The following is a 72089-nucleotide window of genomic DNA, read 5'->3' on the forward strand; positions in this document are numbered from 1 at the left end:
TGTGGGTCCGTGACACATGGACAACCTTAGTCGTCCTCATCTCGGGTGCAGTGTATCAGTCTTGAGTGTGAAACCTCAATCATGCTGGAAACTTGTAAAAGCTTATTCCTGTACATGGCAAGGAGTTTCTGACTCAGATCTGTTGTGGGGCTCCTATATCTCTATTTTAAATATGTACCCAGATAATTCTTCTGATGCAGGTGATCCATGAACCATATTGCTCTTCTATCGTAATAAATTCAGTTACCAACCCTAACTGCTTTTTTCTTGGGATTGGTAGGCATTGTAAGATTTTTCCTTTTAAATGTCCAATCTCATGTTCCAATCTGTGGTATAATCATGATTCCCACCATACTGGACCCTATCTGAAGGCTGTGCACATACTGACCCCTGTCCTTTTTCAGTACAGCTTCGTTTTTCTGTCTCCACTGTCTTTCTTGGAATTACTTCAGTCTTTCACTGTTGTGCCCCATGCACCTGGTTTTCCCAGATTTTAACAGCCTTTCCAGCAATTCCCAGCTGCCCTGCCACACAGCATTACCACCTCTGCCATTTCACCTGGGTTAAAGCTTCAGAAACCCTATTAACCTTCTGAATCTGTCATTTATCTCTCCAGATACCACTGTATTCAGTTGCTCTTCACTTCAAACCCACATATTCTAAATCTCAAGGAATCTACAGGGACAGTACTGCTCCTCAGCCATAGCTATGGTAATTTTTACAAATATATTATGGTGCATTTTGAATCCTGTCATTTATCTGCAGATGGTACCATGTCCAATTAGTCTTCACTTTCAAATCTATATAATCTACGTTTCAGACAACCCACTGTTAACAAAACTTTTTCCCAGTTTATTTTTATAAGTCCATTAATTAGTTAAATTAAATTTTTTTTCCCAAATAGCACGCCTCCTCTTGTCACTCTAGTAGTTGTATGTTTATAAAATTGAGATATAACATGGTAATTTGGTTGCTGAGTGTATTTATAAAAATTGCAGGTCATCTGTACATCCCCCATAAACATAGTCCCAACTCTTAGTTTCTGAACTCATTGCAATGAAAAGTTCATATAGAATTGCCCGATCCTATGTACCATTCCATGTGGCCACATGGTGAAATCTGCATACGCTATTCTACTCAGTTCCCTCGCGCTTTGCATGGTGGTGCTCAATCTGTACCAGGCTGTAGCTTTCTCGGACCACTTTTCCTCTTTCTGTCGATTCCTAACTTCCCCCCAGCCCATCTCCTTTTCCCACTCTCTCTTTACACTGAGTGCATAGCTAACATTAAATTGTAACGGTGAACATCAGGGTATTGAGTAACGAGGACGTTTGAGCAGGAAGGAAGTTATTGTCATCATCATGTATTATCTCACTTTTTAATCTTCAAATCAGTTGTTTATGAACAAGGAGGTTAAGCTCTCACTGTCACAACTTCAGAATGGAGGACTGCCACTTTTCACAACCATCTATGCATCACTTGGAAACTGTGGTTTTTCTAAAGGAGCCCTGGGAAATCTTAGCCACTTCCGTGGTTTATAACAATCAAACTTACACACAGAGGAAGTGGTACGTTGACCAATTATAACTGGAGAAGAGCCCATTAGTACTCCAGCTCCTTCCCTGTGACTGTGACTATGACTGCTGGGGTTTTCAGTTGTCAGCCTAAATGTCTTTATCTTCTCCAGAGAGCTAGCAACCTGTAAAGTTTCCCTCTACACTGTTATTTGCAAATCGGCATTAAATATGCTGCAGGTAAGAAATGGTCTGGGACTTGGCATATTCTTTCTAGTTTTCTAATCCATGTCCTGTATCAAATCAAAGGCAATATTAAGAAGGAGCACAGGTTCTTAAAGCAAGGTATCTCAACTTTAGCATTATTGATACTTTGGCCTGGAGAGTTCCTTATTGTGGTGGACTAACTATCCTGAGCATTGTAGGGTGTCGAGCAGCACCCCTGACCTCTACCCGCTACATTCCAGTAGCACCCTCCTCCCCAGCATGACAACCAGAAATGTCACCAGACATTGCCAAGTGTCCCCTGGGGTGTAAAATTGCCCCTGGTGGAGACCACTGCCTTAGAGAAAGTGAAATAAGTGATGTAATTCCCATTATTACTTCTTTTAAAAAATGATTTATGTATTTTAATCTTTGATATTTTTTCAAGATAATTTACATGACTTTAGGGAATTAGCAGAGTTCACTCTAAAAGTGAACAGAACGGTGCTGAACTTCTCAAAGGAATAGAAATGCTAATACTAAAGAAGGTGCTCCATGCAAATGAGCTACCATTTAAATTTATTACAGCTGAGGGCCTAGCCTAGGCCACAGGCATTCAATGTTAATCTTCCATTCAGTAACATAGTATAAACAGGATGTTCAGACTATAAATTAGCCCACGTGGAAAGACAATGTGAGACATATCTCTAAAACAAAGCTGTTATCTTTTCAGATACCTAATTCTTGAAGCTTCTGTTTGGTACTCCTCTGATAACATGCCTCACACAGTGTCTGGTGAAGGAATGCTGGTTCATAGAAAAAAAAAGGGAGTGTGCGAGCAGGTGGCTGTAAGGCACATTTCCAGCTTTTTTCTCTCCCTAAAATATGTTCTTTATAGTATTAGCGCTCAAAATGTGGTGAGCAGACATGCAAGAAATGTAAGAAATGCTGCTTGTAAGAAATGCAGAATCTCTGGCCTCACCCTTGACTTACTAGATCAGATTATGAATTTTAATACTATCCCTGTAATTCTTTTACAAATTAAAGTTTGCCCCCAAACAGTCGTTCCTTAGATTACTAAGAGATAAATTCTGAGAAAGGATTCTATAAAAAATAAGTTTGGGGAAGAGTGGGTTTAGTACAGAGGTACAAGTTCTTACACAGCAGCACCTCTCCAGAAATATCCATGTTTAAATTATGACTTTCTGGGCGCCTGGGTGGCTCAGTCAGTTAAGAGTCTGCCTTTGGCTCAGGTCATGATCCTGGGGTCCTGGGATTGAGCCTCACGTCGGGCTCCCTGTTCAGTGGGGAATGTGCTTCTTCCTCTGCCCCTCCCCCTGCCCGTGCTTGCTCTTTTTCTCAAAAATAAATAAAGAAAATCTTTAAAAAAATAAAAAAATTAAATTATGACTTTTCAATTGGGAAGTGTTGGGAGATGTTAAGCAGTGTTTTCTAAACTTGTTTGATAATGGGACTTTTTTCTCATAGACATCACTTTGGAAAATGTTGCTGTAGTAACATGGTACAGGCATTTACCTCATAATTAAATGGCAACTGCATCTTAAGTAAATAAATTAATCAGCTACATAATCATGGTTAATGATTACTGATAATACGCTGAGGAGAAGGAAAAAACAAACTTTGCAGAGAGAAAAAAACTAATCACATCATCATCGTCATAAAACAAAAAACAATCAAACAATCCTTAGATTCTAACTACTTACACTTAAAAACTATTAACAAAATAAAACAAGTAAAAGAAATAGTAGTTGGGGCACCTGGGTGGCTCAGTCAGTTAAGCATCTGCCTTCAGCTCAGGTCATGATGGATCGAGTCCCATATCAGGCTGCCTGCTCAGCAGGGAGTCTGCTTCTCCTTCTGCCCCTCCCCCTGCTCGCGCTCTTTCTCTCGCCTGCTCTCTCTCTCTCAAATAAATAAAATCTATTAAAAAAAAAAAGGAACAGTAGTTGTGGCGCTTGGATGGCGCAGTTGATCAAGCATCTGAGTCTTGGTTTGGGCTCGGGTCGTGATCTCAGGGTTGTGAGATGGAGCTGGCCTCCAGGTCTGTGCTCAGCATGGAGTCGGCCTGAGATTCTCTCTCTCTCTTTCCTCTGCCCCTTCCACTTGGCGTTCTCTCTCTCAAATAAATAAATAAATCTTAGAAAAAGAGAAAATAGTCGTTCGTTCACAGCATTTAGCATATAATTTTTTTAGAATGAAATTTTCTGAATTCAGTTTCAAGATATTTTTGCATATAGTTCTTACTGTTTATGAAATTTTGTGTATTAGAGAGAGTTAGACAAACAACTTAAAATAACATATTTTTAAATAAAAATCACCTTATCAAGGTATGAGTGACATACAAAAACTGTACATATTTGATATATATGAATTGATGAGTTTGCAGATAAGTATATACACCCTTGAAACCATCACCACAACCTGTGTTATAAACAATATCCAAAATCTCCAGAAGTTTCCTCCTCTCCTAAAAAATACATATCTTGGGGTGCCTGGCTCAGTCGAAAGAGCATGTGACTCTTGATCTTGGGGTCGTGAGTTTGAGCCTCATGTTGAGTGTAGAGATTACTTAAACAAACAAATATTTTAAAAAACCATATATTTATGTTTGAATAAAAGTATTCCATGTTTGTGGTGCCTGGCTGGCTCAGACGGTGGGGTGTGCAACTCTTGATCTTGGGATCATAGGTTTGAGCCACATGTTAGGTATAGAGATTCCTTAAATAAATAAATCTTTTTTAAAAAAAATATTACATATTTATCACAGGAAATGGTAAAATACACAGTAGGACAAAAGGAAATTATATAATCTTACTATTCATAGACAAGCACAGATGCTATTTTAATTTATTCCTTTCTAGTCCTCTTTTCTGCATTTATGCCTGCAAAATGTTGAAGAGTATATATACTATCTTGTAGTTTACTTTTTTATTTAACATTATACCATGAACACTTCTCTAAGATATTAAAAGTTGTTTAAAGATACGATATTTCAAAAATGAATAATATCCCATTAGATGCATTTGCCATAATTTATAAATCATCTTTTAGTGAGAAACATTTAGGTTACTGATATAATTTAATTTTTAAAAATAATGCTCAGAAAAAGTCCTAATTTAAATAGAATTTTAATTATTTCCTTAGAATAAATTAGTAGAAATGTAATTGTTTCATAGAGAATAAACGTTTTAAGGGACAATTTAAAAAAATGAGAGATTTTAAAGATTTACTATAGTCTTCATTTTTATTTATTCTTTCTCAGAAATATATCTTCAATTTTATTACTTAAGGCAAAAATAATATTTGACTTACAAGTAGTTACTTTCACAGGAAGTATACTTTTATAATGAGATTTTTTTTTGTATTAAATTTTTTTTTTTTTAAGATTTTATTTATTTATTTGACAGAGAGAGAGAGACAGCCAGTGAGAGAGGGAACACAAGCAGGGGGAGTGGGGGAGGAAGAAGCAGGCTCCTAGCGGAGGAGCCTGATGTGGGGCCCGATCCCAGAACTCTGGGATCACACCCTGAGCCGAAGGCAGACGCTTAACCGCTGTGCCACCCAGGCGCCCCTTGTATTAAATTCTTATTCTTACTGTTCTCAAAGAACCCTATTGGTTTTATAGCAGGATCACCTGGCCTTGTGGTTGGCTCCATCACAGTGATTGACTGATCAGAGGACATTCTGTAACTCACTTTCAGTTGATAGATCCATAATTATCCAAAAAGAAGAGAAAATTAACAGTTCAGAATCTACCTAAAGCTCTTCTTCAGTGACATCTTGGAAAGTTCCCTAGGAATCTCCTAATTTGTTATTATGCATATGGATCTTCTCACAATGTGACTGACACAGGTTTTCTTACCATCGTTCAACCACATCAACTACTTTTGTTTAACAAGAGATTTAGATGGAGAAAAAATTCTATAATATTCTGAACGAATAATGTTAATGGTGCAAGCATATGTGTATACATGAGAGTAGGTGCATTTAAAAACATGAGTATCAGATATAAATAGTGAGATCTTTGATAATCGTTCATACTTCGTGAACTTGATTCTCTATATAAATGTTTCTAAGGAAGTTACATGCTTGGCTGTAGGGCTTTTGACTGCAAGGAAGAAATTGAATTTGCCCCTAACAGGCTATTTACTCGCAATTGCAAGATATGAGAGTAGATGATTAGGGTCATGGTGTTTCTGGTTTATTCTCTTTCCTTGGATATTATTTCTGAGAGCAGCTCAAGCTAGAACAGCAGGTGAGCAAGTTTGTCAAAAATCATCTTTCGAGGCTATTTTGTTATAAGTCTTCAAGACGTGAAAAGTCCATGGAGTGTCTCCCACAGGATTTGGCACGTAGTAGGTACTTGAACATTTGATTTTGATTTGTCCTGCTCTGGCTTAAGTATATAAATAAAGGCCTCAGGTGTGAGAGTGAATTTCTTATGATTGGGACGGTAAACCAGTAGTAATTTAAAAGTGTAGCTAGGTGTAAATCTCTGAATTTTAGAAAGTATGGATTTGCGATTCTTGCCCTTGGCTTTGTTGTAGTTTAATTAAATTCTTAACCTACCTAGTGGGGGTTTTCTTTCTCTTCCTTTTTTTTTTGGTAGTTACAGTTCTTAAAGGGGGTCAACTGTTCTTCAGAGATGACTCAGAATGTACTTTTAATCACAATAAATCTCAGACATATTGAACTTTAATCCAACCAAACTGACCCAAAAAATCTGAGGATGTTATAAATTATCTATGGTTTAGGGGCGCCTGGGTGGTACAGCGGTTAAGCGTCTGCCTTCGGCTCAGGGCGTGATCCCGGCGTTATGGGATCGAGCCCCACATCAGGCTCCTCTGCTATGAGCCTGCTTCTTCCTCTCCCACTCCCCCTGCTTGTGTTCCCTCTCTCGCTGGCTGTCTCTATCTCTGTCGAATAAATAAAAATAAAAAATCTTTAAAAAAAAAAATTATCTATGGTTTGATTTTTAAAGCTGATGAAATAATTTTCATGGAAGATCTGGAATCAGTTTTTTCCACTCCTCCTTTTTACTTCCCCCGCGCAAAAGCTTGCCTGAGAGATAGCTTCAGCATGGTCAGTCCCCATGTATATCACGCTTTTTGACATGCCCGAACCTGTGTTTGTGCATGAGTACCAAAGATATTCCCCTTGGTAAGGTAATAGATTATGTGGTTAATTTTAATTTTTATTTGTTTATTTTAAGATTCTATTTATTTACGAGAGAGAGAGAGAAAGAGAGAGAGAAAGAGGGCATGAGCTGGGGGAGGGGCAGAAGGTGAGGGAGAAGTAGGCTCCCCGCCCAGCAGGGAGCCCAACACTTTTCGGGGCTCCATCCCAGGACCCTGAGATCATGACCTGAGCTGAAGGCAGATGTTTAAGCAACTGAGCCACCCAGGCGCCCCTGGTAATAGATTATGACAACCTTCAGAAACTTTCCATTTTCTCAGAAGGTGATAGGTTACTTAGTTAACACAGCAATAGAAGACTTTCTAATAAAATTATTTAGAATGCCCAGAGTGGTTTATTTTTAGCATAAAGCCGTGTGATTTGGGTTGTTAAATACAAAACTTGGGAAGAGATTGTTTCAAGTGTTTCTATTTGCTTTAACAGTCCTACTAACTGCACATTGAAGATATCGGTTCATTGACTATGTATATATACAGTAACATATATAAACACTTGGTGTGATTTTTAGCCAGTGGATCACTAGTGTTTATATGACACCATTTTAACCAACTCTGCCTCTATTAATTAATGAATTAATTTCTAATTGGAGGTAATAGTACCTTTTTACTCATTATATCTTTTCTAAAAATGTATATGTTCTCCTCCTCCCATACCCATACCTCTTCTCCACTCCTCTCACTGATGACATGTGTATCTGGGAATACTTTTGCATTCCCTTAGTACTGGCCGATTGTGCCAATTCTGATTTCTTGTACCCCTTAATAATATTCGTTCCATATATTAACTTTATCAGAGATTTTCCAAGGCAATTATTGCAACTACCTGGAGTTGATGAAGATGGGTGTTTGTATCTGTTTCTGTTTTAATCTTCGAGGGACGATATTTCCCCTTGAGGGCTAGGACTTGTTTTTGCTTATTTTGGGCCTTCGGTTCTTGGCATAGAGTCAGAGCTCAATGAATTTTGTGCTCAATAAGTTTGTCATTTATGATATTCCTTAAACAGGCAAGCACATTTCCATCTCAGGGCATTTCTCTCTGCTTAAAATGGTTCTTCCTCATGTATTACCATGACTCAGTTCCTCATTTTACTCAGACTTCTGCTGAAATATCACTACCATAGAGGAGCCTATCCTAAACCACCAAATCTTAAAGTCTTAAACAGCATGCACTTACACATGAACTCAAAATACTCTCATCACTCCTTTGCTTTTTATTTTTCTCATAGGATTTGCGAATACCTTAAATATTGTTTATTTATTGTTTCTCTCATTAGAATGTGAGCCATCCCGAAGTAAGGAGATGTGTTCATTGCCATATGTTTTCACTGGCATATTGTAGTCATTTGATAAATATTAGTTCAATGAGTGAGTAAATTATTTGATTAATTCCCACTTATGTCCCCAGCCAAGACACACATACTACACATGAATATTAGAGAAGAGTATCTTTCTTATTTATCACAGTATCTAGGCAGTCAGTGTTAAAAAAATGTTTGTTGAAAAGGGGCGCCTGGGTGGCTCAGTCATTAAGCGTCTGCCTTCGGCTCAGGACGTGATCCCAGAGTCCTGGGATTGAGCCCTGCATCAGGCTCCCTGCTCTGCTGGGAGCCTGCTTCTTCCTCTCCCACTTCCCCTGCTTGTGTTCCCTCTCTCACTGGCTCTCTCTCTCTCTGTCAAATAAATAAATAAAATCTTAAAAAAAAAAGTTTGTTGAATGACTAAATGAATGACAGTTATACTGACTCGTCAGTTGCTTTGCAGACATATTTTGTGCATTGTTGGGACCAGACTATCAGGTAGTTTCTTTTAATCATTACTATGCTAAAAGGAAAGAGTTACTTTGCTTTGCATCCATTCTTGTTTATATGCTGACATGAAATTTTTTTTTTTTTTTTTTGACATGAAATTTTTGAAAGTGGAAACTTCACAAAACATTCACACTTGATTCTCTGGGCAAATTTAGTGAATTAGCTCACATTTTCTTTCTTTCCTTTGTTAGTCTCTGAAAATGATAATGGGACTTAACTTTGCAATTACAGCTTGCATAGGAGCTGTAACCCCCAACCCCCAACTTCCAAAGCTCCCACTCCACCCTTATTACTTCTCCCAGTCCTGATTCAAATTTGGGTTATTACAAAACCTGTTTGCTAGGGGCAAATGGCCCAGTTCTCTGCTCCTCAGATCCTTTTCCAGTGCATCTATTTCCAGGGTCAGCTGCTGGAGGTGAACATTTCTCTGTCATAATTCAAAGAACAGGAAGCCCAGAGGCACATGAAAAGAGACAATATAGCAGAATAAAGAAGAGAAAGGACCATGAAATTTTTACTTAGTGAGCTGCCTTCCTAACCCCCAATTCTCATTCTGCAACTGTATTTGAAATCATTTCAGGGCTTTAGGTGACTACAGACTGAAACTGGGAACTGTTCCAACTGTATTTTTAAAAAAACTATTCTTGAGTATTGTTGCTTGAATTTAACAATTTTGGTTGGAAATACCATGTACATTGACATCTTAGGAGCTGATGTTTTTTATGATGGATAATACAGAAATTTGATATTGGGACTAGCTAGCACAAAACTGTGTGTGTTTTAATGGTGATTATTGTTTTTTTAAATATAATTCTGGTAGATCGCACTAGGAGGGAGGGTGGGGCAGAAGAGAAGGAGGCCTTCAGGCTGTGAAGTCTCAGCTTCAGTAGGCCAGAGCCAGCCCACGTCTGTCACGTGATGGAGCGGGCCTGAACGCGTGAGATTGTAGGGGTGGGGTGTATTCGGGTCCCGGTCATTGCTCAGGCACAGCGAAGACTCAGAGCGCATGTGCAGGTGTCGCTGGCACAGGCCGGCCCAGGCGAGGCGCAGGCGCAGGCCTGCGCACCCCATTGTAGTACACGTCCCGGCCGGTCTTGTACTCCAGGCTCCACGTTTCTGAGAGTCTAGGTTTTTGGCACGTGTCAGCAGCTATTTCAGGCTCTCTCCATGTGCAAAACGTGGCGGCGCTGCCCTGGGTGAGTGCGTGGCCTTGGGCAGTTGGGTGCCCACGTGTCCCTGGTACACGTGAACTAGGGGTCTGTCCGGCTTCTTTGGAGACTTCAAGTGACTTTTGACGGAGGACCCTTGATGAGGTCGCGGGTGATGTACATCTGTTGGCGGAGTTTATACATATATAAATTTCCTCTCAGCATATCTCTGCTGCAAGGCTCTGCGGAGACCATTTACTAGATGGGAATGTGTGTATAACCAGTGCATTCAACTGGCTTGAAATTGTAATTTCAGTGAATCGAATATAATTCTAGAAAAATAAACAATATATGCCTGTAATTATCAGTCAAATCAGGCACATTCAGTTAGAGACCTAACCGTATTTGCCAGTTTAAAATTGATGTTCTAATCTATGAAATTTATGCAAGTTTAAGGACTAAGAATAATATGAGCCTCATAAAAAGTTATGTTTAATCCAGAATAGAGCTAATTTATTTAAAATTAATGTGAACATTCTTATTATGTTGGTAATAAAAAAGCTAGTTTGCTAATGACAATTTTAAGGCTAGACGTTTGTAATGAAGATGTAGCTTTTATAGTAATAGATTAATACTTAAACACACCTTTTCCCACTTAGAGTATGGATATAAATACCCTCAGACATAGATCCAGAATGTATTCATATTGATATCTTTGCTTATGAAAGAAAACTTCCCTATGAGCTAATGAAAATTATATTAAATTCTCTTAAGAACTGATACATATTTTTAAGTTAATAAATTTGTCTTTGATTTTTCTTAGGGAAAGCCATTTTTTGAATGCGTATAATAGAATGGCTTGGCTTCTGATAACCAGGTGTGCATGATATGCTCTTCAGGAAACAATTCAGGTATGTAAGATGTGTGTGTGTGTGTATGCACATTTATAATTTTTTTGTTTCTTATTTTAATTCTTAATTCTGTCTATAATTTTTATAATTATAACTATAATTCTTATTTATTTTATATCTTGATTTGATATCTGTCTTTGCTGTTTGGCAGGGTGGAAGAAATGTAATCCCAGTCATTTTAAGAGTCCTCTCTATTTCTTTTCAGCAGGATGGACTCTTTGTGTCATTTGTCCTCACAAAGATGTATCTCAGTGTCCATCTTCCTATCTGATCTTTAATCTTCACAGTTCTTCTCTTAACACATATCTGTTTCCTAGCTTGGTGACCCCTTCAGTCTTCTGTCTGGTACTATGGAATCCCATGCTGTGTTGGGACACTGAAGTTGCCGTAGTGCTGAGACCCATCTGACTAGATTCTTTGTGCATCCTTTTCTCTCTGGGATCATGGGATCCAGAGATTTGTCTAGAAATAGGACATAGCCCAGAAATCCGGGCTTCGTGGCACCCTTCCTCACCCCAACAGCCTTACTCTCTGATTCTTACCCTCATCACGTCCACTTCAGCTTTTTTCTCTTTCCTTAATGGAGGAATCTTTTTTGTAATGGCTAGAAGCAGAATTCTTTGTTATTATTTCTCTGATTTCACCAGTTTCCCTGAGTACCTAAGGCTTTTGGAAAGGAAAGCTGGGGAGAGACTTTTTAAAATTTTGCTTAGCCCTGCCTTATCCTCACACAACATAGTAGTTCTCCTTAGTCATTGTGGAGGAGGATGGGACCAGGGTTGGGGGTGGGAGCAAAGCAAAACAGAAGAAAAACATGACTTAATATTTCAAATATATTACTCTATTCAAAAGTACTAGTGATATAAAGGTCCTGGATTTGAGACTGACTTGACTTAGTGTCCCACAGTCTGTAGAATCTAGCCTTACGGAAGTCATCTGCACCCATTAGTGAGTATATCACAAAGATCAGTAAGACTAGCAGTAATCAGGGAAGAAACTGGGGACATGACAGCATAAGTCAACAAAAATTTCAGAGAAATAACTGTTAAGTTCCCTGCTAACCTGTCCTACTAACCTTGGCCTTCGTTATTCTGGGCCTCTCACTTGGCACTATATATATATTTAAGTAGGTGCCACTCCCAACCTCACAACCCTGAGATCAAGATCTGAGCTTAGATCAAGAGTCAGATGCTTAACTGACTGAGCCACCCAGGTGTCCCATTGCTATATTTTTGTAAAAATTTTTGTTAACCACAGTCATGTATGACATTTTCCTTTATGACAGGAAAGAGTGGCAGCAGGCATTGTTGGGGTCCAGCTAAGGGCAAGGTGAGTTGGGGATACAGTTGACATTTGTGGAGTAGAGGAGCAAGGCCAGGGGATGTATAACATATTTGAGTGTATCCCACAGTGCCTGGCACAGGAATTATGAAGGTAGTGGGGAGAAACAGCAGTTGAAGTATGAAGCACCAGAAGCTGATCTATGGAAAGCTATTTTAATCACCAGATGTATAAAATTGTAATTGGAGAATTTGATTCCCATTGATTCCTCATTGAAGCAGAAATGCTGTCCTATCAGGAATATACCTGATTATATATCATATAATAATTATATAATGAAAATTTTGTCTTTTAAAAAAAAAAAGATTTTATTTTTTTGAGAGATGGAGAGAGAGTGCATGAACAGGGCGGGGGGTGGTGGTGGTGGCCAGCGGTGTGGAGGGGCAGGCTGAGTGGGGCTGGGTCCAATGCAGGGCTGGATCGCAGGATCCTGAGATCATGACCTGAGCTAAAGTCCCTGGCCCAACTGATTGAGCCACCCAGGCACCCTGAAAATTTTGTCTTTTTTTGATGAGAGTTATGTAAAATAGAATTATATTTCCTGTGCTTTAACACAAAAACTTAAAATGTACTACAAAAATTTATATGACATTATCAATAATGAAATTGTTGTGAAATGATGAAACTGAAAGAAATGTTTCTAAATCACCAATAATAAGGAAAAAACCCCCCCACAAAGTTTGATCAACTATTCCAGAGGAAAATCTGAATTAGCACCTTTTTATATAGAAAGTATTACCAAATAATACAAAATAATTTTTAAAGTCATTAAAGTTGTAGTCAAAAATTGTAGTAAAAGAATGAATTATAGAATGTGTCAGGAAGATAATTACTAAAAAGATTATGGCATTTTCCTGAATTTTGTGATGGTTTTCATTGTTAGTTTTGTAGGATTTGTAATTTATTTTCCTATTCTAAGTATTAGCATGTATATCTAATTTTGTATTTATTGCCTTTGTGTGTTTTACTTTTTTCTTTTAATGAAGGCCATGAAAAATTTCAGGCTCAAAGTTATTGAATCTGCCCAGATTTATATTTTTCTATATTAAACTGTTCATGTTTATTTTCTGTCACCTCCCACATAACACATGCTCTGTGTGTGCATAAATTTTGTTTTGTCCTTGACTGCATCTCCAGCCCATGGAACTGTGATAGCACACAGAAGGTACTTGATAAATATTTATTGAATGATTTAATGAATTATCCTGTTAACCTCAAAGGATGGGTTATTGCTCTTTCTTCAGTTATTTTGATAATTCTTATTGATGGCTTATACTGTGAATTTGAAATAGCCTGGTTCCATTAAACATAATAAATTAAACATAATAAGAGCATTTTTGGGCTATTTTCAGAAATAACAATTTAGCATGTTTTTCTTAAAAAAAAAAGTGAGAAGAAAACAGTGCTGCCGTTAACTCAGCTTTTGCTTCCCATCAGATCATTTTATTCAGACAAAACAGTATACTTATCACATCTGTTTAGTGTTCAGATCAATAATAATTAGATTGGGTAGAAATTAACCAAGGTCACCAGTTATTTCTTCAAGTATTTATTGTGTGCCTGTTTTGTATCTAGCAGAGAGTGGTGCATTTGTGGAGATAGGAAATATTTTGTTACATAAGGCTTAATCTTTACTTTGAAGAGTCGCGGTAATGTCATCTGTGTCTTGTGTACCACATGCTGTGTGTGATGGCTTTTTGATGTAAACTTGGCTTGACATCTGTAGTCCCCAGAATTCTCTATTGAGTATGTATCTGGTTAGGGCAGGTTACAAAGGATATTCTCTCCTGAGAGTTGAAAGGCAGTGGTCATTTTGGAGCATACACGTAACTTTTCCAGTCAATAAAACACTGATCTAAGTGCTGCTATGAAGGGATTTTGCAGATGTGATTAAGGTCTCTAATCAGTAGATTATAATAAAAAGGAAGAATACAGGGGCGCCTGGGTGGCACAGCGGTTAAGCGTCTGCCTTCGGCTCAGGGTGTGATCCTGGCGTTATGGGATCGAGCCCCACATCAGGCTCCTCCTCTATGAGCCTGCTTCTTCCTCTCCCACTCCCCCTGCCTGTGTTCCCTCTCTCGCTGGCTGTCTCTATCTCTGTCAAATAAATAAATAAAATCTTTAAAAAAAAAAAAAGAAAAGGAAAAAAAAAAAAGGAAGAATACGCCGGGTGGGCCTAATTTAATCAGTGGCAGAGCCTTTAAAAGAGGACATTGGATTTCCCTGGATTTAGGACTTCATACAGCTTCTGGCTCTGTAATTGCTCTTCTTTCTTTCTGGATCTTCCTTCCTGACCACCACCTGTGAATGGAAGGCTTCTGTTTGTGCCTATGAATTCCAGCCTGCTTGTCATCTTCCCTTCCTGGCTGCCTTTCCTATGGACTTTGTGCTTGCTTAGCCAGCCCCCACAGTTGTACTAGCCAATCCCTCATAATAAATATATGTACTACTGGTCCTACTTCTCTGGTTGAATCCTGACAAATACACTCAGTAAATATTTCTTGACAAAACACAGCCTCATTCTCAGAGGCTCACAGTCTTGTAGGAGAACTGGTCTGTGAAGATGGAAATATAGACATCAGGTCAGGATCATCTTTAGTTTTAAGGTAAAATGTGTGATGTAGGAAATAAGCACTATAAGATGGCAAGATAATGAGAGGTCAGTGTGGCCACGGATTAGAAAACTTCCACCAATAAAATGCAATTCAGATGTGTTCATGAGGGGCGCCTGGGTGGCATAGCGGTTAAGCGTCTGCCTTTGGCTCAGGGCGTGATCCCGGCGTTATGGGATCGAGCCCCACATCAGGCTCCTCCGCTGTGAGCCTGCTTCTTCCTCTCCCACTCCCCCTGCTTGTGTTCCCTCTCTCGCTGGCTGTCCCTATCTCTGTCGAATAAATAAATAAAATCTTAAAAAAAAAAAAAAACAAAAAAAACCCAAATGTGTTCATGAAGGATGGATAACATTTAAAAGGTCAGAAAAAAAGAGAGAGCCATTCTATTTAGTGAAAAGCATTAGCAGAATTATTGAGATTAAATCCCTATGTTGAGTCCAGAGTATAGTAAACTGATTTCACTTTGGACCAACAGCCCACTTAAACTTTCATGTTAGTTGTCATTCTACAAGCACCTAAAAAGACTAATAATGTCTTTAAATTATTGTAAACTATTACCAAGAAAATGTCAAGTATTCAACCTTAACAAACTTTAGTTAAATAGCAACGTTAATTTTTATTGCAGTTTTTCAGAGTAAGGTCAAAAATCCTGGGTAATGTGGCATTTTTTGAAAAAGAAAAAAAAAAAGTCTCAGGAGGAAAGCAACAAAAACAAAGATTTCCCTTCCTCCTCCTGCAAACTAGTCTTTAGCTTGTGGGCAGCCCTTCAAAACTCACTGGGGCATGAATTTGTTGAAGAATGAGCCAGCACACATTTATTGCAAGGGTCAGAAGAGTCAAAGATGGCAGGTGTGTATGTGTATGTGGGAGGGGTGGTGGCAGTGAAGGAGCAGCTAATAATATTTGGGGGAAGGTAACTGCAGAAGACAAAAGTCTTCTTGAAAAGGCTGGAGGTTTTAGGGTTGTTTTGTTTACTGAGAATACATTTGGGGAATCACTTAGGGCTTATATTCTTTTTCTAAATATATTTTTCATTCTTTTTTGTGAGCAGTAAACAACTTTGATACATGTATTCTTTGGGGGGAAGTGGAAAAAAGGGCCCCCAAATTTCCAAGAATTTCATAGTTCTAGATGCAAGCACCATGCTGGCAGTTGTAGCAGAAATAATAACTAGTACGTGTATAGCATTTTGTAGCTTACAAAGCGCTGGCATATGTGCCACAGAATTTTCTTCTAGGGTCAGTAGAACCTCTTGGCAGGTCACAGTAACCCTGTGATACCAGGTTGAGACTGTATTTTACACATACAGAGTTTAAAGCTTTTATCGTCTCTCTCAGAATACCTTATTCCTGGAATGGTTTACCAGCTGTTAAAACCATGAAATACTTCGGTGTCAATTCATAGTTTCATCCCCCAAACTGCTAAATGTCCCCAAAATCACATAGCCCCAAATTATCTACCTGGAGCCCTCGACTTTACATCATCCATCAATGGAACTGTTAATATCTAGCCTAGCAGGGAGTTTCCAGATTCCAGCTCTAAATTCTCCTGGTTTCTCCTCTGATTGGCTGGTACCCAGGTCATGCTGATTGTGAAATATCTTAAATCACATTTCCTAGTTACTAATTTTACATCTATTATCCATCCTTCAGAACTGTTGAAATTTGTCATCTCTGATGTCTTTTCTTTCTAGTTCTTTTGTTTTGGGGTTTATATCTTAAAAATCCCAATACTGGGGGCACCTGGGTGGCTCAGTCGTTAAGCGTCTGCCTTTGGCTCAGGGTGTGATCCCGGCGTTCTGGGATCAAGCCCCACATCAGGGCCTCCGCTGGGAGCCTGCTTCTTCCGCTCCCACTTTGCTTGTGTTCCCTCTCTCGCTGGCTGTCTCTCTCTGTCAAATAAATAAATTAAAAAAAATTAAAAAAAAATCCCAATACTGTGATTTCAGGAGCATGTCAGGAAGGAGAAGAAATAAATGCATTGGTCAGTATGCTTTATTTAACCATAAGTTTGAACAATAATATTAAAGGATGCTGAGAACATCTGCTGGAATAGGGTTTACATAAAAGCACACACATAAAAGAACTGTGTTAATAAATGCTACATGAATCGAAGGATTCTTTGATTCAATAAATGTAGAAATGTTGGATTAAGAAAAGTCAGATGTGCTCCCCCCAACTTTTTAGTACTTTTTCTATGCTATTGTTCATTGTTAATTCCCAAGTTAAGTTTAAAATATGTTGTGTTTCTCATGCTTTTTTTCCCTTCAGAATCCTCCTCCCTTTTAAATGGAACACAGATGTCTTTTTAAGGTAATAACACCTTATCATGAGCATTACCTTAGTAAGGGATGCATAATTTGAGGGAAATCACACTGTATCATCTGTAGCTCATTGGGTATCTGGTGACACTTTAGACACTTAGGTCTAAAGTTTCATCTGTGGAGCACCTGGGTGGCTCAGTCGGTTAAGCATCTGAATGCTTAGGTGATGATCCCAGGGTCCAGGGATCGAGCCCCACATCAGGCTCCCTGTTCAGCGGGGAGCCTGCTTCTCCCTCTTCCCATGTCTGTTGCTCCCCCTACTTGTGCGTGCACTCTCTCTCTGTGTCAAATAAATAAATAAAATGTTAAGAAAAAAAAGCCTCATCTGGATTTCAGCAGAGAGGTTGGGAACTGTATTTCCCAGGGTGCCCTTCCCTGTGTAGTCCCAAATTTGAGCTTGCCCATGAAAAGAACAAGGAAGAGAAGAGGAAATCTGTATTCCCAGGGCATCGTGCAACCAGATGTGCAGTCAGAGGTGAGCCCTTGAGAACCACCCCCTAAGTGGATTCAGCCTGAGTCAGTTCATAGAACCTGCTCAGAGATACTGGGGAATTACAGCATCTTCCAGGCAAGGCTTTTAATGAACAAATTTAGTACCTTAGGGGACTTCTCTAACCATCAAAGGCAACTCCCTTAACTTGTGGTAGAAGCTTCCCTGACCTCTCTTCTAAGAAAAGTGTAAGTCCCTAATTCTTTTTTTTTTTAATTTAAGTATAGTTGACACACAATGTTACATTAGTTTCAGGTGTACAACATAGTGATTTGACAATTTTATATGTAATGCTATGCTCACAAGTGTAGCTACCATTTGTCACCATACAATGCTATTACAATACCATTGCCTATATTCCCTGTACTGTGCCTTTCATTCCTGTGACTTATTCATTCCATAGCTGGAAGCCTGTAACTGCCACTGCCCTTCACCCATTTCACCCATCCCCCTGACCGCCTTCCCCTCTGGCTGCCACCAGTTTGTTCTTTGTATTTATGGGTCTGTTTCTGTGGGTTTTTTTGTTTATTTGTTCATTTGTTGTTTTAGATTCCGCACTGTAACTGAAATTATATGCTATTGTCTTTCTCTGACTTACTTCACTTAGTGTAATACCCTCAAGGTCCATCTATGTTGTTAGAAATGGCAAGATCTCTTTTTTTATGGCTCAGTAATATTCCTTTGTATGTACATGCACCACATCTTCTTTATCCATTCATCTATCATTGGGCACTTTGGTTGCTTCTATATCTTGGCTTTTGTAAACAATGCTGCAGTGAACATAAAGGTGCATGTATCTTTTTGAATTAGGGTTTTCGTTTTCTTTGGGTAAATATCCAGTAGTGGAATTACTGGATTGTATGGTATTTTTGTTTTTAATTTTTTGAGGAATCTCCATACTGTTTTCCATGGTAGTTGTACCAATTTACATTCCCACCAATATTGCACGAGAGTTCCCCTTTCCCCACAATCTTGCCAACACTTGTTATTTCTTGTCTTTTTGGTTCTAGCCATTCTGACCTGTGTAAGGTGATATCTCGTTGTGCTTTTGATTTGTATTTCCCTGATGATGGGTGATGTGGAGCATCTTTTCATGTGTCTGTATGTTTTATTTGGGAGAATGTCTGTTCAGGTCCAGTAAGTCCCTGATCTTGAAACCCTTCAGATGCATGATTCATAGGTTGGCTTCTGTTTTCCTGATGCATCACAACTGATTCAATACTGGTGAAGAGTTAAGTGTCAGTGAGTCAATCAGAATATCTATGTAGCTGCCTATTCAAATGTTAGAATAATCACATAGGAGTTCATGAAATTTACTCAGTTTCAGTAAGCCAGTGTTTAGAGGATTTTTCTATATCCCTTTCCAATTTGGGGCTGAGCAGTGTAACCAGAGATAATGTTGTTCTTATAGGCAAGTCTTTACCCAAAGGCTATGAGTACTACTTACATCACCAAGACCTTGGCTAGTATATGTTAATCGGACTATGAAAGAATTAACTATGAAAGAATAGTTAATTGGACTATTCTATGAAAACAATAATTATCTAGTAGAAGATGCTACAGATGACATCAAGTTTAGATAAATTAATAATATTGAATTGATGAGCTATCTTATTGGACAAAGATCCCTTCTTAAAAATTAGTAGCATATGAGGACAAAACTGAGATTAAAGAGCATAAACAAAATAAACATAACTAAAAACATACAAAACAACATTAAGAAAGCTCCAACAACTTCTTCCCTACATCAGGGTATATAAAGAAGCCTCCTGATGTTGCTCTCCCTATCCACTTTACCCATTCATTCACCTTCAACCCAGTGAACATACGCCTTTGAACATTGTGTGCTTCAATCACTTTATTCCTCAATAGTTTTGATTCCAGAAACTAGTGTATCGTGATTCAGTACATTGTGATCTTCTACAGGGCTAGCGCCAGGCCCCTTTTGTTTTCTTTGTGTAGAAACTTGAACGACACTCATTTTAGTGCTTTTAGAAAGCTTTCTTTCTGTTGATTTTGAGGGTTAGTTGTTGACTTGTCTTTTCTGTTGTAAACATTTCTTGCTTCTACTCCATTTGTGTTTGGAAGGTCATACACAATTGAGGATCAGTTAAATCTAAGTTACATATCCTTTCAACCACTCCAGAGAAGAATGGAAAGAATAATAGAGCTGGACATTTAAGCACTGATGACCCTATTCATCCATTTGAGAGAAAGTGAGACAGAGCACTAGCAGGAGGAGAGGCAGAGGGACAGGAAGAGGGAGAAGCAGGGTCCCCAGTAAGCAGAGAGCCAGAAAACATGGGGCTTGATCCCAGGACTCTGGGATCATGACCAGAACTGAAGGAGCCACCCAGGCGCCCCCAGGCACTGATCTTTTAAAAAATTTTTATAATTTTATTTACTTTTAAAAAAAGATTTTATTTGTCAGAGAGAGTGAGTGAGCACACAAGCAAAGAGAGCAGCAGGCCGAAGGAGAAGCAGGCTCCCTGCTAAGCAAGCAGTCCAGTGCAGAACTTGATTCCAGGATGCTGGGATCATGACCTGAGCTGAACGCAGATGCTTAACCAACTGAGCCGCCCAGGCATCCCGAGGCACTGATCTTTTAGTTCGTTCTTGAATAGTAATGTATTTCCTGAACTTCCCAGTCTGTAAACTATCGTAAGGGATCACACAGATCATTTATATGTTAGTCAATCAGTGAGAATGTATTGGGCACTTCTGATGTTCTAGCATTGTCATGATTGCATATTATTTTCATTGTCAATAAATAATAATGTTTTGGCCCTTACACAAAATAAAATATATGAAAGATTCAATTCTTTCTCTAAAAGAGAGTCAGCACTGTGTTGTTCTGAATGAAATTTTAATGCACATCAGGTCATCATGAAATCTTGGACAGATGTGTTTTAATCTAGCATAGGGCAGAACAGGCTCAATATAGCACATCGCATCATCTTCACAACAATATATCTGTTCTTGTTTTCAAGGATGGTCTGAAAGATTCTACAGTCTCAAGAAGTGGGTGACATATAGTGGCTGAAATGCCACCAGGCTGAATACAAAAGAGATCTTTGCAAGGCCAGAATTTAGTTGTTTGTTTAATTTTCCAAGCACAGAAACCGTTTAGTTCTGAAAAGCAGCCAGGGAGAAATTTGTTTAAAATGCAGTCTAGAAAGAGAATGCAATTTTCCCAAGTTTCGGTCAGTAAAGGGAGGTTGTTAACAGGACTTGCAGACTCCTCAAGCTCTAATAATCAAGATTTTTCAGTAAACCCCAGGACTGGCAAGCCTCATAAGTGGTGTCTGACTCGGAGTTGGGGGCCTGACAATGAATGATTTCTTGGTCTTTTTGTTCTTCTAGTCATTACCAAACACCCTAATGAAAAGAACAAAACACAACAAAACTTGTGTGTTTCTTTTGTTGACCTATGGAATAGTTTTGAGCAGATTGAAGAAAAGGGAGACACTTATAAAACAGTTTTATAAATGGGATTTTTAGAAGTGTAGTATTTCAGTGGTTTCAGATAATTAATTAATGTAATTTTGGGGTTGGTTTGGATGGGGGAATGAGCAAAAATAAATTCCAAAAATGGAGTTTAAATAGACTTCCTTTTATAAAAATTGAATTTTTTTCCCACTTTAAAATAACTCATTTGTTGTATAAGGTGACACAAACCTATGCCATTACTAGCTGGTGTGATTGCTTAGTACATAAACATTGTGTATGTTGTTTCTGGTTTGTTTGCAAATATGTGTTGCTAATTACATAGCAGAAGAGTCTTAGAACATAGACAGGTCTGGGAAAATTACTGAAACTGTATCAACAATTCAAAATTCATGTACTATTAAGAATATATCATCTCAAAAATACAAAGGTCAGTGCATATTCAGGATGACTGCGTTTAAGTAGAGTGTCAGCATGGTGGCATATTCAGATATGTGGCCCCGGCAGTTCACTGTTGTACTCCATGGCATGTCAGGTCAGTCATTGTGCTCATGGTCAGATGACTCAGAGCAGATTTAAAACAGAGGTTTATTAATTGATTTTTAATATACACATAATAAAGTGGATAAAGCACCGTTATCTTAAATATCAGCTCAAGGAACTTTTTACACACTTTTTTAAGTAATTACCTCTAAGGTCATGATATACTGTATATACATCAGTCCAAAGCTTTCCTCATACCATTTCTCAGTCAAAACTCAGCCTCCTTATCACAACCACTACTCTTTCTGTTATTGTCAATTAGGTTTGCTTATTCATTCCTTTGTTTTTTTTTTTTTAACTGTTATGTCATCTTCCCTTGTATTAACTATCACAGTTTATGTATCCATTCTCCTACTGATGGATATTTTGGTTGTTTCCAAACAACTAAAGAAGATATTATGAAAAAAGCTGCTGTGGACATTCTTTTTTTTTTTTTTTTTTTTAAGATTTTATTTTATTTATTTGACAGAGATAGAGACAGCCAGCGAGAGAGGGAACACAAGCAGGGGGAGTGGGAGAGGAAGAAGCAGGCTCATAGCAGAGGAGCCTGATGTGGGGCTCGATCCCATAATGCCAGGATCACGCCCTGAGCCGAAGGCAGACGCTTAACCGCTGTGCCACCCAGGCGCCCCTGCTGTGGACATTCTTAAACACATATTTGGTGGAATCAGAGCAGATTTTATATCTCAGTAATGCTTACTTAGGTAAGATGTTTATAATTATCCCTCTTTAATAAGGAAACCCAAGGTGCCCATGCGGGTGAGCCATGAGGCTCACCATGGGGCTTCCTGCATGTGGCTTCATGAGCCCAAGCTTGAGCCATGCGGCTTCCTCCAGAGCAAGGTGCTTCTGGCCCTGCAGCTGTGCTTTAGTTGATCAAGGACGTCAATGGTACAGTTCCAGAGAGAACAATTCACATTGTAGTCTCTGGAGTAGTGCAGTGAGACCAGCCTGACAGCATTACTGTTGGCCACATGGATAGAGGAATTGACAACTAACACTCTAGGTCTAGATTCATTGTTACCCTAAGCTACTTGGTTAATCTATGCTATACACCGTTGTTACTTATGGATATAGGATAATAATAATCTACGAGGATTTAAAATGTGCCTTGTATATTTTGCTACACAGTGGTTATATTTTGGCATTATGCTATTTTTTTATCCTTGGTTTTTTGAAAATTGGCATTTCAAATAGAAACTGTAAGTAACATTCATGACTGTTCTTAAGAATCTTCCCACCAGGTGTTTTCTTTATTCATATGGTTGCTCTATGTATTTAGATAATCAAGTGTCAAAAAAAACAACCCTTAAGCCTATAAAGCATGTTGAAAATAGACTCACCTGCTCATCAGTTGCAAAGACATGTTAAGTCTTCTATATAATTTGTTGCTCTTGCTCACCCATTGGGCTTTACATACAGATGAGAGGCCATCTATTCATTATATCCATAATGTTTTTTAAAACAATATTTTAAGAGCTAGGAAATGTTCCCTGGGAAATGGTTAAAAACCAAGTGCCTTATAGAGAGACAAGGTAAATTGTGTGCATGGTAAATGGTGATAATGACTCATATTTTCTCAAAAGTGGATCAGGAAGAGAAGAGACTAATAAGTCCAACATCAGCATGTCTTCTTTGGCCATGGTGGAGTGAAATTCTGTTTCTTTTATAGACATTCATACATAGTTCATCTTCATTTTAAAAATAAGTTCGGTGGTCTTTGCATTTAGTCAATCAAGATTATCTCATTATAACTGATAGAAATATGTTTAAAATAGCTTACACATAATAGTAGTTATCAGTAATAATAAGTTGTATTTAAAAATTTTTTTTAGGGGCGCCTGGGTGGCACAGTGGTTAAGCGTCTGCCTTCGGCTCAGGGCGTGATCCCAGCGTTATGGGATCGAGCCCCACATCAGGCTCCTCCACTATGAGCCTGCTTCTTCCTCTCCCACTCCCCCTGCTTGTGTTCCCTCTCTCGCTGGCTGTCTCTATCTCTGTCAAATAAATAAATAAAAGTATCAGTAATAATAAGTTGTATTTAAAAATTTTTTTTAGACCTTGCTCCATAGGTCATCTATCCCACCATCTTTGGGGCTTGAAAGGGGGTCTGAGGCACTCACCCTTTTTTACCTTTCAGTATTATAGCTTCAACATGCATGTTTGTCTTGAGTCCAATAGGAGTAATCTCATTTGCTCTCTGTCCTTGTTTATTTTGCTTCTCCTGAGAAGCCCCAGCCTCCCAGATCAGCCCCTGTCTTCCACTCTCTAATGCCTATAGGTTCTGCATACCTACTATTTTTTTTTAATCCAGTTTAAAACGACAGCATACCTACTATTTTTTTTAATCCAGTTTAAAACAACAGCTCACTCCATTTCTCCCACACCTCACCTCTGGTAACCACTAACCTGTTCTCTGCGCCTATGAGCTTAAATTATTGACCTACAAGATCGCCATCCAGTAGTGGATTCAGGCATGAGATGGAGTTCCAATGATGTCAGCAGTATCGTTTTCACTCCATCACTTGGAAATGGTGGATGGATGATGTCCAGGAGTCCAGTAATCTCACCCATTAGCGAGAAAAGATTGTGTAGAGGAAGAAGTCAAACTGAAATTCAGTTTTGATGAATCTCAACCAACCTGGTGAGGAAATTTGGAATGAGTATTGCCTTTCAGAGTTGTCTCACATCAGGCCCAAATGGCCAGGCCTTTATACCCACATCTCATCCGTCACTGGATACATGCTGCCCTAGGAAGTGTGTGACCTCTGGCAAGGTGGAGCTCTGCAGCTGGAGTGCTGCATCAGACCCTGAGGGAGGTCACCGCTGGAGGCTGTCTACTGACTGGAGGCTGTCTACTGAGTGCACTTTGTGCAGTTAGTTGGGCAGAATGTTTTGCCCTCGTAGGGGATCTTCTTGTCTCCCACAGTTTGCCTGTTGTGCTGATTAGATCTCCTTCTTAAAACTGCATTTGGGGGGGCGCCTGGGTGGCTCAGTCGTTACGTGTCTGCCTTTGGCCCAGGGCGTGATCCCAAGGTCCTGGGATCGAGCCCCACATTGGGCTCCCTGCTCTGCTGGGAGCCCGCTTCTTCCTCTCCCACTCCCCCTGCTTGTGTTCCCTCTCTCGCTGGCTGTCTCTCTCTCTGTCAAATAAGTAAAATCTTTAAAAAAAATAAAAAATAAAACTGCATTTGGGAGAGCATTTAGTGGGAAGAACTACATGCCCTGCCACTGAAGTTGGTCTTGGGGTCATAATGATACTTCCCCTCTCCCTCCTCTAGTATCCACCTCAGATTCTTCCTAATCTTAGTTACCATCTGTGCTTGCCTTAGTGGCCTTCTTACAGTCATGACTTGGACCCTCAATCCAAGGGGTCTGGGTCCTGGGTTGCCATGCTGTTCTTAGTCAAACTGTGATCATGCCTGACGAAGCCTCAACCAGACCTATTGGGAACTAGCAAACATAGTTTGTCAGTTTTCTGCTTCTAGCCAAAATGAATGAGTCTTTATATCCCACTTTGCTCAATCTCTTGAGATGCAGGCTGCCTGGGAAGTGCAAACCTCAGGTGAAGGTGAGTTTAAAAGCATAGGTAAAACCTGAAAAAACATTACTGAAGGCCATTTGCTGACCATAATCTTAGCCCTGGTGTCTCCTTATAGCAGGATCTGAGTAGTACGTCTTCAGGGCTGCCATAGCAAATCCAATAGAAAGAGGCAGTCTTTTCCTAAAGCTGTTGCAATCAGAACACTCTAACCTGGGGGAGGGAGTATTGGCTCTGACTGGCCCACTTGTTAAACTTGCCAGTCTCTTACCAGTCACTGTGGTCAGGAGTACAGGCTTCCCCCATTGACCAGGCCCAGGTAGTATAACCACCACTGTAGTCAGAAGAGGAGTGGTTATCCCATCCAGCATGTGATGATTACTCAAGCTGGATGGGATGGGAAACTTATCTTTAGTTATCAGACGGAAGGGGAGGGAATGGTGGGCAGCCAGCACAACGGATGTCCACTACTTACGGGAATCAGAATTTTAGAGGCGGATGTGAAATGTCTACTAAAGTGAGCTGGTATTAAAGTCAAAGGCTCTAAGAGGTCCTGAGACCAACATTTTTCGTTCTCACAGTATAGACCTGCAGATCAGGACAAAAGGAAGAAAAGGATATTAAAAAACAAATAAACAGGTGTAGAGGCAGTAGCCACAGTAGTGAAAACTGCATAAAAACCCCATCAACCTCATCTGGAGATGTACTCTCACTGTGTGCTGATGAAAAATAGAACAGAAGGGCACAGCAATAAAGTCTTTTGCTTAGTGGGAAACCTCCCAGAATTTCATTTTGATGTGCATTTTTTTATGTAGAGTCATTATCAGAGTCCCATGTAGGAAAATAGAAACCTTTACACTGCTCAAGGGTGAGTGGGAAGGAGAGGGAGAAATATCCCAGCTTGTTCTTCTGCTAGCTTCCCAGCTATTCCAATGCTTTTGAATCGTATTGCTGAGCCAAAGGCCAGCTGATTGTAATCAGTCCTCTATCCATATGTAGCAGAGGCTGGAAAAAATAATGCAGGGATAGGAGGGCAAGTTCCAGGAACAGCACTTGCAGCCAGGATGAAAATGCTATCAGCCTTAGATAACTGCCATAAATTAGAGGTGAAGCAAATGGAAGGTAGTTCAGAGACTGACATAGATATTTCTCCTTTCTTAAGTAATCCTCATCTTTCAGAGTCCCCCAGACCAGTAGAGTGGTCCTAATAGTTATTTCTCCAATAGTTATATCTCTTGTCTGTGACATAGGAAGGCTCTTTTCACTTCTCACATGATTTATAATCTCGGAAACCAGCGATGGGTTAGTGAGCTTGACTTCTTTATCTCGTAGGGGTTAGGGAAAGCAAGCACTGATGTATTTGGAAGTACAGTAAAGTACAAGAAAAATTTACAGCTCGAGGTGTTGTTACCTTCTCTAATACTGTGGTTTATTGAAGAATAGCTGCTGTTTGTCTGGAAATGAATGCTGCAGCTTAAAATTAATTGTTTCTTAGAAACTGTATGTATTTTAGTGTGCAAAATTGTAGCACATCAAAGACCAGATAAAGATAAACCTTATTATAGCTGACTTCTGTAGGAGGAACAGTGGACCATTCTTTCGCAATCTGAACATCAGAACCCATGGGCCATTTAGGATCAAATGGGTTTCTGTATGTAACAATAACCAGAGAGGTTCTTTGGCTCAGGACGTAATGAAGAAATTAAAGGGATTTGCTGAGATACCTTAAAGTCATGCTCTATAATGGAAATTATATGTTGTTCTCTCTCTGTATTTACATGTAATTGCTGTTGATCCCCGTTTCCAGTTTCTGCTTTCTAACTAACTGTACTGCCTCCAGATCATGTTAGCTAGGTCTATTTGGGCCTTCTTTAGAGTATTTAGCATTATTCTGCTTGATTATGGAGTTTCCATTTCTTACAACAAGAAACCTATTACTTAGGTTGTTTTAATTACTGTTATTTCACTGGGAATTCTTTACCTATAATGTTGATTTTTGAATGTTAAACCAACCTTGCATTCCTAGGATAAACCCCATTTGTTCATAAATATCATTTTTAAAATGTATTTCTGGGTTTGATTTGCTAATATTTTGTTGAGGATTTTTACATTTATGTTAAGGAAGGATATTGGTGTATAATTGTTTTGTCTTGTGAAGTCTTTGTCATGTTTCTATAAAAAGACTGCCATACTCAGCTTAGCTCCTCCTTTCTCTGCCTTTTTCGGAAGGTGTTCCTGGGCAGAGAGCTCTGCACAAGTGTGTTTCAGCTTGTGATTTTGCCTTCTTTTGGTAATTGCAGCATTATACTGTCTTTTGTCCAGTGTTGAAAACATTTACCTCATTTATTTGTTCTACTTTTATGGTTGTTTATGATGGGAGGGCTAGTCTGGAATATGTTACTCAGTCCTGAAAGGCAATGGATGTTGGAGTATTCTGATGAATGATAGGTGATCATTCCTTTTCAAAAATATGTAGGGTCTTGTTACATATTTACTATGTCACATTTATTACTTGGATTGTATCCATTTATTTATTCAATTAATATGTAATTAATCAAGGGTCGATTATGTGCTACCAACAATACCAAATAAATACAGGCTGAAGAGTGAAAGAGGCATGATATGTGACTTCATATGGTCTAGTTATATTTTAGGACTGGCTTATGGTCCAACAAGTCTCTTTAATTTCTTTAAAGTTTATGAAAAATAAACCTTTTATTTTACCAGATTTAATTGTATTTATAGATTAATTTGGGGAGTGTATCTTTGCAATATTTTTTTTCCGTTCCACAGAAGTAATTTCAAATTACCTTTCTCTTCTTGAAGAAAAGCTTTATAAATTCTGTCTCTTCTTAATGTAGTGCCTGCATACCTCTTATGTATTTGTGGGTTTTGTTGCTGTTGTCAATGTGCTATTTTTCCCCCAATTACACTCTGGTGGTTATTGCTGATATAAAGGAAAGCTATAGTTTTTTTTTTTTATGAATCACTTACTATCTCTCTGTGAACTCCTGAGAGTTGTTTCTTGGGGTTTGCCAGGTAGAGATTGTTGGATCTTTATTTTTATGAAATATGCTCTGCAAAATACAGGGAATTGTGAATTGGTATAGTGTCTGTGTTTATATAATGTGAGCAGATTGTATATGCATATTCTCTACAGGGATTGGTGTAGGGTGGCCATGGGGGATTTAAAACTCTCTTGGAAAGATCAGCCATTTCCTGCTTAAAGTCAGGGTTGAAAATAGATTTCCCCTCTGTGTAGCATCGTATCTTATTCTGTGAAATACCATTAAACATCCTCCTAGCATTAGTACCTTAGGACAGGTCTGTTTAACTGTGTAAAGATTCATGGTGGTCAGGTTAGATAATTTTCATTTGCTGTGAGACTATGAGAAGCCACACATCACCCATAAAATGTATGTATTTTGTATGTCCACTACAAACTGAAGCTAGCCTTTAATAGCATGTATTTTAAATTCTAAAATATTTAATGTAAATACTATGCCCAATTATCATATTTTTTTCAAATAAACAATAATACAGTTGAATTCATCAGTAATTGGATGAAAATCATTACTATATAGTATTCCATGATCTCAAGACCCTATTTCCTTTTATTTTTATTTTGTTATTAATTTTTTTTTTTTTTTAGAGAGAGAGACAACATGTGTGCAAGGGGGGGGGGCAGAGGAGAAGGAGAGAGGGAACCCTAAGCAGGCTCTATGTTCAACATGGAGGCTGACTTGGGACTTGACCCCACCACCCTGAGATCATGATCTAATCTGAAATCAAGAGTTGGATCCTTGGGGTGTCTGGGTGGCTCAGTTGGTTAAGCATCCAACTCTCGATTTTGAGCTCAGGTCACGATCTCAGGGTTGTGAGATTGGGCCCCGTGTAGTGCTCTGTGCTTAGTGCAGAGTCTGCTTAAGATTCTTTCTCTCCCCCCTGCTCCTCTCCCTGCTCCCACTCTCCTTTTCTCTCTCTCTAAAATACATAAAATCTTAAAAAAAAAAAAAGAGTCAGATGCTCAACTGACTGAACCACCCAGGTTGCCCCTCCTTTTATTTTTAAAATGTATTTTCATATATTACATTCTTTTTTTTTTTACTTTTTAAATTATAGTTTACATATAATGTGTTGGTTTTAGGTATATGACATAATAATTTGATATATATTATTGTGAAATGATCAGCATAGTAAGTTTAGTTATAATCTGTCAACATGTAGAGTTACAATTTTTTTTTCTTATGAACACTTTCAAGGTCTACTCTCTTAGCAACTTCAAATACAAAATACAGTGTTACTGACTATAGTGACCATACTATACATTATACCTCCATGACTTACTTATTTTAACTGGGAATTTGTACTTCTTGATTCCTTTCACCCATTTCACGTATGCCCTTGACTCTCTCCCATCTGGCAACCACAGTTCTGTTCTCTGTGTCTATGAGTTTTGTTTCATTTTGTTTTGTTTGTTCACTTGTTTTGTTGTTTTTTATGGTTCCACATATAAGTGAAATCATACAGTATTTGTCTTTGTCTGACTTATTTTTCTTAGCATAATACCTTCCAGGTCTATCCATGTTGTCGCAAATGGCAGGATTTCATTTTTCTTATGGCTGAGTCATATTCCATTGTATATAAATACCATTCATCCATTGCTGGACACTTAAATTGTTTCCATACCCTGACTGTTGTAAATAAATCATGCTCCAGTAACATAGGGTTGTATATATCTTTTGGAATTAGTGTTTTTCTTTTCTTTAGTAAAGTATGCAGAAGTGGAATTGCTGGATCATATGATAGTTCTATTTTTAATTTTCTGAGGAATTTCCATATTATTTTCCACAGTGGCTGCACAATTTGCATTCCCAACAGCAGTTTTTGGGTCCACATCCTCACCGACACGTATTTCTTGTGTTTTTGATAATAGCCATTCTGACGGGTGAGGTTATATCTCATTGTGGTTTTGATGTGCATTTCCCTGATGATTAGTGAGGTTGAGCATTTTTCCATGTGTCTGTTGGCCATCTCTATGTTTTCCTTGGAAAAATGTCTATTCAAATTGTCTCTCCATTTTTAGTCAAGTGGTTTTTGTTATAATTGAGTTTTATGAGTTTTTGTATATTTTGTATATTAACTCCTAATCAGACTTATGATTTGCAGATATTTTCTACCATTCAGTAGGTAGCCTTTTCATTTTGTTGATGGCTTTCTTCACCTTACAGTAGCTTTTTAGTTTAATGTACTTTCATTTGTTTATTTTTGCTTTTTTTGCCTTTACCTTTGGAATCAGGTACAAAAAAATAATTACAAAGATCTATGTCAGGAGCTTATTGCCTACATTTTCTTCTAGGAGTCTTACATTCAAATCATTAATCCATTTTGAATTAATTTTTGTATTTGGTATAAGATAGTACTGCAGTTTCATTCTTTTGCATGTAGCTGTCTAGTTCTCCCAACACCATTTATTGAAGGGACTATTCTTTTGACATTGTATATTTTTGCCTGCTTTTTCTGTAAATTAATTCACCATATGCATGGGTTTCTTTCTGGGCTGTCTGTTGTGTTCCATTTATCTATGTGTCTGTTATTATCCTGTTGATTAGTATAGCTTTGTAATTTAGCTTGAAGTCTGGCTTTATGATACCTCCAGCTTTGTTCTGTCTTAAGATTGCTTTGGTTATTCTGGGGTGCCTGGGTGGCTCAGTCGATTAGGTGTCTGCCTTTGGCTCAGGTCATGATTTTGGGGTCCTGGGATTGAGCCCTGAGTCTGCTTCCCTGCTCAGTGGGAGTCTGCTTCTCCCTCTCCTTCTGCCCTCCCCACCCCCCGCTGACTTAATGTTCTCTCTCACTTGCTTTGCTCTCTCTCTCAAATAAATAAATTAAAAAAAAAAGATTGCTTTGGCTATTCAGAGTCTTTTGTGGTTCCACGCAAATTTTGGGCTTCTTTTATTTCCTTGAAAAATATTGGAATTTTGATAGGGATTGAACTAAATCTGTAGATTGCTTTGAATAATATGGACATTTTAACAATATTAATTCTTCCAATACTACAGCAAAAAATATCTTTCCATTTATTTGTATCTGTTTCAATTCTTTTCACCAGTGTGTTATAGTTTCCAGTGTACAGGTATTTTTCTTCCTTGGTTAAATTCATATCTAGGTATTTTATTCTTGTTGGTACAGCTGTAATTGTTTTATTTATTTTTCTGATAGTTTGTTGATAGTGTATAAAAATAGAACAGATTTTTGTATATTGATTTTTATACTCTGCAATATTACTGAATTTGTTTATATTTGGTGGCGACTTTAGGGTTTTCTATATAAATCATGTCATTTTCAGTGACAGTTAACTTCCAACTTTTATGTCTTTTATTTATTTTTCCTTCGTAACTACTCTGGCTGGGAATTCTAGTACTGTGTTGAATAAAAGAGAGTGGGCATCCTTGCCTTGTTCCTTATCTTAGAGGAAAAACTTTCAGCTTTCACATTGAGTATGATGTTAGCTGTGGGCTTGTCATATATGGCCTTTATTACATTGGGGTATATTTTGTCTATAACCACTTTGTGGAGAGTTTTATCATAAGTGGATGTTGAATTTTGTTAAATGCATTTTCTGTGTCTATTGATATGATCATATGATTTTTATCTTTCATTTTGTTGGTGTGGTGTGTCACATTGGTTGATTTGTAGATGTTGCACCATCCTTGCATCTCAGGAATAAATCCCACGTGATCATGGTGTGTGATACTTTTAATGTATTATTGAATTTTGTTTGCTAATACTTTATTGAGGAATTTTGCATCTATGCTTATCAGGGATATTGGCTTGTAATTTTTTAAAAAAAATTTTCGTGATATCCTTGACTGCTTTTGGTGTCGGGCTGATTCTTGCCTCATAGAATGAGTGTGGAAGTATTTCCTTCTCTTCAACTTTTTGGAGAAGTTTGGAAAGGGTAGGAATTAAATCTTTGAATGTCTGGTAGAATTCACTAGTGAAGCTATATGGTACCAGACCTTTGTTTTTGGAAAGGTTTTGATTACTGATTCATTCTCCTTACTACTAATTGCTCTATTCAGGTTTTCAATTTCTTTGTGATTCAGTCTTGGAAGATTGTATATTTTTAGGAATTTATCCATTTCTTCTAGGTTGTCTAATTTTTTGGCATGTATTTGTTCATGTAGTCTGTGATCCTTTGTATTTCTGTGGTAGATGGTATAAGTTCTATTTCTGATTTTATGTATTTGAGCCCTCTTGTTTCTTCTTAGTGAATGTAGCTAAAGGTTTGTCAATTTTGTTTATCGTTCCAAAAAACTACTTTTTTCATTGATTGTTTCTGTTGTCTTTTTAATCTCGATTTCATTTATTTCAGCTCTGGTCTTTATTATTTCCTTGCACCTACTAACTTTGTGCTTCATTTGTTCATTTTCTAGTTCATTTAGGTGGAAGGTTAGATTTTTCATTTGAGATTTGTTTTATTTGTTGAGATAGGCCTGTATCACTATAAACTTCCTTATCAGAACTGTTTTCACTGCATCCTATAGATTTTGGTATGTTGTATTTCCATTTTCATTTGTCTAAGGCTGTTTTTTGATTTCCCCTTAGATTTTTTTGTTGACGCGTTGGTGGTTTAGTATCATATTGTTTAATCTTCACATTTGTGATTTTTCCAGTTTTATTCCTGTAATTGATTTCTAGTTTTATACAATTGTGTTCAGAAAAGATGCTTGATATAATTTCAGTGTTTCTAAATTTATTGAGACTTGTTTTGTGGCCAAACATATGATTTATCTTAGAGAATGTTCTGTGTACACTTGAGAAGAATGTGTATTCTGCTACTTTTGGATGGAATGTTTTGTAAATATTTATGAAGTCCCTATGGTTTAATATGTCATTTAAGGCCTGTGTTTTCTTATTAATCTTCTCTTTGGATCATCCTGTCCATTTAGTAAGTGGAATGTTAACGTTCCCTACAGTTTCACCTTTTAGGTCTATTAATATTTGCTTTGTGTATTTAGGTGATTCTATGTTGGGTGCGTAAAGTTTTCCAAATATTATATCTTCTTGTTGGATTATCTATTTATCACTATGTAATGCTCACCTTTCTCTCTTGTTACAGTCTTTGTTTTAAATTTTGTTTTCTCTGACATAAGTATAGCTGTCCCAGCTTTTGGTTTTCATTTGAATGAAGAAAAATTTCTGTCCGTTCACTTTCAGTCTATGTGTTTCCTTGCATCTGAAGTGAGTCTCTTGTAGGCAGCATATAGATGTACCTTTTTTCTAAAAATTCATTCAGTCACTCATAGTCTTCTGATTATAACATTCTGTCCATTTACATTTAAGGTAATTATTGACAGTTTTGTTTTAATTACCAATTTGTTAATTGTTTGTTGACTGTTTTGTAGATCTCCCTGTTCCTTTCTTCTCTTGCTTTTTTCCCCCCTTATGTTTTGATAACTTTCTGTAGTGTTATGCTTAGGTTTTTTTCTCATTATCTTCTTTGTGTTTACTATAAGTTTTGCTTTATAGGGGTCCATGAAGCTCACATACAACAGCCTATATCTATATAACTTTCTGTTTTAAGTTGATATCAATTTAAGTTTCAGCACATTTTAAAACACTACTTTTTTAAAAATATTTTTATTTATTTATTTGACAGAGAGAGACAGCGAGAGAGGGAACACAAGCAGGGGGAGTGGGAGAGGAAGAAGCAGGCTCCCCCGCTGGGGCTTGATCCCAGAACGCCAGGATCACGCCCTGAGCCAAAGGCAGACGCTTAATGACTGAGCCACCCAGGCACCCCTAAAACACTACATTTTTAATACCCCCCATGTTTTATGTTTGTGATGTCACATCTTACACATTTTATGTATCCCTTAATTATTGTAGTTATAGTTTTGTTTTTTGACCTTCCTATTAGCTTTAAAAGTGGTTAATCCTCTGCTCTTACTATATCTTTACCTTTAATAGTGAGATTTTTATTTTCATGTTTTTGATTATTAGTATCCTTTTCAGCTTGTAGAAATCACTGTAATATTTCTTATAAGGCAGATTTAGTGGCAATAAACATTTTCCACTTTTGCTTGTCTGGATAACTCTTTTTATCTCTCCTTCAGTTCTGAATAATAACCTTGCTGGGTAGAGTATTCTTGTTTTGACGAAGTTTTTACCTTCGAGCACTTTGAATATGTCATTCTTCTCCCTTTTGGCCTGCACAGTTTCTGCTGAGAAATCTGCTGGTAGTCTTAAGAGTTTCCCTTGTGTGTAACTTTTTCTCCTCTTGCTGCTTTTAAGATTCTCTCTTTATCTTTAACTTGATATTTTAATTATAATATCTCTTCTTGTGGGTCTTTCTGGGCTCATCTAATTTCAAACTCTCTGGGCTTCCTATATCTGAGTGTCTCCCCCCCCCCCCCAGGTTAGGGAACTTTTCAGCCATAATTTTTTTAAGTATGTTTTTTGCTTCTTTGTCTTTCTCTTTTCCATTTGGGACCCTATAATGCAAATGTTAGTTTGCTTGCTCTTGTTCCATAGTCCCATAAGCTATCTTAACTTTTCAAAATTCTTTTTTCTCTTTGCTGTTCTGTTTGGGTGATTTCCACTTTTCTGTCTTTCAGATCACTGATTATTTCTCCTGCTTCATCTAGTCTGTTGTTGAACCCCTCTACTGTATTTTTCAGTTCAGTTATCATATTCTTCAGCTGTGTGACTTCTGTTTGATATTTTCTTATATTTTCTATCTTTTTGTCAAAATTCTCATTGTGTTTATCCATTCTTTTCATGATCTCAGTAGACATCTTTATGACCATTATTTTGAACTCTGTATCATGTAGATTACTTACCTCTGTTTCATTAAGGTCCCCCCCCCCCGGGGTTTTATTTTCTTTCATTTGGAACATAATCTTCTCTTTCCCCATTTTTTTGACTCTCTGTGCTTGTTTCTATGTATTAGGTGAAAAATCTGTCTCTTCCAGTCTTGAAGGAGTGGCTTTGTGTAGGAGATGAACCATAACGTTGAATCTTACCATAGTTCTTGGTTGTCTTTTGAACCTTTGTGATTGTCTAAGCAGCCTGATTTGTTATTGATAGATCCCAGTTGTTAAGGGTGTGCCAAGCCTTATGACTATTCCAGAAGGGAATTTCTCAATCAGCACCTAGTTTCAGGCTGGTTGGAAGCTAGTTCTTCAGGGCAGCTTTTGAAGTTTGCAAATATATACAGTCCTGTGGGACTGCAATTGTAAACCCTGCTGGTCTCTTGACCAGGTGATCTTCAGGTGTTTCCTTGGCAACAGTTGCAAAAAGCAGGGTTTTAGACCACTACCTCTGGGAGGTAGTGGTAAGCTGTAGTGAGGTGATGTGAGAGCACAAAAATACATCCTTTGGTCTTTGTTTGCTGTCAGTGCCTCTGTAACCTCTGGATGCATGGTAAACGTGAAGCTTGCCTTCAGACTGAAGCTCACAGATAAAGTGAATAGTCCTTTTTCATAGGAAGACTGTGGGTGTGTTTCAGTCTGCCCTCTGTGCAGTGCCCTGAGGGTGGTAACCTGCCAGGAACTGTCTCTTTGATTGTTTCAGCCCTGTTGGGCTCAGAAATACGATTGCCCCAGGCACTGGAGTGAGGTGCTCTTGGGGCATCTCCTGTGTGGGTGGTGCGGTTGGAATGGGTTTGGTGTGGCAGTGGTAGTAGAGCAGGAGTGTAGCATGCCCACTGGTCCTAAGAGGTTAGAGGGTGAGTGCAGCATGGCACCAACAAGGTGGAGGGAGACCTCAAGAATGTGCTTGCCAGTTCTGTCCCTGGAGCCAGTCCCAACAGGCTCTTACCCCTCCAGCAGATACTTTATAAGGTTTACAAATGAACCTCATTCACATATGGTTTAGGTGCTTTTCAAACTGCTGCTTTTGCTGGTTCCCAGGGCAAGTGAGTCTGTGCATAGACCCTTTAAGAGTGGAATCGTCATTACATATAGGTCGGTGGTTCTCCTGGATGTAGCCTCGTGGATTTTGAAAGCCAAATATTTTGGGGGCTTTTCTCTCTGGTACTGGTCCACAGGGTTAGGGTGCCTGATGTGGGGCATCAGTCCCTCAGTCCTCAGGGAGAACGTCTGTGTTTGTGAGATCCCTCCTGATTGTGGCACTTGGGGGTGGGGTTTTGGTGAGATCAGGTCTTTGTCTTTCATACACATCTCTGTGTGACCATTTTATCCTTTGCTCTGGAAGAGCTATTCCACTAGTTTTCAGGTCTTTTTCAGAGGAAGTTGTTCCATATGTAGCTGTTGATTTGTTGTGTCCATTGGAGAAGGTATGTTCAGGATATTCCTAACACCACCATCATGAACTGCCTCCTTCCTGTTACATTCTTTTTCAAGGTCGTTAGTGGCACTCTTAATATCACCCAGATTTTATTTATTTAAACATAGTTTCCAAAGGTTTTATTGTTGATATCCATTGAATTTCATTATCTGATAGCATTAAAATAATTTAAAACCAGAGTTAGGAAAACATACAGATAAACACACATATGTGTCTTAGGAAATTTTCATTCTCCAGAAATATATGTGCACTTTTTGAGGCTGGAGTGTGGGAAATGACTCTTTTTATTACCTGGTTGTTTTAGGAAATAAGAGAGAACAGAATGTTGATTGGCTAGTCTAAGTAGCAAACCAGCTATAGTTTAAAAAACTGGTATATGATGACTCTTCTCCATAAGAAAAATGCATGTAAACACAAAATTTTACATTCAACTTTGATTTAGTCCAGCTTACTTATTTTACAGGTAGTAAACATGTACAAGGAGAAAAATAAGCTATCTGATTAAGTAGAGTTAAGTTCTAGTTTATAATGGCTTCTGATCTCCTGGTCACATCCTTTCATGGTGCTATAGGATAGCTAAACAAGAAAGGGGCAAAGGGAAATAAATAAAAGTGAAGTGAACAGACATAAAAGAGATGCAAACAGAAGCAAAGAAATATTTAACAAAGTTATTTGACTGCCTAATGAATGACTAAAGAAGCAATATACAAGTGACAACATGACCAATAAAATTGTTTTTTGTTCTAGAGGATAAGACCTTCTTAGTGGTAATGTTTCAAACAAGAGGCAAATTCTAACATTATTATAGTTAAAAACAAGTAGACTTTTAACATATTTTTACAGGTAATTTTTAGAAATGAAACATGCAAGGGTACTCTGTGTCTGTAGAACTTGTAGGTTAACTAATATATGTAGATTTGATTATACCCTGAGTGTTACATGTATGTAGTGTTTACTATAAAAGCACAGAACTATTTTATTTCCTTTAAAATTCAAAATAAGAAATAGTCATGCTAAAAGTAACAATAAAAAATCATAAAAAAAACTATTTCTGTTGCACACAATGTTGGGTCTTCTCATGAACTACTGCAAAAATATAAAATCTCAGTTCATTTTCTTGACTTCAGAAAGTTCTGTTTTGTGGATACCTAAGGTAAATGGATTCATCTGTCTTGAACCATGTGGTAACAGAATAAAGTGATTGATTTCCATGCCAGAGTCCCAGTTGTCTCTATAACTTACATTTGTTAGGAGCTTCTCAATTATATTTAATGCATTATAATTTTCTGGTGTCATAATAAATAGTCAATATGCACTTCAAAATAGCTGATTTATTTCTCTCAACTAAAATATAGTGGACATTGTCTTGATTTTTCTTAGAAAATTTTATTTTTCCTAGACCATCCCATTCTTGGACGTTTGTAGGTGCTGGTCTGTTCTTGTGTCCTATCCTTTAAACTCTGGATTTTGTCTTGAGTGAAGCTTGAACTTATTTTTCCTGACTTTCATTAAATTTTCTTAAGCAGTAACAACTGAGTATTAATAAAGGGTCTCCATCATAGACCATATTCTGTTTTGCAACCAGTTGGACAGAAAAAATGTCTTTGAAAGGTAAGAGTGAAGCATCTAAAAACAGTTTTATATAGCAGTGGTTTGAAGAAAGGAACAAGATCTGATAAGAGAGATTTATCTTGTTTTATCAAAGGAAGGCAAATCTGCTTTCCCTAGATCATCCAACAGTATTTGATGTTTGCACGCCACAGTTATTACGGAAATCTGATGTTCAGCTACTGGCCTAGGATCAAGTTCATGGACAACTGTTTCTTTTTCTTTCTTTCTTTTTTTCCTTTAATGGCATTATTGGTTTAATGTTCAACTTCTAGGAACATCAGTTGGTCTTAAGGAAGTCTCATGAGTAATGTCTTTGATAAGAATGGTGTTTAAAAAATGTTCTAATTTGAGCCTAGATTATAAGAACAATTCAGCTCTAAGGACAGTTCTTTTTTTTTTTTTTTAAAGATTTTATTTATTTATTTGACAGAGAGAGAGAGAGAGCCAGCGAGAGAGGGAACACAAGCAGAGAGAGTGGGAGAGGAAGAAGCAGGCTCATAGTGGAGGAGCCTGATGTGGGGCTCGATCCCATAATGCCAGGATCACGCCCTGAGCCGAAGGCAGACGCTTAACCGCTGTGCCCCTAAGGACAGTTCTTTTTATTCTAGGCTCTGGTCATTTGCTCTCGACTTAATCCTCGTTATTTCTCCTGGGAACAAGTTCATGGCCTAGAACTTGGGGAGGTCCAGGACTGCCAAATTTAGGTCAGGGCACAATGTGATAGTAGGGTTGTCTGGCAGTGGGAGCGAAAGCAACACTCCAGCATAACATACAACTTATAAGGGCTTCCCCTATATTTATAAATAATGCAATCCAAGAAATAATAGCTCTTTCCTGGAGTTGCCAGCTGTCTGTCAGAGGAATGCAAAGCATTTAGTTTCTCTTGATTAATTTCACCTTTTTTCATTTGCTGTCCTAAAGGACAAAATGGTGTCACTGGCTTCTCAGAAGTTGAAATGTGTTTACAAAGGCTTTGAGGTCTGGACTATGTAGTGACCCAGTAGGATTTTTATAAATTATAAAACCTTTTAGAAATAATACAACCAATGCATTTTTTAAATCAAATCTGCTCTGTTTTCAGAACTGTAGGAAAGATAAAGAAGTATGTTTGCTAATTTTTATAGAAATAAAAGGAAAGATTAATCCCTGGAAATTAACATTAAGGAGCTTGTTAGGGGGAAATAATTCATTCACATTCATTCATTCATTCATTCATTTATTCATTCATATTCTTGTTCAAGTAACAAAGCTCTCTCAAGTACTTCTGATGTATCAGGAATTGTATGTTTTGAAGATGCAACTGTAAATAATAAGTGGCACAGATTGTTAAGTGCTTCAGGAGTTCACTTCAAGTTGAGCCTTCTGTGAAAGAAAGGGTACACAGAGAGTGGGAGAATGAATTTATGAAAGGTAGTGTTGTTATCGTGAATAGTTATGGTGGCATTATATTTTCACTTGATTTTTTTTTCCTTCTCATTTCCTTGCTCTAGATGAGCATACATAAAGGAGCAGCACAGAGAACTAAATTAAAAAATGTGTAAGAAGCTTTAAGCTAGTCTGTTTCTGCCATGGAAGAAATGTAACATGTATAATGGATTTATTATGCTGTACAGAATCTGGTTGACTTTGCAAGAGGATGGAAATAGCAGTTGTCACATCTCCACTCCCCTCTCAACTCTTTCCCTTTCTTGAATAAATGGAGCTGTTTGCTTATGCTCATCTGCTAAAATTTAACAACTAAGAATGTGCTGGAACATCAGCAGTTTTGCCCTGGCAAAGTTCATTCAGTGAGTGACCCTGCTGCCAAACTTGTATTGTCCTAACTGTAGCACAGCTTGCATGTGTCACAGGTGAATGGGCTCAATTAGCAAGAGATAGACAGTGTTTCAGTCATTAAAAAAAAGGAAAGAAAAGAAAAAGAAAAGAAAAAAGGAAACAAAGAAGAAAACATTTTCTCTTTTATGAGTGCTGAAAGAGAGGTGACATTGTAAGCATATAATTTTGGGGGGGGCTTTTCAAAGAAAGCAGCTAAGCAAAAAAACACATTATTTGGCATTGGCAAAGTGATTTGAAACAAGACTTCAGAGAAGAATTCTCAAAGGACATTAATAGGGAATCAGGTTTTCCATGGGTATTAAATGTGTTTTTATACCTCCTAAACTTACATGCTTCCTGTTCTGCTTATTAAAATCCTAGGAGAAATATTGGGCATTTGCTGTGATTTATATAATGAAGAAGATAACCCCAGTTTTGCCTGAACTTATGCAATTTGGGAAGAGAGATTACTTCTTCAAATTTCTGGGATAATACTGCAGTGGAAAAAGAAACTTTCTAGGTAGCTTTGTAATGGGTTGAAAGTCTCAGCCTACCACTAACTGGTTGGGTGAATTACGTGGGCTTTGACTGTAGTGAGGAATATACCTTCCCAAATTGTTGTGAACAAAATTAAATAGAACTGTGGAAGCAGCATGATAGACACCTCAGTATTAGAAAAGGGATAAATTCGCATTTAAAATGAAAATCTGACGATACGGTTTCTCAAGAAGAGTTGAGTATTAAACTTACTATTAAATTATGAAGAACAAGAAAAGGTCAGTGTTCTAGAGAGTAGTATAGCGATAGATGAAAAGAGACAAAAACTGAGTCAAAACCAAAATGGAGACTGTGGAACCACCTTTCAAAAAGTACCCAGATCTTGTTTGTCTGCTGCCTCTAATTCATTTGTCCATTTATTAACTCAGTTAAATAAGAAGGCTTCACTTAGCTTCTCTTAAATGTCAGGAAACAGAGTAGGTATTGGTGATACAATAATAAGTAAGATATAGACCTATCCAAAGAAGTGTCGATCTATTGTCAGATATAGATATTTAAACAAAGAATTGCAGATAATGTAAAGATAGGTTGGATTCTACAAGTAAGTAAAAGTACAGTAGGAGCAGAAAGAACAGGGTGGATAACTTTGCTTACATCCAGACGATGAATTGTGTTGAGCAGGCAGCACCTGTTACCACCTTCAGAGGAGGGGTTCTGCATGGAGAACAGCAAAGAGCTTTAACAGTGCTGCCACCAGGAGCAGCAGTCCCCAGTGTCAGTCCACTGAATGGTCTGCAGATGTTGGGTAGGGAAGACACGACTCACACAAACACTGGAATGAATAACACTTGACTCATAAAGAGAAGAGGCAGAGCAAGATCAGCTTCAGCTATGAGTGTCTGTCTGCCATTTCCAGTGGGTTTCACCCACAGCCGATGCCAGGAGATGGTCTGCATGCATCCCTCTGTACTACAGATGAACTCTATTCTCTTGCCACCTACTGGGGAGATATGGCAGTGGGTACCATATGGTACCATATGACACCCATGCTTAAGCAGAGCAAAGAAATATACACCAAGTCCGGAATAGGGGAAGATATTTCCAAGCAAACAAACCTGTCCAACACAGGCTATGAAGGCTCTTTATTTCTTTGTGAGGAAATGTTCCAGGCTCAGGGCCACTCTTCTGCAGCTCTTCAAGGGGCTACAAGCTGTATGCAACTGCTTTTCCCAGAAAGTAGAAATTTGTGTGGTGGACAAAATGGAGAAGAGATGTTAGGAAAAAGGAGCAGCGTATGCAAAGTAGAAGAGTAAAATAGCAGAGCATGTTTATTTGGGGGTCTGTACATGGTATTGTTTGTTTATTTTCCACATATAAAGTGTACAGTTGTTTAAAAAATTCAAGAAAAAATGTCAGGGTGGAAGGACAAGATAAGGACCAATGTGTAAGGAATTTGGTCTTAAATAGTTACTAACAGTCAGTGTAATTTTTGGTTATCTGGTAGTCAAAACAAACAGGGCAATGTAGTAAGTTTCGTGCCATCCACTGTCCTCCCAAGAGATAGTTGTAGTTTCTTCAGAAGAGAAATCCCTTTGCTTAAGGAGGAGAAGGGGATGTCTCTGTTGGGTTTATTTATTGATCTGATTATCAATCAATTGCTGATTGATTATTAACTTACTGATTCTCTCCGATTGGTGGGAATGTGAATTATGTGGTCCCACCTCCTCTCACCAAGCTAATAGTATAATTTCTTCTAGGAATTTGATTTTTAAAACAGGGGATGTGAAATGGCTCATGAATACTCATAAATTGTATGTCAGAATCAGAAAATGATACTTCAGTGTGTCTACGCTATTCAGATCCCCAGAATCCTCTTTCATGAGATTTGACTGCTCAGCTCTTCCATTCTGTGAACTCTTCACTGTGTGTGTTTCTGATAAGTATTCCACCCTCCAACTTCCTTACCTGGAATTAGTTTTACTTACTTTTTAACAAAACAACATGAACCTTCTGATTCAGTGACAAATGACTTTACTACTCATGACACAGAAGTATCATGAATATCCTATTTGCGTCAGTTTACTTTGCCCCTCAAGTCCCGTAGAGGCAATGTGATGTACCTAGTTCGATGCTACAGACAGAATGGATGTATGTCACAGCTGAGTTACACTGAGTAGAGGGAACCTGAAGCTTTTATGATAGGCAGCAAACAAACTTGCCTCTGCTCTGGAGAGACATTATCTTCCAAGCCTGTTCATTATAGGCATACCTCTGAAATATTGTAGATTAAGATCAGACTGCCACAGTAAAGGAAATGCCACAATAAAGCCAGTCAAATGAATTTTTTTGTTTCCTCGTTCATATAAAAGTTTAATGCTTAGTCTACACTGTAGTCTATTAAGTGTGTGAAGGCGTTATACAAAAAAACCCAATGTATATACCTTAATTGAAAAATACTTTATTTTTAAAAAATGCTAACATCATCTGAGCTTTTAGTGAGTTGTCTTCTTTTTGCTGGTGGAGGGTCTTCCTTGACGTTGATAACTGTTGACTGTTCAGGGTGGTGGTTGCTGAAGGTTGGGGTGGTCGTGGCAATTTCTTAAGACAACAGTGAAGTTTGCCACACTGAGTGAGTCTTCCTTTCACAGATGATTTCTCTGTAGCATGTGATGCTGTTTGAAAGCATTTCATCCTCAGTGGAACTTATTTCAGAATGGGAGTCAGTATTCTCACACCCTGTCACTGCTTTATCAGCTCACTTATATAATATTCTAATTGTTGTTATTTCAGTAATCTTCACAACATCTTCACCAGAAGTAGATTCCATCTCAGGAAAGCACTTTTTTTGCTCATCCATAAGTAGCAACTCCTCGTCTAGGGAGTTGTATCATGAGATTGCAATAATTCAGTCACATCTTCAGGCTCCTCTTCTAATTCTAGTTCTCTTGTTTCTACCACACCTGCCGTGACTTCCTTCACTGAAGTATTGAACCCCTCCAGGTCATCTGTGAGAGTTGAAATAAACTTATTAAGAATTGTTGTTAATGTTGATATTTTCACCTCTTCCAGTGATTCACAAATGTTCTTAATGGCATTTGGAATGGTGAATCCTTTCCAGCAAGTTTTCAATGTACTTTGCCCAGATCCATCAGAGGAATCACTGTCCATGACAGCTGTAGTCTTAAAAAATGTATTTCTTAAATAATAAGGCTTGAAAGCCAAAATTATTCCTTGATCCATGGGTTGCAGAATGGATGTTGTGTTAACAGGCATGAAAACAACATGATTCTTGTTGTCCATCTCCATCAGAGCTCTTGGGTGACCAGGTGCATTGTCAGTAAGCAGTCATATTTTGAAACGAATCATTTTCCTGAGCAGTAGGTCTTAATAGTTGGATTAAAATACTCAGTAAACCATGTTGTAAACAAATGTGCTGTCATCCAGGCTTTGTTCCATTACTAAAGCACAGGCAGAGTAGGTTTAATGTAATTCTTAAGAGCCTTAGGATTTTCAGAGGGATAAGGGAGCATGGGCTTCAACTTTAAGTCACCAGCTGCATTAGCCCCTAACCAGAGAGTCAGCCTGTCCTTTGAAGCTCTGAAGGAGGCATTGACTTCTCCTCTCTAGCTATGAAAGCCCTAGGTGACATTTTCCAATAGAAGGCTGTTTCATTTACATTGAAAATCTGTTGCTTAGTGTAGCTACCTTCATGAATTACCTTCTCTGTATCTTCTGGATAACTTCCTGCAGCTTCTACATCAGCATTTGCTGCTTCACCTGGCACTTTTATGTTATGGAGATGGCTTCTTAAACCTCATGAACCAACCTTTTCTAGCTTCAGGCTTTTCTTCTGCAGTTTCTTCACCTCTCTCAGGCTTCATAGACTTGACAAGAGTTAGGGCTTTGCTCTGGATTAGGCTTTGGCTTAAAGGAATTCTGTAGTTGGTTTGATCTCCTATCCAGGCCACTAAAACTTTCTCTATATCATTAATAAGGCTGTTTTATTTTCGTAACATTTGTGTGTTTCCTGGAGTAGCACCTTTAATTTCCTTCAAGAATTTTTCCTTTGCATTCACAACTTGGGTAACTGGCACAAGTGGCCTAGCTTTCAGCCTTTCTTGGCTTCCAACATGCCTTCCTCATTAAGCTTAATCATTCTAGCTTTTGACTTAAAGTGAGAGACAGGTGACTATTCCTCTCACATGAACACTTAGAAGACATAGCAGGACTATTAACCGACCTAATTTCAGTATTGTTGTGTCTCAGGGAATAGGGAGTCCTGAGGAGAGGGAGAGAGGTGGGGAATGGCTGGTCAGTGGAGCAGGCAGGACACACAAAACAGTTATAAAGTTGGCTGTGTTATATTGGGTGTGGTTTGTGGCTCCCCAAAACAATTACAATAGTAACATTAAAGTTCACTGATTATAGATCACCGTAATAAATAATAATGAAAGGTTTGAAATGTTGTGAAAAATTACTAAAATAAGACACAGAGACATGATGTTGGAAGAATGGCACTGATAGACTTACTAGACTCAGGGTTGCCAAAAACTTTCAGTTTGTGGCAAATGGACTATCTGCTAAGCACAATAAGGTGAAACGCAGTGGTATGCCTGTGTGCAAACATCTTTGAAAAAAATGTCTGTATGAAAAGTCAGTTGGGCCCTTTGCTCATATGACGTGCAGAACATGAAAGACCCATGAAGAATTACCTCTCAACACAGTTTTTGTTACGACATTGAGATTGAGATGTTCAGTGGCCACTTTTATATAAACTCACACCATTTTAAACACTACTTGCATTTTCCCAGCATTATGCTATTCCTGATTCACTGATATTATCCCTCAGATTCAGTGATGCAGTCAGTGAAAATCGGGCTCCAATTGTCAACCTTCCCTTCCCTTCTCTGTTCTGCTCTATAGTTGTTATTATTGTTGCTGTAATTTGCTCAGCCACACCATGAACTACTACAAAAATATTGAATAAAAGAAAGATGGGTAAATGAAAGATGGGTCAACAGACTATATTAAAATTGAATAGTTTAAATAGCCATAGTTATGCTGAAAATGTTTTGTTCCAATACTAATATATTTAAGTTACAATTGCCAACTATTAATTCATTATTGGGAAGTTACTTTGCCTAAGAGTGTGTTGTTGATATATATTGATCTTTAAGAAACAGAACCTGCCCTCAAGAAATTCACATCTAGAGTGGAAGACAATACACATACAAAAATTAAAATACAATATGGTGCTAAGTTTATTTAAAAAGAATACAGATAACATGCATCCTTGAAGAGTTTAGAGGAGACTTTTCTTTCTGATGAGGGGGATATCAGAAAGAAACATTTGAAAAATGTATAGAATTTTTATATCTAGAAATTGAATGTGGGTGGAAGGAGAGGGAAGAAGTGTCCGGTTTATCAGGAAGATGTGAACACTGGCAAGGAGACAGGGAAACAGTGTATGTGGTGAAGAACAAGTGGTTATGGTTTGGCTCTAGAAGCATAGAGTGAAGGCTTTGAAGGTACTGAAGGGCTTTGAATGTTATTTGTAGAACTTAGGGTAGAAATGGTGGGAGAGCCATGGCTGTTGAACATGAAGGGGAAAGAATATGAAAATGTAAAAACTCAGTGAGAACTTCATAAAATTTAGGATAAAAAATGAAGCAGAATGGGTCTCTATAGCCAGTCTTAACCACACTCCTCCCAGTGGGATCCCTAAACCCAAGAAAACAGAGGGTTACTTCTGCCTCAGACCTCTTCATTTATTCTACGCTCTATACACCCATCCTTCTTCTTTAGGTTGGTTCATGTGAAAGGGACCTCTGGCCATCACACAGCATGCCTCTTTTGTACCAGTTAAGGCACAAGCCTGTTTTACACTCTTTCCTATTCCTGGGAGCAAAGGTAGTACCTGTTTGGATGGGGAGGAGGGCAACCCCAGCCTCAGCCAAAGCCTGGAGCCTTAGTAAATGCTTTGTCCTTGTTTCACTCCTTCATAGTATTCTTTCCCCATCTGTATAATTTATTTACAATAGGAGTAAATTAAGTTGCTCAGTGATCTCCTGGGATGTGGGAGAAGAAGGGACAGGGATCAAGAGCTAGTTAGGGAGGGCAGATTGTCAAGGCAGGGTCAATTGTCTGGATCCTCTTGAATGTGGATCCATGAACATCTGCAGCCTGGACGAGGCCATGTGTGTGCCCGTAGCCTGAACTTCACCTTTTTCAGCCTTGTTCAAGGCAGAAGCAAGAGAAGATGAGTTTGTTCACAGCACCTTTTTTTTTTTTTTAAAATGAAGAGAGTGAACTTATCTGGGTTTGCTGATAAGGTTCCACCTTACACCCAGTACACTGTTTTTATCTTGTGCTAGGATAATACATTAAAAGAAAAAAATTCTAAAATATTTGAATAAGTTTGTAGTATAACAGTAATACTATTGTTAGTATTAGCTCTTCAGCCTGATGTTATTCATTTGTAGAATATTCTAATGTCATTTTAGTCCTTTGTAATTTTTGAAAATAATGGTTTTCCTTTTTATTTTAAAGAAGTATAGAAAAAGGAAAAGAAAAATTTGAAAGGATAAAGTAATTAAGTAGGATAAAATTGCATGCAAGAGACTTATTGCAGAATAATGCAGTTGACTATGTTTAAGATAAATAAATGCATTTAACCATATTTAAGATAATGAAATTGATTAAATTGCATTATTCTACAATAGTACATATCAATAAATATTCAGTATATAAAATCATTTTGCAATAGTCCATATTTAATATGTAGATATATTCTATAATAATTACTGTTCGATAAAATATACATTAAAGTTAAACTTATAGTTTCATCATCAGAAGTTTCAATGAATGGGGGCACCTGGGTGGCTCAGTCACTAAGCGTCTGCCTTCGGCTCAGGTCATGATCCCAGGGTTATGGGATCGAGCCCCGCATTGGGCTCCCTGCTCATCGGGAAGCCTGCTTCTCCCTCTCCCACTCCCCCTGCTTGTGTTCCCTCTCTCGCTGCCTCTCTCTCTGTCAAATAAATAAATAAAATCTTAAAAAAAAAAGTTTTAATGAATGATCTTAAATATGATGCCTAGTAAAGTGTTTCAGCAGTCTGGGAAAACCAGATGTTTGAAGTGTGTATGTATGTGTGTTTGTGTATAAGCGTGTGTGGTTGTGTGTGTGTGTGGTGTGTGTGTGTGTTTTTCTAAATGGAATAATTATAAAATATGAAGCACATACATGCAGAGTATTCAAGTCCTTGGTTGATAAACATATCAGCTCATGGATTATGATCTTCCAAAATGAATACTGAGGAATAAACTTAATATATATTGAATAGTCATAAACATACAGATGATTTTTAAAGCCAGTGTGCTGGATGAGATCACCAGGAGAGGAGTGTGATTAGGGAAAAGGGCCATGAACTGAGTCGAGTCACTGCAACAGTAAATGGTCTAATATAGCAATGAAGATCAAAAAGGAGCAACAAAAATAATAAGGGAATGGAGGAGATGTATTGTCCTGGGCCTGGGGTTGACAAACTAAAGCCCTCATAACAAATCCTGTCTCCTATCTGTTTTATATGACTATCAAGCAAAGAGTGGGTTTTACATTTTTAAATGGTTGAAAAACATTAAAAGAACAATAATGTTTTCTGAGACATGAAATTTATACATAATTCAAATGTCAGTATCTGTCAATAAAATTTTATTGGAACATAGCCATGTCTCTTCATTTACATTTTTGTCTGTGGTTGCTATTGTGCTACAGTAACAGAGTTGAATAGTTGTAACAAAAACCGTGTGGTCCATGAAACCTAAAATATTTACTCTGTGACTTTTCATAGTAAAAGTTTGCTAATCCTTCTAATCACTTGGAGAAGAGATTAAGAATGATTCTTTTAATCATCATGGTTTAGTAAGGAGGAGGTAATCAAATGCATTAAATTTTGCTACAGGGTCAAGTTAGAGGAGGGGAGAGTTGATCCCTGGGTTTGGCAAGATAGAAATAATTGATGGCCATGTCAAGAATGAGTTCAGGAGGAGGAAGGAAGATGGTGGTGGACTAGTATGACCATAAGCTTGCCTCGTCCCACAAATAATACTAGATAACTATCAAATCATCCTAAATACTTCAGAAATCTACCTGAAGACTGGCAGAACAAACTCCACAACTAAAGGTAGAGAAGAGGGCACACTGAAGAAGGTAGGAAGTGTGGAGATGCAGTTTGGGAAAGAAACAGATTGTGGCCACTGCAGTGGGAAGGAAGTTTTAGTAGTGGAGAAGGGTGAGAGACAGAATAGCACATAGGGGAGCACGTGGGGAAAGTGAATCCCCAAAGTAGTCAGCTTGGAAAGTAGAGGGCCCGAATTTCGGAAGTTCTTGCAATCAGCTGAGCTTAAAGTCTGGGTTTTTAAAGGTCATTGTGCTTGGCTCTGGCAGAGCTTGGAGGACATTGGGGCTTCTCTTAGAGAGAAGGCAGGACAAAGAGCCCTCAGACATAGAGTGTAGAAATAGCAATCTGAAGAGTGCCTGGAGCACACAATGGGGAGAGTAATTTCTCATCTTGGGGCATGTACAAGAGACGCAGCATTCACAAAATGACCCCTCTGGGAACAAAGGAACTGGCAGGTGCCATTTCCTTCCCCCACCTCCCAGCATAAACACAGAGGCACCTGCAGGAGCCAGCACAGTGAAGACACTTGCTACCTGACTTGCATATACCCAGCCCAGGTGGAACTGCCCTTCCCAGTCTTGCTTGTCCCAGACCCCTTGTGGCGGGTTCCCTCCCCTAGAAGACAGGCCAAATCCTTGCTATCACTGTGTCTCCCAACCCGGGAGTTTTGCAAGGCCTCAGTTCTGCTGGTGGTGGTGACAGGTCTCATTTCACAAGTAGACCAGAGCACACCCAGTTAAAATGTGCCACATTCAGGACAGAGACCAAACACTGCCCACAACAGGCAAAGAGAGCCTCTGCAGACAACTGGCCTGAAGGATATATCAGCCAGGACACAACAGCAATGGACACACACATGTTGGAGACACTCTCAGAAGCACCAGGCTCTGGTGAACAGGGAATACTACATGGCAGGGCATTGCAGGACGACTTCTTCATAAAGCCATTACCCTCAAGAACAAGAGATGTAGCTCACTTTCCTAACACAGAGAAGCAGGCACAGAGAGTTAGGCAAAATGAGAAGACAGAGAAATTTGTCCCAAATGAAAGAACAGGACAAGGCCATGGCTAGAGATCTAAGTGAAGCGATACAAATAACATGCCTGATGGAGAATTTAAAGCAGTAATCATAAGGATACTGTGCAGGACTTCAGAAAAGAGTGGAAGACATGACTGAGACCCTTAACACAGAGATAAAGGAATAACACAGCAGAGATAAAGGGCTCAATAAATGAAATGAGAAACAGCTTGATGGGATGAACGTCAGGGTGGAAGAAGCAGAGGAATGAATTAATGACCTAGAAGAGTAATGGAAAGTAAGCTGAACAAAAGTGAGAAAAAAGAATTGTGTGAAATGAAGGTAGGTTTAGGGAACTCAGTGACTCCATTAAATGTAATAACATTCGTATTATAGGAGTCCCGGAAGAAGAGAGTAAAGGGGGCAGAGAATGTATTTGAAGAAATAATAGCTGAAAACTTCCCTAATCTGGGGAAGGAAACAGATATCCAGATCCTGGAGCACAGAGAACTCTCAACAGAATCAACCAAAGGAGATCCATACCAAAGCAATCTTGAAAAAGAAAAAGCCGGAGGCATCACAATTCCGGACTTCAAGTTTATATCACAAAGCTGCAGTTATCAAATCAGTATGTTACTGGCACAAAAATAGACCCATAGGTCTATGGTACAGGTTAGAAAATCCAAAAATAAGCCCATAATTATATGGTTAATTAATCTTCAATAAAGCAAGAAAGACTATCCAGTGGGAAAAAGTCTCTTCAACAAGTGGTCTCGGGAAAACTGTTCAGCAACATGCAAAAGAATGAAACTGGACCACTTTCTTACACCATACACAAAAATAAATTCAAAATGGATTAAAGACCTAAATTTGAGACCTGAAACCATAAAAATCCTACAAGAGAGCACAGGCAGTAATTTCTTTGACATTGACTATACCAGCTTTTTTCTAGATCAGTCCCCTGAGGCAAAGGAAATGAAAGCAAAAATGAACTATTGGGATTATATCAAAATTAAAAAGCTTCTGCAGATCAGAGGAAACAGTCAACAAAACCGAAAGGTAACCTACTGAATGGGAGAAGATATTTGCAAATGACATATCTGATAAAGGGTTAGTATCCAAAATACATAAAGAACTTATGCAACTTAACACCAAAAAACCAAATGATCCAATTAAAAGTGGGCAGAAGACATGAATAGATGTTCTCCAAAGAAGACATACAGATGGTCCACAGACATATGAAAAGATGTTCATCATCACTAATCATCAGGGAAATGCAAATCAAAACTACAATGAGGTATCTTCTCACACCTGTCAGAATGGCTAAAATCAAAAACACAAGAAACAACAGGTGTTGGCAAGGATGTGGAGAAAAAGGAATCCTTCTGCGCGGTTGGTGAGAATGCAAATTGGTGCAGCCACTGTGGAAAATGGTATGGGGGTTTTCCAGAAAGTTAAAAATAGAACTGCCCTCTGCTCTGGAAGTTGTACTACTGCGTATTTACCCAGTTAATACAGAAACACTAATTCAAAGGTATACATGCACCCCTACGTATATTAGCAGCATTATTTACAATAGCTAAACTATGAACACAGCTCAAGTGTCCATTGATTGACAAATGGTTAAAGAAGGTGTGGTATATGTATACAATAGAATATGACTCGGCCATAAAGGAGGGTGAGATCTTGATATTTGCAATAACATGAATGGAGGAGCTAGAGAGTATAATGCTAAATGAAATAAATCAGAGAAAGACATTCATATTTCATTCATATGTGAAATTTAAGAAACAAAACAAATGAGCAAAGGGAGAAAAAAGAGGGAGAGACCAAGAAACAGTGTCTTAACTGTAGAGAACAAACTGATGGTTACCAGAGAGAAAGGGAATCGGGATGGGTGCAATAGGTGATGATTAAGGAGTGATGTTGTGATGAGCACTGGGTGATTAAAGTAAAACTTAAAAAAAAAAAAAAGAATGTGTTCAAGAGACTAGTGGGGGAAAAGCCCAATTGGAGTTAGGAATTAAAGGTAGAAAACTGGAAGGAAAAGAAGGAACACCAACACTCTTTGAATGACATTCCCTATAAACATTAACAGAAATGTAGCAACTAGAAGTGACTTGGATTTGGGGAAGATCTATTGCAGCATAACATAACTGTGAAGCATGTTCTCTTTTATTATAGTCTTTTACTTTGAGTACTTTTTATAACAGTCTTGCCAGTCATGTCCATTTTTTAGTGGAAAGAGCATGTTTTGAAAAATATATAATTGTAATTTGTGGGAAGCTGAGTAATTGTCAAAGCTTATTGTGATAAGTATTACAGATATCTAAAAAAACGAGCTAAAGCATAAAACAAAAAAAAATTTAGAAAAATATTTGTGGGGACACTTGGGTGGCTTAGTCGGTTAAGCGTCCAGCTCTTGATTTTGGCTCAGGTCATGATCTCAGGGTTGTGACATGGAGCCCTACATCGGGCTCCGCAGTGGGTGTGGAGCCTGCTTAAGATTCCCTCTGCCCCTCCCCCCCCAAAAGAAATATTTGTGGATGCAGTTAGATTGTAAATCTTCCCTATACTGTAATGTATCAAATTTTGTGTAAAAATTATCTTGGGGGAAATTTTCATTGACCTAGTGAATACCTTTTAATTATTGTTCTATGGATACATTCAAATGTAGTATAGGTAGGTATAGAACAAAATATCCTTGATATACAGAAAGATGCATTTTCTCTATTATCACCGTAAACTAAACCTGATTCAATTAAATGAATGGTAATTGTCGAGCAAAGAAACAATAACCATCATTTTTGTTTAATATAGAGCTTACTCCCCATCAGTTAAATAGTTTCACTTTATTTATAAATCACAAGCTAAGTGGAGGTATATGGATTTATGCATATGATCTCTCACTCCTGAGGATCAATGGAAAGAAAAGGAATATAATTATTCAGTTATCAAGCACATTCTGTGACCTGACAGGTTTAAAAATTCTTTCCAGGTACTGCAAAGTCTTTAATAATAACACGTATTGTTGATGACCACTATGTAACAAATATCTAGGATCCTTGGAATTTCAGTAAGAGTCTCATAAGAAGTGAAGTCATGAACTTGAACCTCTATGTTGTATAGAGATATCTAGACTTTAAGTACAGCCTTTGGGAAAGAGCATTATAGGATTGAAGCTGTCAGAAGAGATCAAGCACTGCCTAATGAACAAAACAAGCTCTGCTAAAGCTGACACAGATTAAGTGTCTAGGAACAGTACACTCTTCCACAGTAAATTGAGCCGAATGTAGCAGAAGTAGATAATAGAAAGAAGTTAAATGTAAAATGAAACAGGCTTATAGCAACTAGAACTTTTGCATTATCACCAAATATTTATTGAGTGGCTCCTTGAATAAGGTACATTTGTTGCAAATAATGAAATTGCACTGTCTCTTCTCTAGGTGATGTGACAATCCAGTTAGGCTTCTAACATCCTTAAATATATCAAGAAAAAGAACCAAGGCCCATATTAAAGGTCAAAAGAAAATTCTATGGCTCATTGTGAGGGTAAACCTTGAATACAGACTCTGTTTTACCTATTCTCATTGTAGTATCCTCCTCTTGGTTCCTGAAAAAATATCACTACCTTCTTCTGAGGAACTCACCCTTCTCTTAAATGTGATATCTGAGGTGGGGCTGCAACTCAGTGCTAACTGTGCCCTTTCTTACCATCCTCCGAGTCATAGGAGACTGAATTTGACCTATTATTTCTTTAATCACAGTAACTGATCTAGTTAGAATCTTTTTTGAGTCAGTTAAGAGACTTCCTGGGATTTTATATGCAAAAGTTGGTGACTGAAGTCTCCCCTTCTCTGGCTTATAATCTAGGATGATATAAAGTTGGAGTTACTTCTGGTCGTACACCACCCATCTGCTCTCATGCCAGAAGCCATCTGAAATAGGAGAAAATAGTCAAAACCCAGAGAGCATCCAGGATGAGAGAGTGAAAGATCAGAGAGCATCATTTTGGTCCTTGGACCCATGCTGTCCTTCCCAGTTATATGAGCCAATATCTCTCCCACTCCTCTCCTTTTTTTCCATTAACTAGTTGCAGTTGAGTCCTGACTAACAGAGGCAGTAATCCACTAGTAGCTTGGTTACAATTATGATGAGTAATGCAGAAGTAAAAGGAGGTAGCATACAATGATTTGATACTGTGTATGATCCTATATAAGCTAGATACAAGTTTCTTGGAGAGAGAATGTTTCAACCATCTTAGACCTAAGGGGAATTTTTAAATGCCATTTTAAAAAAGTGCTTCATTATATAAGTGAGTAAAGTCAGGGAAGATCAGTTATCTCCTAAGGTTAAGCAGCAAGTCACTGGAAGACCTGAAACCCAGATCTTCTGCTTATAGTTCAATGACCTTTCTCCTGTGTTGCTATGCCACTGATGAATTTCAGCATTGTCTGGGAAACTCTGTTGGTATTGCAATCTGCAGTTATGTCTGGACAAAATAAATCATTATAACAATAAATTCAATATCTGGATTACTGAAGGGCAAAAAACAGAGAAAGTCCTCTTTAGTGGACTTGTCTCATAAATATAGGGCAGCAGGAGAGTAGGGAAAAGTAGTTTGATGGAAAGAATACCTTGGATGTGGATATTTATCAATTGCAAAAAAAAAAAAGAGTGACATTCACTTTTTCTGACATTCAGCTCTTCATTTGGTCCTATTGTTTCTGTTGAAAGCTATGGATGACAAATAGTCTTATCCATAAAATGTTCTGCCAGTTTCTGGGTCATTGAACCTCAGTGTTGTTTAGTCAGTCACATTAAGGGAGAGGGAGTCCTTTTATAAGGCTGATCTGGCTTAATGTACTTACGAAGGTAATTTGAAAACTCACAGTTTGTTTCCCTTGAGATAGCTGATTGAAACATGAGAGATGTAATGCAAATCTTGATCACAGATAGTGGGAAAGTGACCACGGTGATTAAAATGCTTGCACAGCAAACTCTACAAATGTTATGTGACAGATTTTCAACCACCAAGGAATTGTGCTTAGTTAAGAACGGGTTTTTATCAGTCAACTACCTCCTCATGCAGCTGGGGATAATGAATGAGACTTCCATATTGCCTGGCAGATTCACAGTTGAAATAGTAGACTTGGGGATCCGCTGGGAAGGAGGACGACTTTCTCTTAACACTCTCTTGTCCTTTTCTTCTAATCTCCAACCACTCCCACTGTGACACTAAGATGGGCAGAGGCTGAACTGCTCAAGTGTGCCATGAGCAAGATGCCAGGCGCAGGCCGCTGGAGTAAGAGCATTAGTACTGAATCCAGAATTTCTACCCCTTTCTCACCAGTGCCTCTTGGGCTGTGTCTGCCTAGAGGAGAACAGAACATGGCACGGGGAAGAAACTTCTTTATTTTCTCTGCATTAGAGAAGAGACAAACAGGGTTGGATGACATTAAGTAAAAACTTAAAAAGAGTCTGGGTAGGATATAGGAAAGATGGAAGCAAGTTGGGAAAGAGTAATAAGCTTAAACGAATTTTGTCCTTTAGAAATATAGGGTTCATTCTTGATGCCTGTCAGATTATCTCCTACATTGAATTCATCAGGTCTTGTCTATTTTCTCTCCTAAACACCTCTGTCCATTTTTTTTAACCACATTTGCTGTTGCCCAGTTCATGGTACTAGGCCACCATGTCTCTTGCCTGGATGGTGGCTGAAGCCTCATGACTGGCTTTCCTGTTTCCATGCCTGCTGCCCTATAGTCAGTGGAATGTGCTAGAGCTGCCTCGTTTGGGCTCTCGAGAGCCAGTTGTGCACATCACCTTCCAACACCACCTCCACCTGGTAGCTTGAAATTGACCATGGTGGGAATATTTATAGCACAGAAATTGGTATATATTAGTAATAATAAAAATATTATATTTGGTATTTATATTTTAATATTATAATAATATACTAATATTATAAATTATTAGTTAATATATTAAATATATATTATAAATAATATGTAAATCAGGACTTTTTAATCTATATTTTCCAGAGAGCTAATTGTTAAACATGTGCTGACATCCCACAGATTACAATTCATTCTCCATATAGCTGCAAAAGTGATATTTTAAAAATATAAATTATGTCATCTTCTGGCTTTGAAAGGTATAGTGATGTCCAGTAAAATCCAGATTGCATTCCAGATGTGGATCCTATAGACCCTAAGAGTTTGTGACCTCAGTCTACCCCATACTCTGGTTTCTTCCACTATCCATCTTACTCACTACAGTCTCACTTCCCATGTCTGCTTTCCATCTCCCAACATACCAGGTTCACGGTCATTCCATGCTAGGGCTGCTCCTCTCCTGGATCTCTGAATAACTAAGTCATTCTTACCATTTAGGTCTCAGGATAAAAATTACTTCCTCAGAAAGAAAGTCTTGGTCATGGTCTTCCAGGACCACTCTATCTTGTTTCTATGATATTATGTTGTTTTTTTCCTCAAAATACTTACTGTATGAAATGTTATGTATTTCTTTTCTTTCTTTTTGCTCTGTTATGAAGTGTGCTTTATGAAAACAAGGGTCATGCTTTCTAGTTCCATTTGCTGTATCACCAGCACCTGGAAAAATGCATGGTTCAAAGTAGCAATTGAACACATTTGTTGAGCTAATTAATAATTGGATGGACATATGTAATTCACAACTGCACAGAATAGTGTGTGGTGTAAGTTGTTTGAATAAATGAACAAAAGGGTGAATCATTACATAAGTTAACTTAAGAATTGGTCTTATTTAAATTTCATCCTGTTCTCTACTTATGTATCTATCATAACCCTTGAGAGGAGAAACCATACCTAGCCATAGTAGTGAGAGGCTTGTAGTCTGAAGTTCAGGATATACCTGTCAGTTTTCTGGAAGAAAATCTAAAGATAGCCCCAGAATTTTAATCTGATGTTTTTGATTCTGCAGTCTTGTAGGTTGTAAAAGGCTGAAACGATCCATGCCCTTAAGTTTAGACTGTTTTGTTCCCTTAAACATTATTTTTAAGACCTTTCTTTCAGTATTGAATTAAGAGGTGAGATCTCAAAAAAAAAAAAAAAAAAAAAAAACCAAAAAACAAAAAACCCACAAAAACCAAAAAATAAAACTTGTTTTACAAGAGTATTTACTTATTGTAAGCATTTAGAGTCTCCATAAGATTTCCTGACGTTTATGCCATTTGGCTGCTTCTGATGAGTTTGATAAAAGCTAAAAATGAGAGCCATAGTAGGTTTTGGAGTAAACACACATGATCCTATAAGCCCTGCACATATATGGAGGGTACACCAGCTCTTGCGCCTCACTCTCAGGTGACTCCCTTATGTTGGCTCACTCACTGTTCCTCTAATGTTAGGGGCACCCCTCAGACTTGGAACTTTCGCCTGACCTATTCTGCTGCCACCTCCCGTCTTTACACTGAAGAAAATAAACCCCACACCGTCAGGGTACTCACTCCTCTTTTTGCCTAGTGATGATAAATGGTGCCACTTCACTTCTACCAGTTTTAATATGGGGAGCCTTTGGCATCGAGGTCCCTGGAGCCCACCACAGTTTGTTTTTGTTTCATTGTTTAGAAATCACAAGATAGAAGAGAAGTATTTGCTTTGGGACAGATGGGCATTTTAATCCTTAAAAGCCTGCAGAAAGTGCTAAAACTCTGTAGGCTTTTCAGAAGTTTTTCTGTTGATATAGACCAATTTTTCTAAGTGGGATACAGATCAGAGTTGGCAAGACATTGGCATATAAGGCATGTTTATGTGTGTGTGTGTGTGTGTGTGTGTGTGTGTGTGTTGTGTTGTGTGTCCTCACTCATTTCTCCCTAGCTCCTTGACTTTGAAATGAAAGTCATGACTTCTTAATCTCTAAAAGTTTATGCTTAGTACTCAATACTCAGTGCTCAGTACTCAGTACTCATTCATACAGGCATTGCCCATTAGGGAAGCTGGAATATTCATTTCAAGATTTTTAAAGTTTAGTTATACCCAATATTCTTTTCATTGTATCTCTATGACTAAAGATAACAGTGTATGCTTAGATGCTGTTTACTTCCAGTCCATTGTTCTAAATGCTTTGTATACATAGATTTGTAATTGTAACCTCTCAATAACTCTGTGTGATTATTCCCATTTGCAGGTGGGAAACCCAAGAACCAGAGTTTAAGTAACTTGCCCCAAATCACACAACAAGGGTAGCTAGAATTTGAACCCAGACAGCTGGGATTCAAAGCCACTGTTCCCTTTGCTAATGTCTGTGCAATTCTGCCTCTCAAAAGTTGGCCATCGTGCGTAGTAAAAAATGGAGGGAGAAATTGCAGACACCTACACTTCTGCCCTTGAGTATACTCTGAATGTAATGGAGTTCGCTTGTGCTCTCAGGAATCAAGAACACATGGAAAAAGCATTCGACTAAGAATAAAAGTACCATGATTTACTCCTGGTATTTCTACCGAGTTATCTTCTGACGTGTAAAGTCAGAGAATGAGTTGTTAATGTGTGAAGTGAGAGGTTTGAACTGGAGCTGCAGTGTTCAGACTCTGCTCCTATTCATCTTGGGATTCTGTAGAGGTGTAGCAGGGTTGGTTTGTGGGGTAAGGGAATGCCAGGGAGGCACAGTTCCTTCTTGGTGCTGGCAGGTGTTCCTATGTTAGCCTTCTGCCATGTTTTACCTTACTGAGTTGATTCAAAATAGGTCTTATAGAAGGCAGTCTTCAATTTTGAAGCCACTTCCTCCCTTGCCATCCCTTCCAGCAGTCTGACCTTACTTTCCTTTGTCTGTTATTAATCTAATAATCTATCACCTTCCAGAGAGAGCTAAGGATACCTTCAAAATAACATGATTTTCCATGGACTTTTGGAGAGACACAGCATTCTTGCTTTCTTATTCAAACTGTTTGATGCTAACAACAAAATTCTAAGCCAAATGGGATGGGAAATTATTTTCATATCAGCTAAGACGTGCCCTTCCAAATTACAACATGTAAATGGTCACTTATTTGAACTGTGCATGTTCCAAATGTGTATGCACACACACACGATGCCGATAATAATCTTTAGCTGAGTATTTAAAGGGGATATGCTTATGCATGCGCACACACACACTTTTTTTTCCCTGCCAGTCTTAGTGATCCCACTTCCCTCTTTCCTTGATATTTGGTAGGTGGACCTACCCTAGCTAGGTGTAGGTGCACATTACTTTGGTAACTATTAGGCTGTAACACAGAAGTCAGATCAGTTTATACAACATATATTTTACACTCAATACTCTAGAGGCCATGGGCATTTGCAAAGAAGCCCAAGACACATATGTCCTTTAGGATCTTAGCACACATGAAACATTAGCAGACATAAAATTAAGTGTTAAATTGTCTGACACAGGCTGTTAAGTGTAATGGGAATTTCAGAGAAGAGGAAGAGAAATGAGAGCTAGTGAAGTCAAATAAGGCTTTGGGGGAGGTGAAACTTGCACTAGACTGAAAGATGTTGAGGGGGAAGTTCCTGTTCTGGATCTGTCTTTCACAGCAACTTTAATGACGTGATGTGCGTCACAAGGGGTATAATTCGAGGGGCAATCAGAAAGCTCTTTTTTTGCACCCCATATGAAAAATACCCTACTATTAGATGTAATATCACATTTACCTCAACATATAAATATTTTGGGGGATTCTAATATATTAAGGCAGGTTACTTTTTATTTATATCTTAGCTAAATACAGTTAACATAATTTCCTTCCACTGAAAATTGTATGGAGTAGAGAAGACTTTATGTCACATATTTCAGTGTCTCCTGTGTAAAGGCCTACTAGCAGATTTATTCTTATGTCCCAAGCCACAGCAGCAGGAAACACTTGGTTCCCTTCAATAAACTGTTTTCATCTCCTTATGAGAAGGGGGAACCATAGATATGATGAGTTTGGTAGTGGTGGAAACTTGGGCCTGCTTTTCTCCCTTGTAACTTTCTATGTATGTAACTTTATATGTCTATGTAACCCAAGCATCAGACTCCTCTTACTCAAGTCCAGGTTTGTCATCTTATTGTATATACCAGTACAGGGAGAATTAGTCTCATCATTCTCTGAGTCATTCAGGTGTTAGTTGCTTCTCAGCATCATTTCCTTGTCAGGATCAGTTTTGAGACAACGCTCTTGTAGCAAAGACTGCTGGTTACCTCCTGTTTGTTTCTTCTTCTTCCTCAGTAGTAGAATCTTTGGTTTTTAGCAAGGTAGATATCTGCCAGTAATAAAGATCACTTTCCCAGATTTCCTTGCGGTGGGTATACCCATGTGATGTGAGCAGAGGTGGTGCATATACTGTACAGGAAGTGGGCATGCCCTTGTTTGTTGCATCTCCTTCCTGTTAGGATATAAATATTATCAGGGTTTCTAGTAGCCATTGTGGACAATGAGAGCAGTAACAAAATAGTACCTATCTGAAAAGTTGAATGTAGAGAATAACGGAAAACATGAAGTGTGTTTAGGTAGTGCTTGCCACATAAAAATTATTCAATAAAAAATTTTGATTTCAGTTTAGAATGAATTCTGACTTTTTTGGGAAGACCATGTGTTTGTGTATGTGGGTGTTCCAACCCTTATCTACTTGATGTCAGAAGAATATAACATTAGGGCTGTAGTTTGTACTCAGAAGGAACCAGACTTGGAAAGACTGTATCCACCGAACTATGTGAGTGTCCAGACTAGGCTGCGTGGTAGAGGTTCGGTGACGTTGTACTAGATTGGCTGGCTCAGATTTGGAGAAATGTGTTGCGGACGGATAGGAGGTGGATCTTAAGAGAGACCAGCCTCTGATACTGGGAGAGATAAGTTAGGCTTCAAGTGATAAAGATCCGAGATAACACAGAGCTTAAAAGAGACAAAATAATTTATATTCTTTTTCATTTGAAGGTTTGTGTAGCCACTTTTAATGATTTGATGAGGTATTTTGGGTAAACAGCTGTGGTTTTCCTTGGTCTATGGGAAAGTTGCAGGTTGGGTGTCATTCTTGCAATTAAGTATGTTTACTTGATTCTCATTGTTAATTTAAAAAAAAAAGTTTCTGTGTTTATAATCATACTTTCATAAGTGTCCTTAAATCATTGGTGGACTAAGTGGGGAGGGGCATAACAATAAAAAGAGAATTAGAACTGAGAAGCTGCAAGATTTAACGGGGAAAGGGCAGGGAGAAGCCTTTCTGGAAGCTGGAGTGGTAATACATGTTCTGGGAGATAGGGTGCAGCGCCCTGAGGGCGGGAGGAAGGCACTGGCCTGGGTGTCAAGAGACCAAGACACTGAGGGGACCAGGGCCCTCGAGTCAGCTTAGCTCTGCCATCTCACTTTCGCTTCTCTGGATTGGGCTGTTGTCTGGCAGATTTTTTTTTTTTTTTAAATGAGTATTACTGTAGAAGAATATCTGTGACTGATTTTTAATGTTTACTAAGTGCCAGCATGGTACGGATGTGCAGATATGTTCCAGAGGGAAGAAAAGTTTTTTTTTAAATCTCCTATTTTGAAGGTCAGTTTATTTGTTTAGACTTAGGAAAACATAGTATTGCACCTTTTAACAAGCTTTCTGTCCAAAGTCAGTGTGCAGTGTGGGAGTTCTAGTGGGCATTTAAGGACTGAGGAAAATAATAAAAACAGGAAGAGAAAGAAAGCATAAACATGAAGTGGGTTCATCAGCTAATAGAAATCATTGTGTTTACTCAGTCCCTTATGAAGAATAAGACAGGCCAACCCTATTCTTCTATACAGAGTCAAGTACTGAGAATCTAATGTGTGTTTCCGAGTCTATTCTCTGTAATATAAAATGGGAACTAAGGATAGTCTGAAAGTGAAAAAAAATTATGGGTGGAGATAGAGGAGGAATCTGCAATCCCCAAATGATGTGGCTTAGTGAGGGTGGCCTAGTTCAATTCCATGTGGTTCATACATATTCAAGGCTTTTTTCTTTTTAATATCCATTGACCTCCTTTGCGGAAGGTAAGGGTATCAGAAATCAACTTAAGCTAGAGTAAGAAAAAAAAAGAGGGTTATTATAAGAGAGCAGGGATAATGCATGAAAATTAAAGGCAGGAATGAAGCTGGGCTTCAGGAAAAGCCAGGAGGCAGGAAAAGGAGAGCCATCGGGCTAGTGCAGAGCTCTGAGTCTTGACTGCTTCTCTCTTTATCTGTGCTCTAGTCCCTCCTAGTCCGTCACATGGCAGAATAGGCCAGCCCACAGCTCACATGCTTCTGTGTTCTAGTTTCATGCACCGTGGGTGGCTTCCTTGTTGGCCGAATTGGGAATCTCAGGGGAGAGAAGCCGAGCAGTTTCAATTGATGTCCACCTTTGACCCAGACAGCTATGGGCAAGGGTGAGGGACTTCAGAGTCATGTAGTAAATTAGAGATGCCAGGGGCCCACTCCCTTGTACTCATGGGAGTTATTTTCAGAGAAGGTGATTTGGCCCATGGCCTAGACAGGCGCTTCATAAGATAAAGTGCTGCATTTATTTAGTGCTCAGCCCCAAAGAAGCTGCTTAACTCCCTGTATGTTGTTCTGAAACAAAATGGTAAATAAAAAGAGAAGGATTTTTCATTTACCTTCTTGTATTAACTTCATGTCTTGCAAATTCTGCTTTTCTCAGTCAGCATAAAGGAACAGAGTGAGCTTCTATTCATTTGGTATATTCACTTTGGAGGGTGAATTCTGAACTGCCTGATCTCCCCATGTTGTGAGGATTTCACTCTAGGTAAATTTAGAGAAATAAATAACCGAAGATAGGCAGTTTATTTCATAGATGTTTTTAAGCAGTAGGGCCTGTGATTCATGTGTTTATAACCCATCATTGATACCTAGGGACAGGTTTAGAATCTCCCATAGCAATTTCCCTGTCATCAAACAACTTAGCAGACCATAGTGAAAGAAAAAAGAGAACTGGAAGACAACATCTAGACACCTTGTGGGTGTATTTACAGGAAGAATGCAATAATCAGCCGATATCTGCAGAATATACATCTTGCAAAATAATTCCTCAGTAGCCTTTGGATTGCCTCTTGTTTGGTGCTAAAGCCTCAAGCCATTGAGATTAGTAAAAATGAGGAAAGCAACTGCAGAGCCAGTATTTATTTGCATACTTGATCGTGTCAACTAAGTCTTCTGGAATCTGGAAGAATGGCACTCAGTTTAGCATGCACGGAGCCAGCATCTTCAGCAAGCAGAGAACAAATCTCGAAGGACACACTGCTTAATTTTCAGAGGAAGAAAAGAAAAATCATCTTTTATTTTTGTTACTCACAGATCATTCTTGGATGTGAGACTTCCAAATACTAAAACTGAAACAGTTTCCATTAACAATGATTTTTTTTTTTGATAGGGAGTGGTCTAAGTTAATTGCACATGAAATGACCTAGATACTGTAGAGATAACACTTGAAATTTGAGCCAATTATTATGCATCAAGAAATATTAAGTAAGACATAGATAATCTCTCCAAATAAATGAAAAGATATCAGATCCCACCTGCAATAATCAACTCTGTAATTTCTAAAAAATATGAATCTTCTGAAAATAATGAATTAAGTGGTATAAATTTGTTTTAGAATAATGCAAGAAGTTATTAGAGGGTTCACATAAAATAAACCTTTGTTCTACCACCCCCTGCAACAGAGAGAGGCCACATGATTTTTAAAACTTCTTATTTATTTATTTATTTTTGAACTGTGTATTATGCTTAAGTATTTTTAAACCACTTTATTGAGGTATGATTGAAGTACAAAAAGCTGTGCATATTTAATCTGTATGACTTGGTGAGTTTAGAGGACTTGATTTGTTTTTTTAAACTAAAGGGAAGAGAGTATGGTTGTTTTTGAAAGGAATTATTTTTTGGATTTTTTTGTTTAGTATTCAGTTAGTTTCTAATAAAAATGCATATGAAATGTTAAAAGTTGTGTGGAAAATAGTATTTTACTGGATCTCAGCCCAATGAGATTACAATCAAAATCCACTAGACTGATGAGACACAAGGCAAAGAAAGGATACAAATTTATTCAAGGTTGACCTCGGTAACAGTGTGGTGATGTCAGGAATGATACTGAAGTTATTGCTTAGCGTGTGTGTATGTGTGTGTGTGTGTGTGTGTGTGTGTGTGTGTGTGGTGGTTGTAGGGGTATGAGAGTTTTTCTGAACCTAAATAGTAAATAAGAATAGAAAAATTTTTCATATCTCTGTATTGACTTAAAATAATATCTTGACAATCCTGATATTCTGAATCAGAGCAACAAAATAGCATGCTTTTATTTATTTGATATATTCTCTTTGGATACTAAATTTATGGTATGACATTTATTGTCATATTTTAGTAAGATTTTTTTTTGTATGAGGTATTCTGAAACCTCTACCTTCTGAGACAAGGAGAGAGCTGTTAAACTAAAAAAATGACTAAACCAATTTTATATATGTTCAGAATCTATTTTGACTTTGAAATTTCTCTGACATCATATTTTCTACTCTCTGTTTCTCCCTGTCTTTTACATAGTGCCGTCCCGTTCCTTTGACATATGATTATAAGGAAACCTATAAAGCTCACATGAACAATGTCTGGCTTAAAATGCAATTGAGAATTACTGTTTTTTCTCAACTTTATGCATATTATGCATATCCTGTCATGAGGGAATGATTTCATCATATCGGTTGCCTCCAAAACTTATTAATACTCTTACACCCAGATATTTTGTTAGCTCAGCATGGTCCCTGGAATGAGAAATGTTTGTGTTCTAATTCCAGATATTGATTGACCATGTGTTACTTTGGGAACAGCAGCCGGCTTATTTCCTTAGCAGAATAATGAGAAAATTACTGACCTCCTCTCAAGAGCGGTTTGGCAAATAGAGAATTACAAAATGCTTTGCATTAGAAGTGCTAAATAGTCTTCTAAGTGCTTTCATTTTTTTTGGCATAGCAATGTTCATTTGTGGACTGTTTTATGGGAAGACTTTAACCAGGAAGCACATGTGACTGTGTTTTGGCCATTACAAACATCTGTACATTTGAGAGGACCTGACCAAAAAGAGAATTCTAGAACTACAAAAATGTCCTGACAGAATCTGACCATGTGCTTGTTAATGAGGACACTAAGACCTCCCATGCCATATTTTCCAGATGGATTCACGGCAATACCTGCAACTTAGCCAATCTGAATCCTTGCCTACTCACTTTTAGGCAATCTCCTAATGGGGTCATTATTGGGAAAGGTAGAAAACAGTGCAATTGAGATCATATGGGACTCGTAGCATGGTGAAGGGAATTGCTTAGTGCTGGAGGTGTGGCAATCCAACACAACCAGGGCTGTTCCAGTATTGGCAAACACTTTAAAAATAAAATAAATGGGGGATGAACCCACATTTCATTTGTCATTGTCTCAACAGCCCAAGGCAGAGCTCTGTTTTGCCAGCCACATTTTTAAATGGGAGCGTGTGTTCCAATTGCATTTGTTTTCTTGACAGTTCAGGGCATTGTAAGGCCAGCTGCAGCTCACTTGCCCTCGGCCCACTGCTTCTCTCTGGTGCATCTCCACAGCCATTTGCTCATAGATGAAGGTTTCCAAGCACACTGGGGTTTGTGTTGGTACAGTATTTAGTTGCATTAGAATTTAAGACCTGTAAGGGTCCCCAGGTATAACTGAGCAAAAGTCATTCTAAAGAGCTGCCTCCCCTCTTTTAAAACACACACACACACACACACACACACACGAGAATTAAAAAATTGTTATATGCCTCAAAGTCTAGTGAAGGGTAGAGCAGTTAGTATATACTTAGCATTCCCTTCCTCATGTCACACTGTGTGTAACTAAGTTCTGGTCTCAGTTCTAAGACTAGGTATATGATCATGGACAAGTCATCATCTCTGTGAGGCAGAATCCTATGAATAAAACAAGAATTATAATCTCTTCTCTGATCCACACTGATCTCAGGTATTTCTGAGAGTTGCTTAGAACTCGATGCAGGGTACATGTCTGTGTGGAACATGGAATTGACTATAGTTGATAACTGTTGAAGTTGGGTGATAGGTACATGGAGGTTCATTATGATATTCTCCACTTATGTATTTGAAGTATTCTATAATAAAGGTTCAAAAATATAATAAGTGGAAATAAAAACTGGCTCTGTCTACTTCTCAGAAGAGTTATAGGTGAGAATCATAGAAGATAATATGTAAAAGTGTTTTGTGAGTTGTAAAAGACTAGAACAAGTATATCTCAAAAAAGTATATCTGCAGCGTACCCACATCAGACTCACCTTGTGTATTAATTAAAAATTAATTAATTTTTGCAGAGTTGCAGAGTTCCACAGACCTATGGAGTCAGACATAATGGCAGTGTATCCCAGAAGAATCTACTTTTAAGTAGCCTTTTATACCTCCCATCTCAGAGGGTGTTTGTACATTATGCAGTTTGAAAACTATGTACTCTGTAAGTCCCTGTTAACATTATTCAGGTCTTTGAGTGATGGGGAAATTGCTTCTAATGGGATTGAAGACCTGTTTCTTACAAAGCCCAGGAGCCTCTCTGCTAACCCCTCCTTGACCCACAATCTGTTACTTGAATCCTGATTCTTGACTGTTGATTAAGCCTCAGGTTCATGCTATCTGCTGTCCCTATCTTGTCCTATTTGGTTATTAAACCTTATGCAGGATTTGTCCATGACATGCTGGGCTTTCTTGCTTATGTATCATAATGTTTGGTCTCAATCTTGCCATCATATGATTCTTTGTAGATTTTAATCTGCCCAACTACACCTTTTACCCAAACACTGCCCAGGCACCTGCTGGGTTAATTCACTCAGTTCTCAACTGTTCGTTGAGTACCTTTTATGTGATAGTACTCCTCTAGGTGCTAGCAAACATTACAGTTAAAATTCCTTCCCTCATAGAATTTGCATTGTAGATTTGAAGATTTTGTCTTTGAACAAATAAGTAAATGATACAACTTCAGATAGTGATAAGTGACAAGAAAAAAATAAACTGGAGGAAGAGGGTTTTAGAGTTACAGTTTTCAGGGAATCTCTCTGAGAATGAAGTATTTAAACAGAGACCTTAGATGAGAAGAAGGTGGTAGAAAGAATTGGTGGAAGAGCTGAAACAGTAAATGCAAAGGCCCTGAGGCAGGAAATGAATTTAGGTTCAGGTAATTGTAAGGAGGCTACCATGGCTACATTGTAGTGGTCAAGGATCAAAGTGGAAAAAAGTAACACTGGAAGGAGAGGGCTGGTGGCTAGATCCTGTAAGGATTTGGAGGACATGGTAAAGAGTTTGGATTTTAAAGATTGGTAGTGGCTACTGATCATGTTTCCATCAGTCTGATGAGGGGTTGCCATATCACCTGAGGCCTGATAACCTTGGGGAAGCTGTGGTTCATTCCGTTGTTTAAAGGAAGGGCATTCAAAATATGTAAATTGTTTCTATTTTCCATAATTTATACTCAGGAAAAAATAGAGAAAACCTGCTCTTTCATGTTCTCCATCATTGACTAGTGCCTAATTTTCCCTGAACGTAATCTTTAAATCTACGGGAAAACTACCCGGATTAATGTTCCCTTCACCCCCAGTTGTGCAAGTATGTAGTTACCAGATTTTGCCGCTAGATGGTGGCTGTATATCAGTGCCTTGAACCAATGAGTTTTCTATTTGACAAAGGAATCAAAGAAGAAATACATTAAAGACAAACAAAATATATGTGTATTTAAAATTTCTTTGGTTGAAATGATTGGCACAACAAAAAGAAAAAAAAAACCATAGTCTCCTGCAGCCTACTTTTTGTTCAGTTACCTTTTTCCTTGGGAGGATTTTTGGCTTCTTTGAGAACGGTCTTGTGACATGGAATATGCATATCCGCGTGACCCCATTGGTTATGACTATGACCAGGGAATAGGTTCCTCCTTACTCACCTTACTGCTCATTTGGGGTTTCCGGGAAATTTTTTTTCTTGCACTCATATTTTCTCTAGATGATTTCATTCACTCCTGTGGCTTCAACCATGAAATACTTATGTGAATGATGCTACAATTAGTATCTTTAGCTGGTATTCTCCAGACCCCCAGACCTATGTAATTCCAACTGTTCTTAAATGGCAGATGGCTGGTCTCAGGTACTTCAGACTCAGTGAACTTTCAACTAAACTCATATTCTTTCTTCTTTACTACTTCCTTCCCTTGAAATACTTTTCTTCCTATCTCAGTTAACGGTATTGCAACTTAATCAGTTGTCTTGGAGAGAAATCCCTGAGTTACTGATTTCTACCCACGGCTCACTCCCTGTATTCACTTTGCCTTGAGGAACTGTTGATTTTACCTTAGAAATGTCTTGCAAATACATTTATTCCTTTTTATTTTCTCACCTCATCATTGTTTCCATTCATGTAATAAATCCTTAACCATTCATGTAATAATCCTAATAATAATGTTTTCCATTTTGCAGTCCATTGTCCACACAGTCTTCAGAAGAATCTTACCAAAACTCAGGTTTGAACCAGTCACTTCTTTGCTTTAAATTCTTCTGCACAGTGAGTACAGTCCAAACCCCATATTGTGCTGTTCAAAACTTTCAAATAATGGCTCTACTCACCTTTCCAGCCTCTTTCTGACCTCTCCCTCCACAGTCATGTTGAGGCTCGGAGGCCCTGGTTGGGCCATTGACTCTCATGACTGTGTCCCTTTGCACATGATTTTTGTCCTGGAACTCCTCTCCTCCCCTGTTGGCCTTCAGTTTTCCATTTTCCCTGCAAAGGTATAAAAAGGCTTATCCCTTCCTTCCATAAAATTCTCCTCAGTGCTCCCATGGATCCTTGTATACACATTCACCAGAACGTTTGTCTAATGGTAGCATACTTATTCATTTATATGTCTGCACCCTGACACTGAACTGAGACTTGCTTTCCAGAAGAAAGTGTCATTTGTCATCTTTGTGTTTCCAACAACTTGCGTAAGTCTTGGAATGTCTTAGGTGATCAATAACTCATGTTTTAATTAATGGACAAATGAAAAAAAAAAATCTAATTCCCTCTGCATCTTTCCCAGTAGGCAGAAAAGGCCTTCCCCTGTTTCTTTTTTCTCTTTCACTTATACTGTGAATATTTTCATGAGAAAAAAAATGAAAAAGGATGTTTGGAGACACTATCTTCCAGATGCAGAGAGCAAACCATCTCAGAAGGGAAGCTTTAGCAATTGGAGAAGAGGTGGGGGCAGGGGCCATAGTTGGAGTCACCAAAGCCAAGTTGCTGGGAGGGTCCTCAAGTGCCCTGCTCTTAGTCTCCCTCCGTTACTGCACACACATGATGGTGGCACTGAGGGAGGACGAGCCTTGTAAATGGATCTACTAGGGGATTACCTGAGATCAGGAAACCTGACTATATTGTTCTACTCTCTCTTCTCAATGATTGGCACTCTGGCTGGCATAGAACAGCTGCCTAGTAAATGACTGAATTCTTACTGTTTATTTTCTTATTGGTAGATTGCAGTCTTGAGCTAATACGGTATCTAGCAGTGTTCATAACTCTTGGGGTAAAAGGTACAAGTATATGTGACTGTATTGAGGTGTCTGTGATGACTGGGAGGAACTCATAAGCAGACTTTGCTTCCTTAGATAATTTCAGTATCTTCGGATAGAAATCTGTGCATTACATGCATGCTTTCACTTGAAATGTATTGCTCAGTCTGGATGCTTACTGTGTTTCTTTATTGGTTCAAATGAAAGGAACAGGAAAGTAAAAAGTTAAAAAGTTCTGCCTTTATGGCAGAAAAAAATATTTCTGCCTCTAGTCATACAGGTACATTTCTTTGATAAGAGGTAGTATCATTCATATTATATTTTATTAAAACAGATTTCAAACTCTTTAGGTCTGATAGACATTCTTTAAAGAACTCAAATATTTCTTCAAACATGTGACACATCTCTACTGCTCAGAGGTTCCTGCTGTGATGATATTTCTTCTGGACAGGAAGGTATCTGAATCATCATATGTCTCTCGCCCACCCCAACCCCTGGGACTTCTGGAAAGAGTATAGTTATACTGCGCTCTTCCAACAACTCCCTATCTAGTTGTGCTTTTTTGCAGACCCCATCTCAGAGTGTCAATAAGAAGAATAACCGCTTATGTTTGTCTAAGGCTTTTTATTGTTCACAGTATTATATACACTTTCACTCATTTGCTCCTTGTAACAAGAAATGGAGTGGTGCTGATGGACCTACACTACAGGTGAGAAAACTGAGGCTTAGAGACATTTTTAAGCCAAGTGCATACCAATAATAATGTAAACAATGGAATTAGGTTCAGATTTTAGTTTTCAGATTTCTCATCTCTCTCTCTCTCTCTCTTTTTTTTTTTTTTTTTTTTAAGATTTTATTTATTTGACAGAGACACAGCGAGAGAGGAAACACAGGCAGGGGGAGTGGGAGAGGGAGAAGTAGGCTTCCTTCTGAGTGGGGAGCCTGATGCGGGGCTCGATCCCAAGGCCCTGGGATCATGCCCTGAGCCCAAGGCAGACGTTTAATGACTGAGCCCCCGAGGCGCCCCTTCTCATCTCTTTGTTAACCACACCATTTGCCCCGTTGTGCTCCTATCAGTTTATTAGAAAAGGTGGCTTTTTAGGTGAGAGCTGCTTTTATTTAGCACCCCTGGAAATGGCATCCTAATAACCATATCCCTGCTAATAACCTTTTCCTTATTCATAAGATAGAGGAGCTCTTATAATTATTTGCCGGTGCCTGCTCTGTACTCCGAGCCCCTGACAATGAGCATATGGGCACGGGTGTTACTATTCTTGGGCAGAGCATTAATAATTAGATATTACTTGGGGAAAAGGGCAATACTTCATCAAAAGACAAAGTGCTAGCTTTGATATCTTTTTGTGCAGTTGCTGGAACACTCCTAGTACCTACTTCTAATCTAAAGATTAGCTGGCGGCTTTGCCCTTTTTCTTGTGAAATATCTGTTCTTAGGGGAAACCAGTATCAACACATATTGAGAATTTTTATGTCTTATTAAAGGTTGTTCAGTGATATTTGTAGGATCCTCCAGCACCTACCACATTATTATCAGGCAAATTCTAAATTTACTCAGAGAGAAATAATGTTATGAAAAGAATTCTTCAAAATCATAAGGGATTGCACTGTGGGGTGAACATCTTTGCCAGTGAAAAAGTCTTCCATGACTCATATTTTTATTGCTTTGAAGTGACTCAGAGTGGACCTTGCCTTGGAGCTGAAATTTTAAGAGGAAAGCTTTAATGTCACCATTGCAATATTTCCAGACAAGACTAGGCAGGGCTCAGTTACCATCAGAAGACTGAGTAACAGGAGGCATAGTTCCTAGTGGGCAGCAGATAGAGGGATGCATACACTGCAGGTACCCAAGGCTGCCTGATCTTACCCCAAAAACCAAAAAAACAAAAACAAAAACAAAAAACAAAAAACTCCAAAACCAAAAAAAGCCCTGAAACACTCCACACTACTGCACAGATTCTGAGACCACACACATTAGATAAGGCAAGCAGTTATTACTGGGTAATGTAAAGGATGGGGAGGGGGAGGAGACAGATGGCCTGTGAATATCAGCATGCCCTGGGAAGTTGAAGTGGCTTTCAGGAAGCTGTAGGCAGAGTGAATCAGGGAGGTCTGCCTTGGGTAGGAGGCTCAGCCACAGAAGTTGCAATCTAGGGGTCAGGCCCCAGTCCCTGGGAGACAAGTGCACATCCTAGAGGCTGGAATCTACACAAATTTTAAGGTAGGGACTTTGTATATTATAAAATGCCATACAAATAGTTATCGCTTGTAAGTTCCTTATATGAACGGTAAGCATGTATCTTCTAAGTACTGCACCTTTTATGATCAATAGTGTTATTTTTATAAACAACATCAGAATGTCCTGGTGCCATCTTGCCAGCAATGAGCCTTTCTTTTCCTCCCTATCTGTCATTTGAATTCTCCGTCCAGCCATATTTTCTGTGGTCACCCTGAGTTAACACCCCTTTCTGTCTTACTTGTCCCTCCAAGGCCCATGTTGTGCATGCACTTCCATGCTGTCATGGGACCGTCTAAAATTTTTAGTCTACGAGTTGCTGAAAAAAATGCCTCACCCAGTTTAGGCATTGGACTGCTCCCATATGGAGCTTAATGAGAGTGATTGGGGAGGCAGTTGCCGGCTCCCCACCCCCATCCCCTTCAGTGTGTTTTTGTATATGGGGGGCAGGATTTAGCAGTAGTTCAACAAACAAATGCCTAATGCTTAGAGAATGAAAGGACCCCAGGGCAGAGAGAGTTTTAGGTTATTATTATAGCTCAGGCATAATTTGAACTGTAAGGCGATACGAGGAAGTAACAGAATGACCTCATTGCGAATGAAAATTTTAATGCAGAGGCAATAACTCTCCAAGCAGAGAGGACACACACTAACAGGGAAGCTTTACTGAGCTGGAGGATCTGTGGGGGAGCTATAATCACTGATCAGGCATGTTCATCTTCTCCTACCAGTACCACTTACACAGGAATATCCAAGGATTA

General features: G+C 38.4%; 1 pseudogene; it reads right to left on the reverse strand.

Annotated features, from left to right (window-relative positions):
* Nucleotides 1-9739: 9739 nt before the first annotated feature.
* LOC121100497 lies at nucleotides 9740-44559 on the reverse strand (annotated as a pseudogene).
* Between the last annotated feature and the right edge of the window lie 27530 nt (nucleotides 44560-72089).

This window comes from Ursus maritimus, unplaced genomic scaffold (assembly GCF_017311325.1).
Source record: "Ursus maritimus isolate PB19 unplaced genomic scaffold, ASM1731132v1 scaffold_4, whole genome shotgun sequence".
Classification (NCBI taxonomy): Eukaryota; Metazoa; Chordata; class Mammalia; order Carnivora; family Ursidae; genus Ursus; species Ursus maritimus.